General features: G+C 32.9%; 1 protein-coding gene across 1 annotated transcript; it reads left to right on the top strand.

The window, feature by feature from the left end:
- Nucleotides 1-52,468: 52,468 nt before the first annotated feature.
- LOC124372910 (atrial natriuretic peptide receptor 1-like) lies at nt 52,469-61,519 on the top strand. Its single transcript, XM_046831320.1, has 7 exons — nt 52,469-52,512; nt 52,656-52,778; nt 55,020-55,323; nt 56,417-56,630; nt 58,472-58,690; nt 59,940-60,031; nt 60,931-61,519. The coding sequence occupies exons 1-7, from the start codon at nt 52,469-52,471 to the stop codon at nt 61,087-61,089; spliced, it is 1,155 nt and encodes a 384-aa protein (XP_046687276.1). The 3' UTR covers nt 61,090-61,519.
- Nucleotides 61,520-72,089: the final 10,570 nt, after the last annotated feature.

Below are 72,089 nucleotides of genomic sequence, written 5' to 3'. Positions count from 1 at the left end.
AGATATGGCGATACAAAGTTTCCTTTATTAGGTAACATATACCTAAATAATGCGGAAATAATTGTGAACATTATAATTTTTAACTCTAACTAAACTTGATAATAAGCAAATATCTACATATTTCGTGAATTAGGTTAGTTAGCTGGTTAAGAATTTCAAGACGGCTAAGCTCGTATGCGCAACATTTCTATCCCGGGTGTTTCACAACATAAATCTAACTTTACATGTTCTATAACATTGTAAAGCAATATCAAGTAACTATTGTTTTAATTCATTTTTGATAACGTTTAAGGTTTAAATATGGTGGCCGATTAGTTTTTTTTAACTACATGATAACATTGAATATTTTTCATTGAATATGTTTTTAATATTATTTTAGATTGATGTTAACTAAATCCTGTCATTGAATTAATAAAAAATGTATGAAGTGTAAAGATTTGTTACGTTTAAGGTTTCTAAAAATTTGAAGTGTTATAGTTAAGATTATATACAAATTCCTGTATTGAACGTCATCGTACCATCCGTGTTATGCAAACCAAATCCATCTTCACTTTTACACTGCTAAGATGACAGCCATACGTGAAATCTCCCTTTCTTCCTGCAAAGCTGCTAAGCTGGAAGGAATATCATCTTATTATTTCTTGTAATCGACGCTAAAAATAAAATTAATGCATATGAAAGGATTATATAACGTAATGACTTACAAGTTAAATTCCATCGACTTTACTGAGAATCAGAGATATGATTAATCGTGTCATGTAACTATTTCATGTACCTGGTACAGATTCTGATAAAGGGCCCGGCGCGCTTTGTGCGCATTTCAATAATTTTTTGCAAAAGTTGCCCGCGGCTTCGCACGCAATTTCCCGTTGAAAACAGTACACTATATTCACTTATTCTTTTTCTATCACATTCTAAACATTGCTGAGATAATTGATAGTCGTTCCATCGTGAGCCTCTTGGGCGTATTATGAAGGTATTGTACCATATTCCTGCCTCTATCTAGCTGTTACCCACGGCTTCGCACGCAAATCTTAAGAACCGAAGTCCTTATATTACTTAGTAAATTTTTTTTTACTATAATAAATTTTAGATTAAATTAGTTATATCTATCGATGCCACGAGTTGAGCTTTGCTTTGTTGTCTCGACCGAGAGAATATGGTACTCACGGAGTTTTGAAGAACCATACTTCTTGTCAAAAAAAACAACTAAGGTTTGATTTTAATAACATTCTTTATATTTGTAGCCAACGTAAGATAGTAATTATGATAATCTGCATTACTCTTCTGATCAAGCCATGAGCATGGTTTATATTAAATAAATATTGGCAGTTAAAAGGTGAATTTTTTACGGTCCAAATTTGAATTGTATTATCTGGATAGTAAAGACCTATGTTTAACACAGTGATTGCAAAAACAGTTTAATACAAAATTTTGTCGTTTCTCTTAAGCTTACTCTATGCTTTAAAACTATAAGTGTAATATATGTTTACAAAGATACAGCTGATTTAAAAATTTGAAAAGACGTTAACATATGTTTGCTGCAATGCATTTCTTACGGGTATTTCTGTAACCAGTGGGGCGGAATCCTGAATCGGGAAAGGGATGGGCATAGCTTATAAACCCTTCTCCGTGGAAAAATACATATACGTAGTACAAATATTCATCATGATTCGGTCCAATAGTTCACGATTCCATAAAGGAACATAAATACATTTTTATATATATAGATGACTTACAAGTTTGTAAATTCCATCGACTTATTACTGAGAATCAGAGATATGATTAATCGTTTCCATGTAACTAATTTCATGTACCTGGTACAGATTCTGATAAAGTAGCACGAAATTAAGTACTGAAATCGTAGCATAATTGTATTTTTTTATTATGAAATGCCGACATAATTGGGCATGTGGCTAGTCCTGACCACTACCAGTTGTTTTAAATAGCTTTCAACCGTTACGTCTTAAACAGTTACTGATTCTGCTATCATTACTTTATTATAACACTGAAACATCGAAGTTCCTCTACATACTTCCTATCGATACATAAATTATAATTCTAAATAAATTAAAAATTGATATTGTTTTCTTTAAATTGTGTATAATCACCGATTAACTGTAACATATCAAATTGCAAGATTTCCAATATTTATATTTCACATAAATTAGAGCAATCCCGTTCGTAGACCAGAATCCATCCTCTTTTCCAGGTATCAAAAACGCAAGACAAGCTAGCCAGAAATCAATTATAATGATAATAAATTCGCCCAAGTAACAAAATCGCAAGTTTTTATACAAAAGAATTATTAAAGCAACATAACTTATAGTTCTCTGTGGACAGAAGAAGCAAACAACACGATAGTTTCATAAAGCGTGCTCCCACACTATGGAAAGTGTTTAACAACCACGGTAAATAATATATATTAAAAACGTATAACTTGTATTATATAGAAATTCATATTATTTGATAATGATTACAAACCAAATAAATTCCAGGTTTCTAATATATTGATAGGACCTAGGCTTGCAGAAACTTGTGCAGAAGCTCGAGCGTGTAATAGGGTCACATGTAATAGATGAGACTTTACATTGACGGCATCGTACACAGTGTAATAGCGATGTAATCAATTACACACTATCAACTTGCCGCTATCTCGACACTGAACATGAGGAATGTGCCATACGATCACATGAACTGTGTGTCCATTCATTATAACACTTCAATTATTCGGTGGCACAGTAACGAATGGTCTCTAACAAATATATACTGTTTGTTTACTCATGTGATAATATTTTCACAGTTAATCTTAGTGTTTGTGTACCCAACCTCATAAAACACCATGCATGTCCATGCCCAAAAATATCCAGGTATATGAGTACCCAACACCATAATACCAAGTTGTGGGGTCTTTGCCCAACAACCTTTAATTCAAGTGGTCTAATTGGCCCCAACCCGTGATTTCAGGTATCTTTGCCCAAACCCTGGAATCTAATTGTATTGTAATACCCAACTCGTGATTTGATTCGAGGTCGTGTCTGAGGCCAACCCATGAATTCCAGGTGTATACCATGGCCAAAACCGTAGAATCCAAATGTATAGTGATACCCAAGCCGACTTGGTATCACAAGTGAGTCCGATGTCCAAACCCATGATTCCAGTTGTATCTAAGCTCAAGCCTTGAAATTTAAGTGGATTGAATGCCCCAACCGTGAATTATCTAGTGATTATTTATCCAACCCGTGATTAAATAAAATCCAATTCCTTGCATACAACGTGTAAGCAAGGTGTAAAATAAAGAGTCTCTGATACGCCTGGGTGTATTTACTAGAAACTTTTAAATTTTTAAACTGCAATCCCTATCTTGTGTCATGTCATTCTAAAGGTCGTTAATTTAATAGAAAGCGCAATTAGTCTAAGAAAATTCACCTCTACGCCGTTTCTTGTAAAAGTTATGGCTAATCGTGCACCCAAACAGTGCTGGGACTAGATAAAGTGCACGTGTACTACAAACAGTGAATTTGAAGTGTGGCTGTGGGCTAACCACGTGAATCCAAGTGTTTGTTTATCCAACCCTGTGATTTCCAGGTGTTTACATGTCCGGAAAATGTGGACTCGAAAGTATATATGTGTCTAGTGTCATGGTTCCCGAGAGAATCTATTCCTGATTCTGTATTTAATAAACACCCCAATATCCGATTTCAAGGTTTTTTGTATAACAAAAAATACGCTCAAGTAGCTTTTTAAAACACATTGCTTTCATTTTTACAATATAAATATATGCTACAAGTCATAGATTTAATACTTAAATAGATATTCCCCTTTTTGTTAACTGTGATTTTTTGATTCCTTTGGTATACAGAAAGGTTATATTTCGTGACGATGGAAGGATTGGTGAAGGAAACAGGATTTTTCCGTGACATATGCACATCGTTAAGTGAAACAAGGAAAACCAGTTAACACTACGTTTCGAGATCTGCCAATCTGATCTCTATCTTCAGGTAAAGGAAACTAACCTAATACATAAATTAAACCAAAACTAGGTTAAAATAAACAAATCTTACTAAATAGCGTTGTGGCACGCCTGAGTCAGGAATCACAACCTACATGTTGTATGTCAAACTTCACTAACACTAAAAGACATGCACTTAATAACAAAAAACTATACAAGAACACTTATCATTAAACTAAACTACGGAATACAGGTCACAATCACGTCTTCAACTCGTCTACTAAACCATCCTACGACTGACCAGAGGGGGGTTAGCCAATGGTATTCGTGACGGCCGGCTAAAACAAGATGGCGGAAATTACCAAGGGAAAGGGGAACAGGATTGGGCCCCTTTCGTTATTATTGGTTCATTGCGAGATGAACTTCTTAAAAACCATATTGTGACCTCCGCATTGGGTTTATTGCAAATATCCGATCCGTTTGATTACTTTTGGAAAAAGACCACTAAACATAAGGATAAAAGAACACAAAGAAAACACGAGAAAGGGTTTCAACAGAAAAGTCAAAACATTGCACAACCATTGTTGGTCCGAAGAACCATCATATGAATTGGGGATGAAGCCCCACATTTAATACATCGGGGAACCACAGGGTTCTTCAAAAGGAAATTAATTGATGGCAACATACATTAAATTGGCAAGACCAACCAATCAGGTCAACCATCAGTCCGAGATTAGGCCGCTTTGGTTGCCAATTTATTCTAAAAAGATGTGAAAACTAAAGAGAAATACCAAAAGTAATCAAACGGATCGGATATTATGCAATAAACCAATGCAATGCGGAGTCACAATATGGGTTTTAAGAAGTTCATCTCGCATGAACCAATAATAACGAAAGGGCCCAATCCCTGTCCCCCTTCCCTTGTATTTCCGCCATCTGTGTTTTAGCCCCGGCCGTCACGATTACCATTGGCTACCCCCTTCTGGTCAGTCGTAGATGGTTAGTAGACGAAGTGAAGACGTATTGTGACCTGTATTCCGTAGTTTTTAGTTTTAATGATAAGGTGTCTTTGTATAGTTTTTTTTATTAAGTGCATTGTCTTTTAGTGTTAGTGAAAGTTGACATACAACATGTAGGTTGTGAGATTCCTGACTCAGGAGCGTTGCCACCAACGCTTTACGTAAGATTTGTATTATTTTAAACCTAGTTTGTTAATTATGTATTAGGTTAGTTCTTTACCTGAAGAAGGAGATCAGATTGCAGATCTCGAAAACCGTAGTGTTACTGTTTTTCTTGTTTCACTTAACGATGGCAAATGTCCGGAAAAATCCTGTTTCCTTCACAATCCTTCCATCGTCAAAAAATAAACCTTCAAACAAAAGAATTATGATTCTTCGTGTACGGACCCGGAAACCAGTTAAACAAATCCAAAAGACCTTGATGAGCTTGCATCTTAAATTAACTAAAACACATTAATCATTTAACTTTCTTTCTTGCATAAATGTAAGTTTGAAGACCTTATGCCTATATGGGCGTTAACTCATAAAAAACTCCTTTTCATAGTAGGAAAGCCAGTAAAATTTTGTCTTTCTTGGCTTCCTAAATCTTTACTTAAAGAAAGAATTGCATATCATCATCGTGAAAAATACCTCCTCGCAAAATAATTGTTATTGAGTGTTTACAAAAAAAACTGGAAATTAAAAAACACTGATTCGGTACAAGAATTCAACAACAATTCTCGAAAGCATCCAAAATAGATGTATTAAAAGTTTCTGAAACAGATAAGAAAAAGAAAATCTCCAAACTGGAAAAAATTTGGCCTAAAAAAATTGTTGATTTGGCCTAAGGATGGCAACGTGAATAGGATGCAAATAATGTAAAAAACGTAATCAATCTCTCTTCGAAAAATCCTGAATTGAAAGCGGAAATATCAGTATTATCCAAGGGTTTAAACTTTTCTGTGGCACAAAAATCGGTTAAAGAGGCACTGGATTTACGTGGCTGGAATTGGAGTCGCGCTGTTTCAACAGTTACCGTGAGGAACAGTGTGGACCGGCTTCCGCTGGCGAGGCCATGTCTTTTAAACTCAGAAAAATTCCTCCCATAAAACCCAATTTGACAAATAGAGGAGAAAATAGGCCAGGTCGATCCCTTGGAAAAGAATGACCACGGTCAAAATCTCTACCTGCCCGACAAAGGCAACGCTACTACGGTGGTACTTGACTCAGTAGCGTAGATAAAGAAAAGAGTGCGGAAACTTTAAAATTACTGGGCAAATATTACAGTTTTAAATAAAGACCCGACTTGATTCATTTGGAACGCCAAAGTAGCAAACAACCTTAAGAAAACATAAAGAATTTTTTTCAGATAAATTTAGGATTCTAAATTTAAATCCTCACCACTCCAAAATCCCCCAATATGTATGGCCTTCCCAAAATCCACAAACCTACCATCCTCTCCGGGCCCATCAATTAGTTCTCGTGATTCACCTTGCAGGGGAATTGTCTAAAGTCCCTCTTGGACATCGTTTAACACCATTGGTATGGAAAAACTGACTCTTTCATCAAAAAATTCCAGGGATTTCGTTTAGAGAAGTCAAAATCCCTAAAGTTGTACTGAAACGGACAAAACTGGTAAGTTTTTGATGTGCGAAAGTCTATTTACAAATGTACTCAGTTCCAGAAACTCTCGTGGAATTATTAAATCACGGTCTCAAAGAAGGACCAAAACATTAAGGATAGAACTAAACTCTCCCGTGCCAGTAATTATGGAACTGTTAGAACTATGCACTCAATGCAATTATTTTTGAGTTTAGAGAGGGTAAAAATTTACCGTCCAAGATGAGGGAGTATGGCAATGGGTTCATCCACTGTCTCCTATTTTCGCCAAATAGATCTTTATGGAGGAATTCGAGCGAAACAGCTTTGGGCTTCAGCTCAGTTCTCAAACCGAAGATTTGGTGGGAGGTATGTGGATGTTACCTTTGTTATTTTTTTCTCATGGAGACATTGAATTAAATAATTTTTTGAATCACATTAATAGTATTTTCTCCTTCCATCTGCCTCACAATGGAAGTGGAAGTCCAAAACAAGCTTCCCGTTTTTTGGATGTGTGTGTAGTAAGAGATAGGGATGTCCTTAAGACAAACTGTTTTTTCGAAAGAGTAACACACAGCTTAAGGGAAAAATATTTAAATGTATCAATCCAACCATCAAAAAAATCTGTCAAAGAATGGGAGTAGCCTACTCGTTGTTTTTTTTGGGGGAATTTATTTTATTAGAGCAAAGAGCTTGTGCTCAGATAAAGAATGGACTAAAAGAAGAAATTTAAGAAAATTGAATCGGAATCTCAGGAAGCAATGGATACACCTCAATTAGTAATTAATAAGTGCAAACGAACCAGAAGAATCATTCCTGAGTCAGAAAAACAGAGATTGTGATAAATTGCGTTTATGTCAATCCCTTATGTGCCGGGATTATCGGGAGAAAATTAGGAAGGAGTAGGTAGAAGATTAGAAAGTACAACATTAGAAACCCGCGTTTTAAAACACACATGACGGACAACTCTCGTAGTGACAAAGTCTCGTAAAAACCAAAAACCAAAAAATGGACACACAGGAGTCCAAAAACTGTGTTTTACAAGTATAAAAATGTAGCTGCCAATAGGGAATACATAGGCGAGAACAAAAAGACCACTAAACATAAGGATAAAAAAGAACACAAAGAAAACACGCGAAAGGGTTTTCCACAGAAAAAGTCAAAAATTGCACACCATTGTTGGTCCGAAGACCTATCATATGAATTGGGATGAAGCCCACATATACATCGGGAACCACATTTCTTCAAAAGGAAATTAATTGATGGCAACATACATTAAATTGGCAGACCAACCAATCCAGTCAACCATCAGTCCGAGATTAGGCCGCCCCCCCCCCCCCCCCCCCCCCCCCTTCTTTGGTTGCCAAATTCTAAAAAAAAATGAAACTAAAGAGAATACCAAAAAGTATCAAACGTGAGATCGGAATTATTTGCCAATAAACCAATGCGGGAGTCACAATATGGTTTTAAGAAGTTCATCTCGCATGAACCAATAAATAACGAAAGGGCCCAATCCTGTTCCCCTTCCCTTGAATTTCCGCCATCTTGTTTTAAGCCGGCCGTCACGATTACCATTGGCTTACCCCCTCTGGTCAGTCGTTATGAATTGGTTTAGTAGACGATGTGAAGAGATATTGTGGAACCTGTATTCCCGTAGTTTAGTTTTAATGATAAGTGTTTTTGTATAGTTTTTTTTATTAAGTGCATGTCTTTTAGTGTTTAGTGAAGGTTGACATACACACATGTAGGTTGTGATTCCCTGACTCAGGCGTGCCACAACGCTTTAGTAAGATTTGTTATATTTTAACACCTAGTTTGTAATTATGTTATTAGGTTAGTTCTTTACCTGAAGTAAGAGATCAGATTGCAGATCTCGAAACGTAGTGTTACTGTTTTCTTGTTTCACTTAACGTATGGCAAATGTCCCGGAAAAAATCCTGTTTCCTTCACAATCCATTCCATCGTCAAAAATAACCTTCAAACAAAGAATTGATTCTCGGTACGGACTACCGGAACCAGTAAACAAATCAAAAGAAAAAGAAAAAAACCTTTGTAGGAGCTTGGCATCTTAAATTAACTAAACCACCATTAATCATTTAAACTTTCTTGGCATAAATGTAAGGTTTGAAGACCTTATGCCATATAGGGTTAACTCTAAAAACACTCCTTTTTCATAGTAGGAAAGCCAGTAAAATTTTTGTCTTCTGCTTCTAAATCTTTACTTTAAAGAAAAGAATTGCATATCATCATTCGTGAAAAATACCTCCTCCCAAAATAGGTATTGAGTGTAAAAAAAACTGAATTAAAAACAGCTGATCGGTACAGAATTCCAACAACATTCTCGAAAGCATCCAAAATAAAGAGTGTTATAAAAGTTTCTGAACACAGAATAAGAAAAAGAAAATCTCCGAACAAAAAAAATAAAAAAAAAAAAAAACTGGAAAAAATTTGGCCTAAAAAATGTTGATTTTGCCTAAGGAATGGCAACGTGGAATACGGATGCAAATAATAAAAACGTAATCAATCTCTCTTCGAAAATCCTGAATGATAGCGGATATAATCAGATATTATCCAAGGGTTTTCAAACTTTTCTGTGTGCACAAAAATCGGTTTAAAGGCAACTGGATTTCCGTGGCTGGAATTGAGTCTGGGCTGTTTCACACAGTTACCTGAGGAACAGGGTGACGCTTCCGCTGTCGAGGACCAGTATTTTAACTCAGAAAAAATTCCTCCTCATAACACACCCAATTTGACAATAGAGTGAGAAAAAGGCCAGGGTCGATCCTTGGGAAAGATGAACCACGGTCAAAATCTTACCTGCCGACCAAAGGCAACGCGTTTTACTGTGGTACTTGACTCAGTAGCGTAATAAAGAAAAGATTTGCGGAGGACGAAACTTTAAATACTGGCAAATATACAGTTTTAACTAAAGACCCGAGCTGATTCATATGAACGCAAAGTAGCAAACACCTTAAGAAAACATAAAGAATTTTTTTCAGATAAATTTGGAGATCTTAAATTAACTCCTCACCACTGCCAAAATCCCCATATGTAAGTGGCCTTCCCAAAATCTCACAACAACCTACCATCCCTTCTCCGGCCCATCATTAGTTCTACGTGAATTCACCTTGCAGGGGAATTGTTCTAAAGATCCTCTTGGACATCTTAACACCATTGGTAGGAAAAACTGACTCTTTCATCAAAAATTCCAGGGATTACGTAAGAGAAGTTCAAAATCCCTAAAGTTGACAGAAACGGACAAACAGGTAAGTTTTGATGTCGAAAGGTCTATTTACAAATGTACCAGTTCCAGAAAACTCTCGGAATTATTAAATCACGTCTCAAAAGAAGAACCAAACATAAAAGGATAGAACTAAACTTCCCGTGCCAGTAATTATGGAAACTGTTAGAACTTATGCACTCAATGCAATTATTTTGAGTTTAGATGGGTAAAATTTACCGTCAAGATGAGGGGATGGGCAATGGGTTCTCCACCGTCTCCTATTTTCCGCCAATATCTTTAAGGAGGAATTCGAGCGAAAAGCATTGGCTTCAGCTCAGTTCAAACCGAAAGATTTGGTGGAGGTATGTGGAATGATACCTTAGTTATTTTTTTCTCCATTGGAGACATTGAATTAATTAAATTTTTTGAATCACATTAATAGTATTTCTCCTTCCATCTGGCCTCACAATGGAAGTGGGAAGTCCAAAACAAGCTTCCCTTTTTGGATGTGTGTGTAGTAAGAGATAGGGATGTCCTTAAGACAACTGTTTTTCGAAAGATAACACACACAGGAAAATATTTAAATTATCAATCCAACCATCCAAAAATCTTTCAAAGAAGGAGTAGCCTACTCGTTGTTTTATAGAGCAAAGAGCTTGTGCTCAAATAAAGATGGACTAAAAGAAGAATTTAAGAAAATTCTAATCGGAACTCAGAAGCACTGGATTACCCTCAATTAGTAATTAATGAATGCAAACGAACCAGAAGGAATCATTCCTGAGTCAGAAAAACAGAATTGTGATAAATTTGCGTTTATTGTCAATCCCTTAATGTGCCGGGATTATCGGAGAAACTTAGAAGAGTAGGTAGAAAGTACAACATTAGAACCGCGTGTTTAAAACACACAACACCTCTTTAAGACAAAGTCTCGTAAAAACAAAACCAAAAAATGGCACACAGGATTCCAAAAACTGTGTTTACAGTAATAAAATGTAGCTGCAATAGGTGAATACATAGGCGAGACAAAAAGTCCACTAAACATAAGGATAAAAAGAACACAAAGAAAACACGATAAAGGGTTTCACAGAAAAGGTCAAAAATTGCACACCATTGTATGGTTCCCGAATACCATCATATGAATTGGGATGAAAGCCCACATAATACATCGGGAACCCCCCCACATTTCTTCAAAAGGAAATTAATTGAGGCACACATACATAAAATTGGCAGACCAACCAATCAGTCAACCATCAGTCTAGATTAGGCCGCTTTGGTTGCCAATTCTAAAATATGAACAAAAGAGAATACCCAAAAGAATCAAACGGATCGGATATTTTGCAATCAAATCCAATGCCGTAGTCACAATATGGTTTTAAGAAGTTCATCTTCGCATGAACCAATAATAACGAAAGGGCCCAATCCAGTTCCCCTTCCCTTGTATTTCCGCCATCTTGTTTTACGCCGGCCGTCACGATTACCATTGGCTACCCCCTCTGGTCAGTCGTAGATTGTTAGTAGAGAAACGAGTGAAGACGTATTGTGACCTGTCTTCCTCGTAGTTTAGTTTTGTAACATCGTGTAATTATATTGTGTGAGTGCTAATTTTAATGTTACATTGATAGAGATTGAAGATGTTGAAGTACATAAAAAACTATAGTTATTTACTGAAGTTACTGAACCAATTTTGAAAATTTATTAAACGAAGTGAGTATATTGGTTGCATAACCTAAGTAGCAATACCAATCAAAAGGTTGTGTTTCTATGTGTGAATAACTATTGTTAACAGTTTGGTCACGTAAGTTCAAATTAAGTAGGAATTAGTTTTAAATTAAATTCTGTTAGCCAGTTCCGACACTATACTGTAATTTTAAATAAGTATGATATAATTCGGTAGTTTTGATAGACTAATCAGAAATATCATTAATTCAATTGTAATGGTGGCCGCTTGTTATACTTTTCAGCCTTTAAATAACTATAATCTAAAATCTTTCTGATCCCGTTCCGATACTATACTGTAATTTTAAATAACTATAACGAAATTCGGTAGTTTAGATAGACTAATCAGAAATATCAATAATTCGATTGTGATGGTGGCCGCTTATTATACTTCAGCCTTTACATAACTATAATCTAATTCGGATAGTAGTTTAGATAGGCTATTCAGAAATATCAATAATTCGATTGTGATGGAGGCCACTTATTATACTTCAGCCCTATCGGAAAACCATCTAATTTGTTTGTTTATACTCTTGAAGGATTAACAAAAAATATTGTACATTCAATGGCATTAGGTCTATGATGAATTAAGTTGTAAATAGAAAAAATATACGTTATAAAATTAGTTATTTAAAATTACAGTATAGCCTAGTATCGGAACTGGCCAACAGAATTTCATTTAAAACCAATTCCTACACTATTAACAATAGTTATTCACACATGTGATTTGTATGCTACTTAATTTTGAACTTATGTGACCAATTTTGACTGCAAATTAAAAATTTAAATTACAATAAATTATTTAAATCCAATTAGTTTAAAACTTTATTATATACTTTTAACAATCGTTACTCTCACACATAGAAACACAACCTTTTGATTTGTATGCTACTTAGGTTATTTGAGGTTATGCGACCAATACACTCACTTCATTAAATTTGCAAAATGAGTTCAATAACTTCAAGAAATAACTATAGTTTTTTATACACTTCAAAACATCTTCAATCTCTATTAATGTATTATTACAATTAGCACTTAGCACAATAATTACACGATGTTACAAAACGACACACAAATTTGATAGTAGCACAAACTGTCGGGACAACCTGGAATTAAAATAGAAAAACATTATGGCTGTGTTGTAATATTATAATATTTACATAGAACAATTGGTGAAACTTCATCTTTGCAATTTGCATTACATTACTGATCAAGCACTTTACAATAACATTTTTATAAATTTTAAATGTAAATAATTAATGTTTCTGCCTCTTTGCCCTCTTTGGTGAACTTCAGCTGAAAGTATTAACAGCTGTTAAGTAACAGTTCACTTTGCATTACGTGTCCTAGCGCAGTCTGGCGGATCCAATGTAAAACACTCCAACATCAACAATTTATTATTAAAAAATTAATTAAATAAACCTATTTAAATTGGACCGAATTGTGAATCTAAACCATTCTCGGATCCACCTGAAGACACACAAAAAGTTTCATTAAAATCGGTCCACCCGTTTAGGAGGAGTTCAGCTCCATACACACGCACACAAGAAATATATATATATATATATATATATAATTATATGGTTTCTTCATTTTAATTCTCAATGCGATTACTGTTTTGCGTAAGTACCTATGTCAAGAATAAAGAAACTTAAAATAAAGAAGCTACTCTACAGACGGGGGTATTAAAGTTAAGAAAATCTGAATGAGATATATAGAAAAGCCGTGATACAATTCAGTTCAATAACAGTTTATTTCCTTAAATTTTACATTTTTATGAACATAATTGCATTAATAAGTTTTTAGTTGGCAAAAATATCCATATAATGCATAATACATTGAAATATTTTAAAATTTAAATAGCATTAAATTCATTCGAGTCGCTTTACTTTTAGATTTTCTCATCTGTCAGATTGTACCTAATGCGTGCGTTCCATAAACTCGTGCACTGAGTGACATATTTTAGCTCTTAAATAATTATTTATACATTTTTTTTTGTAAGGTTACTTCATTTTACTTTACGTCATATTATAAAAAAGTTAATAAGATGAATATCAGAAGTTTATGGATTTTTAATGTGATTCAATTTAATATTAAATTTCATTTTTTAGTTAATACTATAATATGTTACAATCAGTCTTCGATCAGGACGATACAACATTTAAACAGTAAAAACTTCACTATTAGTTACAAATAAGCAACGTGACTTCATACACACATTGTTACAAAATATAAGTACAGTTGTCTTTTTCAAACTACGTTCTCTACTAATAACAACAAAATAAAGGATATGAGAGATGTTCGTTACGTATTATTTAATGATGCTCTCCATTTCACTATAATAGAGAGTGAGTTAGGCATCTGTTAATAAATTAGGACACGAATTTTAAAAAGGTTAGGTCATAAGACGACGTTATAGGTAACCACAGAAATTTAATGTTATCAAGTTGTCAAATATATCTATAACTGTTTACAAAAAAAAATAACCAAAGTTATAACAAATATTTTCAAAACGATCGTAGTCGAGTTTTCGACTAAAGTATAAACAAGAATGTTATTTTTTAGTATTTCTGATTGTATATGATTATGCTATTTTGGTTTGAGTTATTTTAATTTTTAATTATCTTAAGTCTTTCATTATTAATTGGTAACTGATTTGTATTAACATGCACAACTAAACTGAATAATCAACTGTTTTACTCACACAGTTTCACAGATTTAATTCAATTCAATTGAATCGCATTTCCATCACTTGGTTGATGTGGAAAGCTCAGTATCCTTGGATACGGTTCCCTTCAAATATCTTACGTAATCCCAAGCCTTTGTTAGATGGCATGATTAAATTAAACAATCACTACAAAGGATAATTTTAAAAGCAGTCAGACTTCTATAATTTTTGGTGAAGATTTGTTTGAGACTTCCAAGAACTTTATGAAAACATAAAGAGAGCGAGTCGCGTCAGAATTCCAATATTCAAGGAGGCTATTCATTGTTAGCTGTTGTACACCAATTGTAAACCGTGTGCGGAGTTTATCTTAAGTGTTTATATTGTGATTAGATTGTGATTTTGACAGTATATTTTCAAAACCATAAATCGATTGATCAATCCATCCATAAAAGTATATAATACTCTAAATTTAGTAGTAATATGAATTTGATTTAACCTTACTTTTTGAAGAAAAATCTTTATGATCTCTATACTCAATATTTAATTAAATTAAATATTACTTTTTTCTATTAAACAAAACGTGTATGTTTTGGATTCCCAATCGTCTGCGCAACGTTATCACGCCTTTGGCCAATGTAATATCCACTGATAAACTACTTTTTTTGCCCTAGTCAGAAATATCTGATACGTTACTTCATATTTATAACTAGGGTTTGTATCTAGCAATTAAACATACTATAGCAGTCGCAAAAAGCTGAAGTTAATGTTTTTTCTTCATGTGTATTTCACAGTGTCTATTACTGAAGTAGAATAACAGCTAACTGTATGGTTTAAGTTGTAAAATAAAACAGTTTACCTAGCAAATCTGACATGTTTAAAAAAATATTAAATACTTTGACTTGGTCAATGTTTTCTCTTTAGAGTATAAAACTTTAGTTTAAACAATCTCACCATGGAGTTTACTTTAAATCTTGTGTGTAAAAGTACAATAAAACAGTTTTAAAAGAATTTCTTTTAACGAGGGTTTCTGAGATGTAGCAAGTTTCTGAGATCTGTTGTATACATTAGTAGCGTTTTTATAGCTGTAATTATTTATGATTCTTGTCCAACAACCGTTACAGACGAGTACCATTAAAGTATGTAAATTTTAATAAGTAGTTATTTATACACATAACTTAAAGACTTTTGTAACATTCAAAGGGTAAAAATATTTTTTTCTTTGGAGAGCAAATAAACTATGTGCTAGTTACGAAGTTAAAGGAATAAAAATTATAAAGAGACGCAAGGGCTAAGGATAAAGAGACTTGTAGGAATGTATGGCAACTCACCTTAAATGTTTTCTCCATTCATACAAGCTGCACTACTTGGCTGACTTCGCATTATCTGGAAAACTCTTATGAATCAAATTGGTGTCCATGGGCAGTTGACAATACAGCTATAAGTTAACAAATGCCACTGGTATCAGGCGATCATGGTGTACAAAGGAATTAATTTGCAACACTAAACCTGTGATGGGGACCTAAGGAGGTTTTGAGATGTGGGATCAACCTGGAATCACACAATGCCTCGAGTGGGAGGGAGGGAGGGAGAGAGAGAGAGAGAGAGAGATAGAGAGAGAGAGAGAGAGAGAGAGAGAGAGAGAGAGAGAGAGAGAACGAGAGAGAGAGAGAGAGAGAGAGAGAGAGAGAGAGAGAGAGAGAGAGAGAGAGAGAGAGAGTGAGAGAGAGAGAGAGAGAGAGAGAGAGAGAGAGAGAGAGAGAGAGAGAGAGAGAGAGAGAGAGAGAGAGAGAGAGAGGATTGTCCAACCACTGTACCGTATACGCTAAGATAATCAGGCCACAGTGATTTTAATGTACATTTATTTGGCCATTGAGGGACATCTTCTGGTCTACGGCTAAGTCCATAGCGCAACTCAACCAGCTTTTGTTTGTTTTGATCAACCTGTGCTAGGACTCTTTGGAGTAATGATTTATATCCTTAATTTGTTAGAACCAAAACTCCATAACGTACAGCATTTTTCGTTAATTTGTAAGTTCTTAAATTATAAAACTGCGACTAATTATAACTGAAAAGGGTGTCAAGCACAAATGTGTTCAACCCAGGATATGGAATTTTAAATATTGCCTATATAGTAATACATGCTCATAACACTATGACAAAGTTATCTAAAACAACGCTTTTTAAATGTTTTAATTGTAATTTCATAAAAATTAAAAATCTAATTTTAACTTGTTTCACCTGTTAAATCTGTGAGTGACTGCGTTACGGTGTTTTTACTGTTAATTCAGTCGTATGGAGCAGTTCGAGCCGTTGAATAAGGGACTAGGATTCGTTGTAACAGTCTACCACTTTATAGGTATGCTTTGTCATCTCTTATCAACATCTTATTGATCTGTTACTTTAGGACTTAACACGAAGCTTTACCAAGAAAATTTTATCTCTTAAACCAAGTAACGGCTTTCTGGGTAACATTACTACATAATGAAGCTAATCGCTATAAAGGAAATGAGGAGGTAAAATATAAGAAAGAGAGAGTAAATGGATTGGGAATGGGAGGAAAGCTTTATATTGTTATACCAGAAATTCCGTTTCCATCTACATCCAAATAGGTTCCCAGAAAAGTTAGAATCCATGATAATACAAATCCCCGTTTAAAGGTTCAAGTTTTTAACAGAATAAAAAGTGAAAAATGTGGTTATAATTTGATAGATGATTTCTCAGGATATAAATTTGCTATAACTGAAAGAGTTTTCCACATATTCCTTTATATTATTCCTAATATTTTGCTTAGAAGAAAAGTTTTATAATATTTCATGTGAAACTAACAGATGTTAACATTAAAGAGGATGTTTATGTGCAAAAATATCTCGTTGTTTTTAGCTATACCTTGTATTATAAAATCTGCAATATCATTTCAAATAAAAACTAAGTTTTTAAAGGTAAAACTTGGATCACTGAATTAAACTTCCATCAGCTCTCTCATGTGAATAAATAACCCCTAAATTGATTTCCGGCAGCCTCAATACTTGGAAATTGGAACTGATAAATAATTATGTGACTGTGAAAATCAAAATGAGAAGCAAATTATTGTTTTTACTTCACTGAAAAGATTTAGTCTATATATAAATAAATATATAAATATAAATATCATACACATATATATATATATATATATATATATATATATATATATATATATATATATATATCTACATAAGTTATGTGGAATATTTAAAACTCCGAGATTTGAGTGGTGATAATAGTTATCATGAGCTGTTATTTTGTGTTTAAGTAGCCCACACGCCACCAGGTTCTTGCGGAAGTTGTATATCTACATGTTTAGGTTCTGGATGCAAGTAACTTCTAGACTTTCACTTTTAAAGATTAATCTCAACCATACTAATAAACACGCAGTATTCTTTCTAAATGTAGGTTTTTTATTATCTCCGGTTTTTGGGTGGTTTTAATACTAACCAATATCTCTTTTTATTTTTATTTTTTCTTACGGAAACTATTTTGAGGACTGTTAATATTAATGCCTTTCTGATACTCGTATATGTTTTAGTTCATGGAAACACGTATATAAACTAAAAATATATACAACTTGAAGAAGTCAAATTGTATGACTTAGTAGGCTACTTCCCAGTAACAAGAGCTACGTGTAATCATTTTTCATCCAAAGTTTGCTCAGATGTATTAAATCGTTCAGCATTCAGGAATTAAAGCTAAATACGATATTTAAAGCAATTGTATCGAACGTGAAAATGATTTTAAATACAATTTTAATGCTTTCTAAAATGCTACAGTTGATCTGTAACAAATTATGTATAAATTACGAAAACAACTGGTTTATCTGGTTTATTTTTATTTGCTTTGTTCTCTACTAACAAGAGACAAGAAAGTAATAATTGCTATATAAAAATTGCTGAGGTAAATAGTTATGAACTCGTATTATAAGATATAAATATAATTTTTAATCCAATAGTTATTATAAAACCGAAAGTATACTATTTTTATATCCAGGTAAATGTATGTCTACATAAAAATATTCCATGCCTCTACAAATCAGAATCTCTACGCTCCTGAATATCCAAAGTACCGTCTCGTCTAACTTTTCCAAAAATTCAACCTCCTAAATTTTTACCGTTTAAGATATAGATACTTTAGATAAGATATAGAATTTTGATCGGCTTTCCTATGCATGCATACATTGCTACAAGGCTTTATCTGAGGGAAGTTTCTCTGTTAAATATTGAAGAGTCAATTCTCCCTCAGGTTCCCAGCGCACTAAAGATTAACGCTAACTGAGTCTGCTTTAAGCCAACTCGTGTACCTTCACATGGAAAAGTAAGTTGTGACATTTCTTTATTTACTGTACTTAATAAATTCTTATAATTTATTTTAATACTTTCTTATAGGCAAGGGTATTACTGTTTTGCGTATGTGTAAGTAAAGTAAGTTCAAAAATAATGGAATTAGGACAAATCCAATAGGAATGCTAAAGCAGAATGAAGCTGAATCAGATATTTTGAAAAGCAGTTATTGAATTCAATTCAGTAACTGTTTCATTCCACAAATTTACCACGTTTATCAACAAAAATTGCATAACTATATCTTTTTAGCTTATAAAAAGCTCCACTTACTTTATAAATTATTTGATTATTTTAAATTATCGTAACACTGTATAGCAATTTAGTCGTTTCTCTAATATTTTAACTTCTAATTAAGGTTAGGAGCGTCCCAGGAAGTCGAGCACTGAGAGACATACATTTGCTATTAAATACAGGGTGATTCATGAAGTTCTCCCCCCACTTCTACAGCACATTGTACTGGTCAAAATAATGAAAAAATGTTATATAAACATAGGTCCGAAAACGCTTCGTTAGCGAGTTACAGCTAGCGAAAGATTTCGCCTGAATTCCTGGGTAAAGAGTAAAATAAAGCCATACTGAACTTTTGGAAAGGTTAGTTAAGTAAGAAATATCGTGGATTCTATATGTATTTTTACCTGATAAAGGTAATAAAATAGGTTTTAGAACTGTACCTGTAGTATTTTTTGAGGGATTCAGGGTTAAATGCAAAAATTGGGGCACGAAACAATGTTTTTTTTAAGTTTGATGTACAATAACTTTGTTAAATTGGTAATAAATACATAAAATCAACAAAAGTATAACAAAACAAGTCTAAAATAAGTACCAAAAGATCGATTTTATTCAGTATAATACATTACTAGTTTTTAAGCAAAATTAATCAGGTTGGGCCAACCGTACGCACCTTTTTATAATAGATGTTCGAAAATGAGGCCATCATTATCAATACGTTTGTGTATTGCTTTTGTTGCGTTTCTTAATTTTTCAGGACTTCCCTGTACCTGCACAGCCGAATCCATAATACGGGCAATTAATTCATCACGAGAATTTCACTTTTGTCTTGTATAACAATGTCTTTCATCCATCCCCAGATGCAATAATCCAATGGTGATAGATCTGTGATCTTGGTGGCCAAGGGTGAGGCCCTCCACGACCAATCCAGTGTCCAGGAAATTGATGATTTAAGTAAGCAGAAACGGCACGTGAAAAGTGGGAGGTGCTCCGTCATGCTGGAAGTACAAATTTTGTCTGAGATGTAAAGGAACATTCTCTAACAGCTGCGGCAACTCTTCTTGAAGGAAATGCAAATAGAACTCAGCATTTAGGCGTCCAGGTAATATGAAAAGGTCCAATCAGCCGATTGTGCAAAAGGCCACACCAGACATTGACGCTAAATCGGTGTTGAAAGTTTTGTTCCACTACCTCATGTGGATTTTCTTCTGCCCATGAGTGTTCACACCATCCCGAGTGAATTGTGTCTCATCCGTAAACAAAATACGCTTGTAGAGTTGATTATTAATATTCAAAAAGTTCCAAAACTCCAAGCGAAGAGGACCATCCCCTAGCTGTAGATGTTGAACCTTTTGTTTATGAAACGGATAAAATTTGTTTCGATTAAGTGACCTCCACACCGTTGACTGCGAAACTCCTATCCTCCTAGAAATACGTCGTGTACTTACACCTGGACTGCGATGAACAGCATTAATAACAATATCATCATCAAGTTGGACAGCTCGTTCATAATTGGTTCTAGTACTTGGTAGTGATCCTGTTTCCCGAAGAGTACGAAAAGTTCCTGAAATTGTTTTATTATCTGGAATCCTCCTATTAGGGTAACGTAGTTCATATACTTCTACAGCAGCTCTAGCATTACCATTACAGTAACCCAAAATAAAAACCATATCAGCGTATTCCTCTGATGTAAATAAGTAAGGCATTTTTTTCGCTGAATAAACAATCGAATTATAACTCACAGAAAAATTGCATTTAATAACACGATTCACAGAACCCGATCTCCTGCTGTAGCTTGCAAAACACCACCAATACACAGTTCTAACGTAACAGTACAGAATACCATTGTTTGATCAGCTGTTATTCGTGCGTTACCAACTTAGAAAATTAACAAAACAAAAAACTGCATTTCGATGATTAGTAAACAATAATGGGAAAATGTTTGCTTCATTTATTTTTCGAACATTTGATGTAAATTTTTATTAAAAAAAATACAACGTAATAAAACATGATATTTTTTATTTACAAACAAATTTATTTAACAGTTAATCTTGTTTTCTCAATTTATCCTCATCATTAAGGAACAAACATTTTGTTTTTGTTTTATTTTAACTAAAACACCGTACGGTATTTTCTTTACAGCTAGTAATGTATTATACTGAATAAAATCGATTTTTTGGTACTTATTTTCTGTTTTATTTTAGACTTTGATTATATCAATTTTCTCAGAATTAAATTCTCTACAATTAATGTTTGTTGATTTTATGTATTTATTACCAATTTAACAAAGTTATTGTACATCAAATTTAAAAAAACATTGTTTCGTGCCCCAATTTTTTGCATTTAACCCTGAATCCCTCAAAAACTACTACAGGTACAGTTCTGAAACCTATTTTTATTAGCTTTATCACGTAAAAATACATAAGAATCCACGATATTTCTTACTTAATTAACCTTTCCAAAAGTTCAGTATGGCTTTATTTTACTCTTTACCCAGGAATTCAGGCGAAATCTTTCGCTAGCTGTAACTCGCTAACGAAGCGTTTTCGGACCTATGTTTATATAACATTTTTTCATTATTTTTACTAGTACAATGTGCTGTAGAAGTGGGGGGAGAACTTCATGAATCACCCTGTATATTCTTTTATACATTTTTAAATTTTAGTTGATTTTGTATCATGTTATAAAAAAGGAAAGAAAGACAAAGAATGTCCAAATTGTATTTACATTTTTCATTTAATGTGATATAAATGTAATATTACTCCATGTTTTCAACCTCACACTGTAATATATTATCAATTTTTACGTAAAAATACAGCCAAATGGGCTACAAACAACCATCAAAAGGGCGCTACAACATTTAGATAGTAAAAACTACATTATTACGTTCAAATAAGTTATGTGCCTTCCATATACACTTGTTAAAAGATACATGTATACTTTCCTTTCGCAAATTACGTTCTCCAATAATAAAAAGAAACTAGAGGCTCCGGCAGAGGTTCGTTAGCTTTTATTTAGTAACGCGCTTTATGTCACTAGAATAGAGGGTGAGTTAGGCGTTACTTAGTTTTACAAATTAACATATAAAATTTTTTAAAGACAGTTAAAAATGCGGACTTTCATGTTACATGTGGTACAGAATATATCAATATCAGTATTTAATCAAGATTTCAAGTTGTTCTAAAATGTTTTACATAAAAAACTAGAAAGATGACTAAAAATGGTTTCACGACAATATAATTGTACAATATATTCACATACTTTAGTTTTTAAAATCTCGACTATGTTTTAAAAGATAGAACTTTCGCTTATATATCGGTTTGATGAATAGAATCAACAAACAAGAGGTTACAGGTGAAGTTTCTCGAACAGTTGAAGTATTGACTCAGCCAGGGTAAGGCACAAATCACCGGTAACAAGTCCAAGTTTCGCTGATCAGTCTAAACTTGTTATCTTCCCTTAGTTCCCTTTATCAGTATAGGCCAAAGGGGCCATTTTCTCTCTACGGCACACTTTTTAAACTTAAAATAATTTGGGTAATATTATTTACAATTAAGCTTATCAACTTCTGTCATATAGCCTAATGATAATGTTGATAAAGATTATTCAGATGGTCAAAATTAACAGATTGCATGTAGATATACATATTTTGTTAGTTATTTCATTTATATTAATAGTGCGGTAGCTTTGTAGATAAAGTGTGTTTCTATGAGGTGAAATTGTGGGCAATGTGATTGTTGTGTACTAGAAAGTGTGCGCTAAACGATTGTTCAAATACCTATCGGCATAAATCAATTAACGAGTGATTGTAATAAATGTTGCTGACGGAACGACTATTTGATAATCTGAAGTTAAATAAACTTGTGAGTGGTGTACTACTTACCACATAGTGTGAGATTCTATTATATATTTACAACTATACGATGAGTAAATGAGGGAAATATTCTATTACTCCTATTAATTAGGCTAAAAGTGGCAGTGATTAATATTTTGAGTAACTTTACTTGGTTTTTTAAGCTTTATTATACTATGTTAGATGACTTAATTAAATACAATTACAAAACAATCACAACAAAATATGATTATAGTAGCATTGATATTTATCTACAAATTAGGTGAGGTTTTATGCAAAAAAGCTTTAAGGAAGGTTACGAAGAAACTCCAAAGACGGGTCTTAATCCATAATTAAGAGCTCCAACATTCAAGGCTTTAAGGCTGACACTAGGCCATTCATGGTAAACAGTTTGTACACCAGGAGTACTGTGCGCGGAGTCATCTGAAGAGTTTGAATTTTTAATTCGACTGTACATATTCAAAACATAAATCTATTCATCAATCCATCCAAAAACTTATATAATATTTTTTTAATTAAATAAGGGTATCATATACTTTCAATGTTTAAGTTATATGTAGTAATTTAGTATTTTATTAACTAGGATTTCTAGTGTAAATCAAAGCAGACAATTAGTTATACTGTCACTCATAATACTAATAAATTGTATCAATTTTGAAATCAAAACGTAATGGAACACTAAATAAATTATACTAAAAGCAATAATTCATAACATTGGTACTTACATGTTAAATCCTTATAGGCTAAAGTACATGTACGTAATTAAATTACACATTTTAGAGTAAAAATATATGCACATTAACAATCATCATTTTTTTATTTTTACAACATTTATACTGCTGTATTTTCTAGTTTTGTTTTGGACACTCAACCCTCACATTACAACGCTTTTGGCCATTTTAATTTCAATAACTACTTAATTTGTAAGATCCGGTCACAAAGTACGATCCATTTCTTCGCCTTGGGTTTGTATCTAGTAAATAAACATACCATATAACAGTTTGTAAAAATCATATGTTGGTGTGTTTTTCTTCAAATGATTTTAACAGTGTAGGTCTACTACTGACAAAGAATAAAAGTGCATTGTGTAGTAATAAGTTATAATATAAAACGGTGTACAAAGCAAATCTGATTAAATATTTCGTCTTTGTCCATGTTTTGTACAGAAACAACAATTTGTACAATATGTTACAACGTGATTCCTTTAATCAAGTTTACAGATTATATTAAAAAAATAGCTGTCCGAAGAGGCTCTGTTAATGATGGTTTCTCAAATTTAATAATTGTTTTTTTATCCTTAAATTGTTAATTTTTCTTTCTAGTTGTAGAGCATGTTTCTATGCTAAAAACTACTATAGATGAGTTATAAGCATTGTAGTATTTAAATTCAAAATGTAATAATTATTTAATTTAATAATTTTAAGGCTTTCTTAATAAGGTCTGCAGGAAAGTAATGGTACTTGATAATTGTAACATAGGATCTCTCTCCAGTATCATATCTCTAATTCTATAAAAGTGTCTGTATTCAATGATGTTCAGCTGCATCCAAAATAGCGTCCTGCTTTATTACAGTTATTTTTATAAAGTATGGACTCGTGAAACCAAGTTTAGTGTAACAAGCTCGGCTGTGGTTGTTGTATGCAACTCTTCCAATGTATGGCTCCTGTATTCTTTACATGTCCTTTTGATAGAAAAACAGGCAATCGTAGAGATAAAAATTTTACATCCTATCGGGAAAGAGAAATTCTGTAAGCCTACTTAGTGATATGTTTCACTGACGATCAGCCAAATTCCATGGGTATTTTCACCATTCACCGTCACAGAACGATGTATATAAGAAATTAAGTGCAAAAGTTTTAAAATTAAACATTGTTCGAGGTATCATGCAAATAATTGGGATGGATGTTTACACACTATCTTAGATGTTAAAATGTCATATAGTTCAGTTTGTATATACCATATACTCATTCAACGGTTTTCATTGACATCGTGGTTACCCTTAAAACAAATGTAAAAATGTTTCGCTACACTTCTAGAAAATCAGAGGAATAACATCATCGAAATATATGTTACCTATATATAAATGAAACTCAACGCAATATGTCAATAAAACGGAGCGTTTGTACGGCCATAGTGTCAGTACTTCGCCATGTATAATATTTTTGCCTTGGCTTAACTTTGACTTATTGTAGTCTCTCAATATATCGTTTAGTTCAACTCTTTTTGTTTTAAATTCAAACTTTTAATTCTCATACCAATTCTTTTCTTTCATAGGGCTGTCTCTTGCTGAGATATTTGGGGTAGTGATCACTATCTCGCCATACTAACGGAATGGGAGGCTTCTCATGTTTCAACCTCACCTAGTCAAAGCGGTTAGTGGAAAGTATCTAATTCAATCTGGTCTTGTGGAAATCTGTAATACTAAGGGTTGCCTCCACCTAATCAACAATCACTCCCCACAATAAACTAGACTTATCGATTAAGTAATCCCTTTCCCTGAATAGGTACCTCTACATTTACAGTTACTGATGTGCTATATCTAGACGTCCATTTTATTCACCAGTTGAAAGTGACCACATTAGCTATATTTTAGTACCCAGCCTAGTTTATGCTTGCGTATGTAAACTCTAGAGAATCAGTGTTGTTCAGAGACCCACATAAAACATAGTATCCTGAGTACATTGCTTCCAGTTCCAGAGACGGGTCAGAACCCCATCCTCCCAGGACTAGCGCACCGCACTCTTGGAGGCTCTTCGGAACTCCACGGTTTAACAGCCTGCTACAAATTGTGACGTAAGTTAATAACTTAAAGCGTTTAGATGTAGCATAATGAACAATTTTTTAATAAGATTTTTAACATTTTAAATTTAACAAACGTAATTGAAAAATTAAAAAAAACCATACAAGGTATATGAAGCCTTGTAAGGACTTCCGAAAACATAGTCTACCAGATTTGGCGCAACTGTTTAAAATTTCCTAAAATATTTTGTAGTGCAGGAGCTTGTAGTATCATTATTGGATTTTTAATTTAAGATTATTAAATCATTTTAGGCATACAAGCGGTATTTATGTATTACCATAGATACCAAATAAGATAGACTCTTTAAAAATAGAAACAGTCTATACCGTAAAATGCTATACTGCATATTTTATCACGTATAAAATATATCTTAGTTTCAAAAGTACTGTGAGCGATTTCATTTCTATTTAATAATAAAGTTTTACAATAAAATGAATTATAAATATCAAATTTATACAACTTAAATTGGATTACCACAATAATAATTTTTAACAATTATAATATAAATAAGAAGAGTTTCATGGCAACGTGATACGTAATAAGCGTGGGGTTTATAAATTTTTGTAATGGAATATTGGAGAGCTCACTGTAAAGCTCTTTATGTTCCTCATTATTTCTAAAATGATAAGAATTCTCATGGGGTTGGTTTTTCCATCATAACGTTTAAAAAGAATTTTAATTACAGAAAACTCCACTTTCCTCAGGAGTCAATTCTAGCTCTTTGCAGTATATACGGATTCCAGCAACAGATATTTGCCACTTAATGTTATATAGAGATTCTATTTATTGTATTATATACGAGGAACCGAATCGTACGTAGCTTGAGCTATAAAAAAATAACACAAAATTTAAGTGAACCACAAAACTGTATCAAATTTAAAGTACGTGTTACTTCTGATTTTCTTATTTCATAGAAAATACTAAACAAAATATCTGTTATGAAATGTTATATTGTAAAAAAATAAATGAAGACTTGAAATAAATAACGGACTAAGTGCCAAAAACAAAGTTTTGAGATAATCAAGTTTTTCTGTTGGGTGAAATAACTACGTACAGCATTGAGATTATAATTTTATTATAGTTACATGGGTACAAGATACACAATATACTAAAAAATCAGACATGTATCTAGAATCATTTTAAGAGTTAAAAAATACAAAAGTGTAACATGGCTAAGTGCCAAGTCATAAACCTATTTAATGGGCTATGTGCCATGTAATAAACCTATTTAATGGGCTATGTGCCATTGATTACATTTGCAAAATTTCTTCATAGAATATCTTGCTTTCATTTTTAAGAAATGGTAATAATTGACGCAAATCTTTTTTCTTATCTTCTGTTAATCTGTTCTTACAACTCAAGTTGAAAAGCTTGTCCTTAATTTTGTCCCATTTCCACATTTTTCTTCAGCACATTACATTCTTTCCATGCTTCCATTTCATTCAATGTCCTCCTTGTTTTTACTTTTACGTTGCCTTTAGATACTTGAATCCAGTGTACCTTGGATATTTCTAACTTTTTAGTATCCAAAGTGTTTTCAGCAGCGGATTTAAAGTCAAAGAAATCTTCAGGAGCTAATAGTGTGACTGTATATGGGTTTTGCCTGTTTGCATTCGCTATCAAACTAACCAAATCCATTGGTGTTTCGCATTTTTCAAACACGCTTCCTTTTTTCAATTAGCGCAAAGTCCCTGTTACAGCTCATAAAAGAGTGCCCCGGTACCAAGAACTTTTGATTAATTTCATGAAACTGTTCTGTAGAGATAAGATAGTACCACAAGAACAATAACATTTTGTTCTTGTTTTGTCCAAAACAATTATCACTCCACACATTGAGAACCTTTTTGTTGGTTATTCCATTATTTAAGGACTTCAAAAAACAAGAAGCAATTTCGTTACTTCCTCTGCCTGTTATTGACTCATTCCATAAAAACATATTTCCTGTATTGGAGTCACCCACATGAATACATAAATTATAGCAGGATAACTGTCGTGAATAATACATTTTGTTGTGTGTTAAACATGGCAGTGACAGCACCTGCTGAAGATCCATAGATGCAGTGCAAGATCTATGATTAGAATCTTTTGAGTTGGTTAAATCGTCTTTCATTACAGATAAAGCTTTTGCAGCTTTCCTATGATGATTTTTCAATTTTAAATTGTAACTCTCTGTTTCCAGGGCTGCCCTGTCTCTGGGCTTTTCAAAAGATCACATGTGTCGCATGTATCTGTTCTTGGAAGACGGAAGGATAAGTCTGGGAAATGTTTCTTGAAAGTACTAAAATAGTAACGATAAGTTATCGGAGAGTCAGTGTGGGAGTTCTTTGAATGCAAGATACATTCTATTTATGCTTAGATCTGGCTAAGATATTTCCTCGAACTTTTATTCTTGTGTAATGGCTCTCATCACGTGGGAAAGTGTTTATGTGTCCAACAACAAGCATTTCATGTTCTTGAGAGAATTTCCTTGTTTTCAATTTATTAACTCTTTTTTCAGTGTATGAGGTCATCATGCCCAATTTTTTTCGCACTCACTAATGTTTCAACTCGCCTCTTGTTTATGGAGGAATGTATCCAAAAAAAGTTTGTTTACAAACACTGAACACATCACCTCCTTCATTTGGTAGAGTAAAGCAAATAGTGCATTGCCTTCTACTGTCCTTCTCATTTGTGTAGTTACCATGTCGCCTTCTTTTTACTGGTATGAGAATTAGAAGTCCCATGAGAAGGTTGTTTTGTTTGACATTATCCTCCAAGTTGTAAAAATCAGTAAAGAGCTTCAACTTCCAATCAGAACTGATCGTCTTACACTCGTTTTTACATTTGCAAATTGCCTGTAAAATAAAACCTATGTTAGTAGCTGACATTACTGAGTTGTCAGCCACTTAGCCCTATATTTCAAGCCTTCAAAATTTCTTAAAACTATGTCTAACCTGTGTTCATTTCGTATTTCCTATGGTATTGAAACCCATGCCTTTTGATTTAAAAAGTTTTGATCCACGACAGCGATGATATTATTATCCTTAATAACTATTAATCAATTAAAAAACACTTAACCTAGTACTAGGTTCTTCCTTAGCACTAAGAATTTGTTTCTTCTTAGTTATGTATGCCAATCCTTTACTTCTTCGTAATTTCATCTCCTGCTGGATTGTACCTTCTCCTTTCTTCCTGTTTTTCTTTTGAACACGATGTTCTTCAAATACGTTTCTCCATAGTAACAGTTATAATGATCAACTATTATTACAATAGAAAAAACACTAACATAACCTCAAACAGTTCACTTTAGCCCTTGTAAATAAACAACAGCAAGCTGACTAAAACTGGAAGTGGCACTTAGCCCGTCATATAGGTTAGGCGGGTGGCACATAGCCCATGGCGCAGTCTATCGGATTTTTTTTAAAACTACTTCCAATGCATTTGGCACTTACCCCGTTTATATAGGTATGTAGGGCTTTACATTCAGAAACATATTTAAAAAATAAAGCATTTCGTAATTTTTGGCACTTAGCCCGTTATTTATTTCAAGTCTTCAAATAACCTATTTTTGCTTATAACATAGTTTCAATATATATAGTTTCATTGTAAATATGAAGTCTACAGATAAACTCTTTTCTAGCTCACTTTCCATATAATACATTCACATTTTTATTTATTAAGCATCATATATGTTATCAAATAATAAGATTTAGAGCACTAGCGAGAGCACTAAAAGTTAAAAGTGCACTGAAATCCTAAATGTGCATTGTTTAAAAAAATTATTTTCCACTTTGTTTTTTTTATTTTTATTTTATGACTAAAATGTCAAATTTCGAAATCTCATATTATTGTATTCAATTCGTGTACATATATACTTATTCAAATATATTTTCTCTCTGACATCATGGTTACCCATGAGATAAATTTAAAAATATTCGCTAACGCTCAGCAAAATTCGATAAAGTAACATGCACCATAATGAAACACAATGATCCCTAGATATAAATAAAGCTTTGTGCAAACTTTCAAGTCAATTTCATTTTCATATTCTGCAGATCGTATCAGACAGACAGGCAGAATTTAAGTGGTTCAAGACCCTCTAGTAATAGGCTTCGCTACATCTAATAATTTAACATCAGTTACGCTAGGAAAAGGTCATTCATTACTTTGTAAATAAATCATACCAGTAAATCTCACCAGAATCAACTATGTCATGTCTATTCTTTGCTGTATTGGTGGACGAAATCTTTGCACAATATAAACCTGTATATTTTAATTTCAAATCGTATATCTGCATAGAGTCTTAGAAAATACATACTAGCCCATTAAAAAAAAGGTAGGAACGGTACGGTATGGAAGCTACGAGGTGGTTCGTCTCAATACTTGTCACATGACAGGCTCCGCTCAGGATTATTAGCTTTAATTAGAGATACTAAAAGGTATGGAATGTAATCTTTTAATGTAGGACTTTGGTAATGATATTAGAACTTCCCCTTTTTTGTAAATATTATTTGCTGGATTCCCAATGAGAAATTCAAACACCCGTAAACAGACCTTTGCCAAGATGTCCTGTGTTTCTGTAGAATATGATATGGTTGTTTGAATAAACGTTATCTAAAGTTATATTTGTAATACATTTTTTTTAATTTATTACACAATATTACAAATTAATTGAATCTATAAATAATATAGTTTTGAAAATTAAATTGTCTTCTCGCCATTTCGTAAAGTTTTAATGCTCTTTGTTTGTACAATTGCACAAGCTTCATGGTAAGAGACAATACAAGCCTTGCTAATACGATTCTTCTACTAGAGATAAATACTTAAGCCCAGTAAACTAAATTTGGTGTTAGGTAGAATAAGAGTATCTTGATCTCAGTTCGTACTTTTGGATGGGGGCGGCCTGGGATGAAGAGAGTGAGGGAAAGAAAGACTGTGACCTCAATTTCTCCTCTGCTCCTGTCCGCTTAGCTCATATTTGTAGGATATCCGTTTACCTGTTTTAATGGGTCATATTTAAAATACATTTTCTATTAGTTTTACAAAATGTTCTAGTTAAATATATGTATTTAATCTAACACTTAGCTGTGAACTGTTAGTCAATAACTAATTTTGGTTTATCAAATTATATCAAAGTAAAGCAGATGCAAAATGCAATTTGTATCAGAATCCAGTTGATAGTGTGTAAGTTCTGAGAGTTATATGGTTGTGAGTCACAAGTCAATAACTAATTTTGGTTTATCAAATTATATCAAAGTAAAGCAGATGCAAAATGCAATTTGTATCAGAATCCAGTTGATAGTGTGTAAGTTCTGAGAGTTATATCGTTGTGAGTCACAAATGACAATAGTACGGACACAAAGTTAATCAAAGTAAGAAACCAACGTGTTGGACACTCTGCATTACTATGACATTCAATATTCTCAGCCCGCTGTTTTAAAAAATGTTTCTTATTTTCAGGTTTTGGACTCACTGTAACAAAAAAAGAGCCTTGCAGATGTAATACTGTTTTTTCTCTTACCGTAAATGCATGAATCGACATAGTACAAAGCATAATTCTAAAGTCTAGTTGATGAAAAGCAGCGGTCAACAGTATACATTTTAGTTATATCTGAATAAGGAGAGTGTAAAGTAAATTTCATATAAATTAAATGCCTGATAAAGTAGATACATGGCCGGGATGTAAGCTTAATAGCTTCTCGTTACGGATCTCGCGCTTCATCAAGTCTTATCCACTAATCCCGTATTCGATGTAGTTTGTCAAAAAATTCATAAAGAATAGTATAATAGTTTTCTTTAGATATGACATTGCGCAATGTTTATCACTATAAATTTAACACTTTAATTCTCTCGTAGGACGTTTATATGGGCGTTGGGTGGGTTCTAACTCAACAGTATTCTTGTTTAATTCTCATTTCTAAAATATTGTTTACTATTAATCCATCCGTTTATTCTGGCCTGAACACTCCTTTTCTATTAATTTAATGAATAGGATAATGCGCCATTATGAGGCATCGGTGTATTAAAATAAATTCAAACTTTAATTTTACGTCAAACTTTCTTGCCACTACAAAAATATTATTTTCTAAGCAAATATACTCAAAAACACTTTATGCACAATGGTTTCATGTTTTAAGCGTTTCAGGTAATACAGTAATAAAGCGTGTGATTCTTATATATATCTTTATTATTATGGATTATTATTATTACATTCCTAATAAAATAATCTCATCATGACGTTTCTCTACTAATTTTCAGATTATGATAATATTTTCAAATAATTGAGATTTAACTTCCTTGCCCCTTGTAAATAGCTCACAATAAAATTATTTTTGAGATACAGTATTTGTATTGGAGCAGAGTAATATTTGAGCCGAATATATGTCGTGAATCAGCTTTTATAGGTCTTGGTGTTTTTAATTATCATTCGATCCAGGTGGCAGGCAACATATTTAGTAAGTTTATCAACACTTACGTACAGCAATTTCCTGTTCAAACTAACACTACAAAACATAAAATGCGTTTGTTACAAATAAATGTATTTGTATTAAGTGCGAACTATTATAATAATGAAGCATAATTAAGAAATATATGATTTACATTAGGCTACACAAAATAATTGTGATATTACAATGTTGGTACTTGGACATTCCAATTCACCTTAAAAGGTTCACCTAGTGACCTTTAGAGTGTAATTTTCTTGAAGCATCAGAAACCGCTATATCTTTGGTATCACTTATCACTAGTCGATTATTGTGTGAGTATAAATATTACTGCACATTTTCAAGCTTTTAGCTCAGTTCTTTATAAAAATATATCTCTTTGCGGCACGGATTTTAAAGACATCTCAACCCCCATGTGGCACGGAAAATGTCATAGTAATAAAAATGAGTAAAACTTAACTTTTTGGTTTGGTTGGCCTTAAGAATAAGCAGTGAACATCATTTTTACCATATACTATGCATATTATAGCAAAAACCAGGTGATGCGTTAAATGCATCACCATGCCAGCTGAATACTTAGGTGGTGTAAAATATGCACCACTATGTATCACCATGGGCTTAATTATTTTTACGGAAACAACGCAAATTCTTACATCTAACCAAATTAAAATGGTCTTACTTAAGTGCAGAGGATTAATAAAACATTTTTGTTTTTACAAATAACAAAATATCTATTTACAAGATATCAAAATTTTAACAACTTAAATACAATTTATTTAGACTCTGAAAAACAATAAAATTTTTTAACCTCAAGTTTTAACTAATATACTTTCTGTCCATGGTACTTCTGGAAACAAGTTTTATTCTTTCCCAGACACAAAGGAACCTGGCAAACGGTGCACATCCACATTGTTTGAGCAGGTTGTTTTCTGGTACGTAGGCTCGTATGCACAACGTCTTCTTGTTGTTCTGGAAGGTTGGTGACTTGAACCTGAGTGCCTCACCTCCAAAGGGACATTTGGCTTATTCCGGTTGAAATTTATTTTTTTCGGTCAGCCTGGCATTAACCTGCTCAATCTTTTTACTTACAAGGCCATGAACTACCTTCATTTTAAATGTTTTGAGGTCAACCAGTGTTACAGGCAGACACTTGTGCAAAACATATGCATTTACAATGGACGCATCTACAAAACAGAAGAAAATTCTTTGCCACCATTTTTTACTTTTTACTTTTTAAAAATTCGTCCATTGTAAAATTTGAATCAACTGTTTCTGGTATGTCATCACATAAGTTGTAACCAACTGCGTTATCGCATATAGCCTCAGGGATTTCCTCATCATCATCCTCCAAACCATCTACAGATTCACAGTCAGAAGGTATGTGTAGTTGTCAGAAGAACTAACAAATAGTTAGTTCTTCCTCAATGTCCCTTTGTGTGAGATGGTTTTGCACCATCTTCCTGCAAATAAATGTTTTGTGTATTCAACGCATTTCTTTTTATTTCTTGCGTGTTTCCATCAAAATAATAAAAGTTAGACAGTTTTTTGGGACCTTAATATGTTGAGAGAAACTTATTACTATTACTTAGAGCTATTGAAACTTATTACTTTTATAAAACAACTTGAATAATGGCAAAACATATTCCAAACATAGGAATTTAATTTAGCTATGTAGGTACTCGTGATGCAAAATTTGCACCACCAGAAAACATAAAATTACCAAGTTATAAACAGTTGTTATATGCTACAACTAGTTATTTGTAGGCCTAAAGCACCAGTAAGTTACATATAATCCATTTAAGTCTAATTATTATTCTACTTACCGAAAAGAATAAACAAATTGTGTTGATGTCTTCAACCACGTGTTTTAGCACATGGACCACTGAAATTCAGACAGTCAGCTGATTTATTTCACCAATGGACAGTTCCTGCCATCTTGCGGATGGTTATGAAACTATTAAATGCCAACTGGAACATGGCTAGCTTACAGCTCTCCAAGCAGAAAATTAAAGTACTAAGTGGTGCATGTTTTGTATCACTGTGCCGGAAGGGGGGTGCTGTCAGGTGGTGTTAAAAATGCATCACTGTGCCGCAAAGAGATTGGCATAAACACACGATTATTTTCCGATGCACATGTGAGATAGGCTTAACTTAAGCTCAGCCCATATATTTTACATTGCATTAAATTGAATTTAAAGTTACTTTCTGCTCTTCTACATTCTCAACTACTAATCAGTTACTCTTGTATATAATTATTACTTTCCAACAAAAGTTCGAAACAGCAAGATTAGCATCTTTTTTAAAACTCTAATCGTCTTAGTTCACAGTTGGAGATTAGTGTTATATTGTATTTTTAAACAGTTTCCTCATTTTACTTTAAGTGGTATCATAAAAAATCTTAAATATATCAAAGAACTAGCTATCCATGGTTCATAGATTTTAATACCATTATCTTGAATAGTTAAACTTATCAATTATTTTGAACAACATCCTTGTATGAAGAGGCTAAACGTAAAAAGATTTATCGTTTACAAATTGTAGCAATTTGGATACACTTCAATCTTTAATTTAGATAATATTTAAATGCTTTAATCAACTAATCTTTTGATATTTTTTGTAAACAAAGTAAATTATTATTATCTCAACCTGCTAAATATGATACGTGATTTTTATTTCGCTAGTTGATTTTTTGCCCACACCACAGAAATGGATTTACACTCAAGGATATTAAATACGGAAAATACATTTTTATGAAAATTCGATTCTATGCATCAAAGAAAACTAATTTCTCTATCAGTACAAACACCACGAGTATGCATATTCAAAACAACGACTGCTATTTCAATTTGGACCTGATGTTTATTGTTATACCTTACACACACTTTTGCATATTGCACTAAGTTTACGATTGTTTAAATAATAAATAAGGTGATTATTTGTATTTTTAAATTATACGAGAATCTATAAATAAGGATGCTACATTATTGGGCACCAATTTATATTTAAATATCTGTGTAGCTAACAAAAGTAACAAAGAGGGCGGAAATCCACAAGTCCAACTACATTATAGTTTAAAGTGACAGGGGCAGCGAAATTGTCCTCCTGCACTTAGTCCTACCGACTAAATCGCTTCTGCTTAACCGCTGGTACTAGTAAGACCTCACATTATATCAGTTTCTCTTAAAATCAGTTTTAATGACACATTACTAAATCATACACAATCTTCCAGGCACAAATCCATATAAGATACCTTCTGTAAAATAGAAGACAATTAATGAATATGAATGAAAGTATAAAACTAGGAGAGCGGTCCAACCTGAATCATATCCTAGAGAAAACCGTTAATCTTTTCAACTTTACAAAGTGCGTAACTCACTTATTTATGTATTTTAAGAAAAAACTTGTTCTGGAATGCTAATAATATTTGCTAAACTATTTTTACACATTTTTTACCTTGCAGTCCTTTGTGATAAGCCGTTACCCAATTACATGTTAAACCCTTTTGATTTTATTATCACCGTGAACTGTGAACCAATTATCACTAATAAAAAATTGGCACACAAATTTAGCTTATCAATATCTAGGCTAAGTTCGTCGTCAAACTGCAGTGCGCCATTTTGTTCAAATATGGCGGTTCTTTAAATTTAATACGTTAGCAACTCTATTACTTATGTACCTAGAGAATTTTAAAGAGTGTCCTTGGAATCCTTATATCATTTACTAAACTTTTCTTGTATCTTGAATGGGTTTTCTGATATAAACTACATTTACAACCTAACACAAAGACATTTCGCTGTAAAAAAATCTATATTAATGCTAGAAGAACAATTTAAATTTGAATGTTCAATAGTAAAACTATTTAAATAGAATACTCATATTTAAATACTTTTGTTATACATCCATTTTCAACATTAACGAGTGAATATAAAATATGTTCACAACCTGTTACAGATATTGGGAGGAAAGAGGTAAACAACGCAAATTATTAATTTTATAAACTATTAATTATTAACTATTTATTTTAATTAACTCACTTTTGGTAATAAAAGTCAATGGTTTAAACGTCCAGGTACATATTTGGAGGTCTACGTCTGGGAAAGGAATATAATATAGGGGTCGGAGGTGGACTTGTTCTAGAAACGCCAGGCTGTGACGGAATGAAATGTAGGTTTTCACAGTACATATATAATATATGCATATATATATATATATATATATATATATATATATATATATATATGTATTCTCTTCATGTAGAAATAAAAATAAAAAAACAAGAACGCTAATATTGGTGAACTCTTTATAAATTTTCGTATGTCTTAAGCATACTTCTTCAGATAACAATAAATATTGTATAAATACTTACAACATTAAATAATTGAACTAACTAAATATAAACAAGAAAAAGAAGAACTGAAATAGAATGATAAATAGTGGAAAATACATCCCAGCTGATGTTTTATCAGAAATTCCAAAGAGTAAAAAAATAATTTTAGAAATTAACGAATGTTCTAAAGGATATTTATTATAATAATACAAGTTGATGAGCAGTTTCACTCCTTCTCAAATTGAACCTATTTATATTTTCGTTGGCATGCAGGGGAACATTATTGATGCCTTTTAATTTGTAATAGTTTTTAATTTTGTCCTGATTATGTTCCCTGGAATGTAAAGCGAGGGGCTAGACATCTCCATTAACAATACTGTAACGGTGATCTGTCATTCTTATACGAAGAGTATTAGAGGTTTGGCCAGTATATTGTTTATTAGAAAAATTACAATTTAGCTGATATATTATATTAAGTGAATTACAATCAATAGTTCCTTTAATTGGATACGTTTTATTGGTTATGTTACTGCTAAAATTTTGACTAGAGGACATAATTTTCGTTGTACCACAACATGGTTTTTGACAGGGTTTGAAACCGTTAAAAGTTTTCTATCGATTTTTGTTTTTAAGATTGGTTTGGACGAGCATATTTTTAAGATTGGGCGGTCTTCTAAAAATTACCCCCAGGTGGTTTTGAAAATATATATTCAGTTTTAATATAGGCTTTATTTTGTTAAGTCCGGGGTAGAATTTGGTAGTAAATTTAGGTTCATGTAGAGGAAAAGATTTGATGTAATTAAAAATTTTTGTCCTATAATTTAGTTTGTCCCTAAAAGTTTGTCGGGATAATTTAAAGTTTTGAATGTGTTTGTTAATTTGTTAATATAATTTGTGAAATCAGACTCTTTGCAACATAAATTCTTTGCTCGAATTGGTAAACTTTTTGGAATACTTATATATATATATATATATATATATATATATATATATATATATATATATATATATATATATTATTTGAACTAACAATATGATACATTTTACTAAACACACACACGTGTGTGTGTGTGTGTGTGTGTGTGTGTATGTGTGTGTGTGTGTGTGTGTGTGTGTGTGTGTGTGTGTGTATGTGTGTGTGTGTGTTTAGTAAAATGTATCATATTGTTAGTTCAAATATACGTTCTTGTATAATTGTTATACCAACGCTACTAGAGGACAGCACGAGAAAGTTTAAACCAAACAACTCCGCTAACTCATCTGTCCACAATAGATTAGGATGTTTGATCGTCGACCTCATGTAAATATGTATAGCCTTATTATATGGAAATATGTTATGTAAATGTCAAAAATATGCTGTGAGAGGAGTTAGTTCATCCTTACGTGCGGAACATACAGTGACAAATTCAAGATTTATTTTGATGATCCAAAGGTTGGTGTAGTACATGTTGTACTGTTAGTTCTTCTAATTCTAAAGGAGAAAATAGGAGAAATTTTGCAAAGTTGTGTATGGTTTAATGTATTGTAGAGGTTAATAGAACGTTGAATTGAATTAAGCTTTGTGTGAGACATGTTTTATATGTATAATTTTAAATTAATTAATAATAATAAAATATTAAACAGAAACGATTTTTTTGCCTCTAAGAAATATTTGTCATTACCATTCCTTACGTGCAATAATAAGACACCTTCCTGTAGAATTTCAGTTATTCAACCCTATGGAAGAATTATTGTAACCTATAAGTACGTAAATGGTTTCTAGAATTTTGAACACTCGCATCAGCCATATTATTTCTGTGTCTAATAAGTATTAGCTGAGCATAAGCGAAGCCTATTACTCAAGAAGCTAGAAAAATTATATTACTACTCGCACGATATTTCGAGTGACCTAGACTTGATCTTCAATTCTATGAAGGCAAAATAGAGTTTGATGAGAATACACGTCATTGAATAAACAATGCATAAAGAAGCTCATTAAAATCATATGACATTGTAACATGTGATGTAGTAAAATAATTAGGTATAGGCTAGTAATTATGCCTTGTAGGATTGAATTTACAAATTCAAAAAAGATTAAATAAATAAAAACATATAAATAAACATAATTAATTCAATATTAAAATAAAAAAATTTAAATTAAAAAATATGTAAGACCTTAAAAAACAAAAAACAAAACCTTTTAAAAACAGGCATTACATAATATCAGTCAAAACTGTGCACTAAGCAAACGTAAATTTTTTATTTTATTTGCTAACGTTATGTATAAAATATTAGATACTCACAATAAATAACGGAAAAATACTAGAAATTCGTTTCAATCATCTGGTATTTTAGAAATATTACTTGTTCACGGCCTTCACTATTTACTCTTGTGTACATAATTAAAGAATTTCATCTATACCAGATCTGTCATAAATATACCATATTATATATTATATATTAGTCACCCTCAAGCTGTCGATACCCAGGTCAAGTTTAAAACAGGGCTTCTTAGTTTTTGCTTCACCTTAACAAATAAAAAATTGTTAATTTAAATTACACCTTTATTTACAACAACATAATACAAATATTCATGTATCTTGTATTTAGTTTCACAAGTAAATAGAAATAAATATATTGCCACGGTTTAGATTGGTGTAACTCACCAGGAAATAAATGGCGTACCATAGACCTGACTCGGTGGAGACGCCTGATGCGGTTGATATACTCGTAACAAAGGGGTTTTGTGTTTAAACTCCGCTTTAAATGTTTGCCTTCATAAAAATTTAATGCTAAAAAGGTTCATTAAAAGGTGTAGAGACGTATTTCAACATATCCATTATATTTTAACACTAATTAAAGTTGGCATCACAATTCATTTTGTTAAATTGTTTAATTAAATGATGAATTTTGTTTAGTGAACAATAACCTCATTATAGATTGTTTCACAAATTGGAAGTACTGCATAGTTAAAGATCAAAGAATTTTTTTAATTTCATGTTCCATGACATTCCAAAGTAAGTAAATAAAGATATAAAGATTTAAGCGCATGAGGAATCAAACCATTTTTTAAAATTTATTATGAAGAAATATTATCTTAACATTGACATATAACATATAATAAGAAACTCATCACTTTACCATTATAAATATATTATTTCTTGCTATTTTTAATCGTGTTTTAAGTAATTTTGCAAATAAAATCGATGTTACTGTGAACTGTATAAAGCAGAAGAAACGGAATGCCCTTCATTAGTTCAAGAGGCGTCCCGGTTGCTGACAATTATCTCTAGCTGGCTGTGACAGCGAGTTATTCCATTACCCTTCTTAGTCTTGTGAATTGCATTAGTTCTCCACTGTGAGGGCCAAACTGTTGTTGATGATTTTGGATATATTCTATGGATATTTAACACTACGTTTGGAAGCCTGTGATCATGCTGTTATCCAAACTCGTAAGAAATATGATTAAACACACAGAAACACTGCAGTTTGAGTTTTAAAAAATTAGTTTAACAAAATAATTTACCTAAAATCCATGCAAATTCAGAACAAATCTAGACTGGTAAGAATGAGTGCAAAAGATGACACAGCATAGAACGAAGAAGTCTACACAAAACGTTTCACACACACTAGTCAAGTAGCAAGACTGAGTATAGTTAGCACTTTCTGTGCGATCGAGGCGCGTAATTCCAAACAAAGAGAACCAGAAGTCTATGTTCAGAGGAAGAGGTGAAGACTTCTAAGTGATGGTGTGTACAAATTCTTCCGCACTTTTTAGACATTGTATAAAATCGTAGTATCATTTCATATCATGCATCGCCATAAACTATAAGCAAACAAATTAAAATTAAAAAGTTAAAATATATATTAACATTATATTTTCCGACATAAAATTGTATACGTTTCAAAATATGAATTTGTTCTGTTACTCCCTTAGTATTAAAAACAGTAGTTAAATTCTGTACGCACTGTGATCCAAGATCACCCTTGCAAGTCTGTAAAAGAATGAGTAATTATTATACCCCAGAGCGGTCAACCAACCTATAAAGAGTAAGTTATTCGCTCATTGACTACATCATACCCCGAGGTATCATCATACATATCATAATCTGCAATCAAACATGGTATTTCCTAGATACCTTTAGTGATAGCCAAAGAAAACGTTCATAAAACTTGTACTAAATATCTTAGAAAACCTTTTAAAATGCGCATTCTAATTATGTTTACAATAAACATTTATTGAGAAAACTAATCAAAAGTTAAAAGCCACATCTAAGTAAAGTGATAATGGTTAAAGCAAAGAAACTAGTTCCGAACCTTGACTTTAAATGTTTATAGCACAGGCGGGAAACAGTGTGTGTGATCTTTTTATAAGAAACAAATACTATTTTTCACCTCAATAATATTTTCCCAAGAATTTAGCGTTTAGTAAGTATTATACCTAATAAGATAATCAAAGTGGCAAATAATCCAAGAAGGCTGGTCAAATACTTAATATTAAAAGCACTCCCTGTATACAATAACCATCGTCGTACACCTGCCAGTATTAATTCAATTAAATAAAATCTGTCAGCGGTTTCAATCATCGAAATATAAACAATATTATTTTTATCGATGATTTTAATCATTATATTGGTTTGGTAAGTTTTGCGAAATTATTTCATTTTAAAATCTGCTCTAAAAGGAACTAATTAAAAGGCTTCATATTTATTATATTTTATCACTCCAGATGTTATACATAATGACACAATATCGTGCATGCCTAAATACTAATCATTAGTACCAGTGACGTTTTGAGAGATATGGGTCTTATCGTAATAGTTCCTTATGACTTTTACTATGTCTAAGACTATAAAATTAATATACATTTTATTTTTAGGTGCCATTAAATTATAAGATTCTCAATACGGATATATTAACTTAATAATTAATTCTGATGGGCATGTCCCTGTGTGGAATTTAACTCGAAGTTTACCTAGCCTAACAATCTCAGTGTATTCCATCTCATCAGACTTGCATAAAACTCTACATAGACAATAATTGGTTCCATGATGGCGAATGTTTATTCATGGAATTGGGCTGTGTGTTAACGGATCCCACCAATCAGTATGCTAACAAAATCTTCCCTAAGGGTAAAAATTCATTTTATTCTAATTGCTTGTCCATCTATCTGTCGGCAGGATATCTCAATGGGATATACCATAGACTGTCCTGCATTATGTTCCGTGCAATATCAGTGAAGCCTTTTCCATTACAAGTGGTCTGGCATATCACCATTTTGTATTACAGGGTAAGACATGCCATTCCGTAGGTACTTTATTGAGATAGTTAAACATTTTGTACAATTTTGTGTCAATTATGGATATTTAAAGGCCTAATAATATTTAATCTTTTAATAGTTCTTTTGTAATTATTTTATTGTACTCGTTAGAGTGTTGCATAAATTGTACATTATCGTAAAATGGGGGTGTCACTGAACCGGTTGTATGGCCTAATTCCACTGGTGCTCTGCTATAAACTGCGATACATAGACAAGAGACCAGGTGTAAATTTAATTTAAAAGTACATAAATAAAAATACTTCGAGTAAAAAACGTCAATCTTTAAACTACATCAATTTATACCTTAATGCAATAGTTTTATAAACACCTTCATCCAATAAAAAGACACAATCATATAAAACAAATGTATGTTTTATTTAGTTATTAATTGATTTAATATAAATCTTAAATTTTTTTAGATTAATTATTTCCACCACGTATCGTTACCGTTATCGTGACTACAGTACTAGAAGTGTAAGTACTACACATTCTTTCTGGCAAATCTAAAATTAAAAAGCTCTACATTTATTTTTTACATTTAAACTATTAGTATATGATAATGAATATCTATCATTTCAATAAATTCAACTGCCTTCAACTGGAAAGATCGTTAGATCCTTAATGATTTTGGAGATAATCAACGAATAACTGCCTCTCAATGGATTTAGCCTAGCAAATTTCTCTTTCTGAGAAGACAAATCTGAGCTGCTAATGACAGCAACCCAGTACATTTTGTGTTAGAACATTTTATTGCTTTTGTGTTGACCATTTAGGTAACATTCTCTTCAGAAGTAAATATGAATACATTTATATAGTTGCATATTTTATTTTGTTCTGTTGCAATTGACGTTCGTTAGCAAAAACTATTTCTATGCAATGCATTGGATCGTGTACAAGTAATACGTATGTTACATAAAACGTTTCTCTGAAACAACTGCGCTCCATTTATTAGTGTTTTGTGTTAGTTTAGTCTTGTAATCTATTTTTACGGTTGATATAAAATTATTGATCAGTGAATCATAGGCGGCCTATCATAGAATTTATTGAGTGGCAAGGGAATCAAACAAACATATTAGTAGCCATGGAAATAATTGTGAGATGCAAACATATATGTGGCTTTATTCATCTTTCGTGCCTTCATGTCAGACAAACCAGCTTATGTTTGCTCAGAATTTTACTTTATTGATTATTATAATAGTCAACTTCAAACTAACAATTTTTTAGTTTTTTTCGGCTAATGACATATATATTGAAAGAAATCTTTTAAATGTGATCCGTTCTAAACAAACCTAATTGTTTAAAAGAGTTAGAACGCAAAATAGGCACAAAATCTCTAATTTCATTTCTTTGGTGTTATTAATTTTTGCAGATATTTATAATGAATTTAAAACAAATGTGAAGTAAATCGGGTGGTTAGAACAAATCCTACATCAACTTTTGTGACACAATACCGTTTAATACTTACATAACTACAATGACAAGATTGACCAGGATATTTTTTGTTATATATCATGTAGCTGATCAAGGGTATTTCCCACTCATTAGGTTGGTAAATGTCACTGTTATACTGAGAAGATCTCACATCTGTTAGTTTTTTTGATTGTTTGTTGTTAGGTGCAATATGGTTATTGTTTCTAAGAATTGTGATTTTAGTTATAATTCATAAAAATAGTAATGTGTTTGTTTTCTTGGACACTCCTAAAGTTTGATGCATTTGCCGCTGTTACTACATTTATAAAGGGCAATCTTTTTCGAGCATTAAGGATTATTTTAAATCACAAAAAGTAAACTTTAAATAATTTTACTATAAATGTTAAAACATTGTACAGCAAAACTGTCTCAGAAAGTGGTAAAGGTTTCAATAACTAACTTTTGTAAAATGTTAAATAAAATATATAAATTTAATTATATACGAAAATATGCAGCATAAATAAAATTCCAAGTCAGTGTATTTAAAAATATTATATACCCTTTCAACAACTGTAATATGTAAAGAACAAAAACATATAAATACACAGCGTACCTTAATTAGTTTTTACTCTACATATTTCCTTAATATATTTTTGAGGTACACAAACATCACTTGGGTTATGACAGCTGTAACACAAGTGCTTTGAAATGCAGGATAACCATCCCTTATAACAAATATCAGTTTCCTATGCATACATCTACGTGTAGAGATCTAAGCCACTTTTATAATACAGAGATATTATTTGGTTCATACATATTTGAGTGATCGGCGCCAGCAAAGCATGTCACTTAGTTTGTGGAAAACTTTAATTTTGCCTGTTTTCAGCACCAAATCTCGAGAATAAGCTATATATATAGACTTCATATCTAAAAATAAACTATTGTACCCATATCCATTAAATATTGTTTTGAAATTCAACTTAATGAACAAAAATACGAAAGTATTATTTATGTAGCACAATATTTCGAGAATCATTTGATTTGCAGATTTTACTTTTGAGTGAAACTACATTTCTGCATAACCAACCATGAGTAAATATGAACAGAGAATTTACTTGAGCATTATTAAGAAATATTGCTCATTAGGTTGCCTCAGTTTGTTTAGTAAGTTAAATTGTATTGTCTTTCCTGTATGATTATCCGACTTCCTGTCTGTACTGGGCATATCAAGGAAAAAAAGATGCTTGAAGCTCAGTGATACCACAGCGTAGTTGACACCTAACTTGTCAGTAGCAGCAGCTCATTACACCTGAACTTCTATCCTTGTCATACCGAGTTACACTCATCCCCTTCCTCAGCAGTGGGAGACCTGCCAAGCCGCTACGTAACGAGCTGTCAGTAGCAGCATCTGTGTACACCTGAGTCTTCTAACCTTGTCATACCGAGTTACACTCATCCCGTTCCTCAGCATTGGGAGAGCTGACAAGCCGCTACGTAACGAGCTGTCAGTAGCAGCAGCTGTGTACACCTGAGGCTTCTATCCTTGTCATACCGAGTTACACTCATCCCTTTCCTCAGCAGTGGGAGAGTTGACAAGCCGCTACGTAACGAGCTGTTAGTAGCAGCAGCTGTGTACACCTGAGGCTTCTATGCTTGTCATACCGAGTTACACTCATCCCCTTCCTCAGCAGTGGGAGAGCTGACAAGCCGCTACGTAACGAGCTGTCAGTAGCAGCAGCTGTGTACACCTGAGGCTTCTAACCTTGTCATACCGAGTTACACTCATCCCCTTCCTCAGCAGTGGGAGAGCTGACAAGCCGCTACGTAACGAGCTGTCAGTAGCAGCAGCTGTGTACACCTGAGGCTTCTATCCTTGTCATACCGAGTTACACTCATCCCTTTCCTCAGCAGTGGGAGAGTTGACAAGCCGCTACGTAACGAGCTGTTAGTAGCAGCAGCTGTGTACACCTGAGGCTTCTATGCTTGTCATACCGAGTTACACTCATCCCTTTCCTCAGCAGTGGGAGAGTTGACAAGCCGCTACGTAACGAGCTGTCAGTAGCAGCAGCTGTGTACACCTGAGGCTTCTAACCTTGTCATACCGAGTTACACTCATCCCCTTCCTCAGCAGTGGGAGAGCTGACAAGCCGCTACGTAACGAGCTGTCAGTAGCAGCAGCTGTGTACACCTGAGGCTTCTATCCTTGTCATACCGAGTTACACTCATCCCTTTCCTCAGCAGTGGGAGAGTTGACAAGCCGCTACGTAACGAGCTGTCAGTAGCAGCAACTGTGTACACCTGAGGCTTCTATCCTTGTCATACCGAGTTACATTCATCCCGTTCCTCAGCAGTGGGAGAGATGACAAGCCGCTACGTAACGAGCTGTCAGTAGCAGCAGCTGTGTACACCTGAGGTTTCTAACCTTGTCATACCGAGTTACACTCATCCCCTTCCTCAGCAGTGGGAGAGCTGACAAGCCGCTACGTAACGAGCTGTCAGTAGCAGCAGCTGTGTACACCTGAGGCTTCTATCCTTGTCATACCGAGTTACACTCATCCCTTTCCTCAGCAGTGGGAGAGTTGACAAGCCGCTACGTAACGAGCTGTCAATAGCAGCACCTGTGTACACCTGAGGCTTCTAACCTTGTCATACCGAGTTACACTCATCCCTTTCCTCAGCAGTGGGAGAGTTGACAAGCCGCTACGTAACGAGCTGTCAGTAGCAGCAGCTGTGTACACCTGAGGCTTCTATCCTTGTCATACCGAGTTACACTCATCCCGTTCCTCAGCAGTGGGAGAGTTGACAAGCCGCTACGTAACGAGCTGTCAGTAGCAGCAGCTGTGTACACCTGAGGCTTCTATCCTTGTCATACCGAGTTACACTCATCCCTTTCCTCAGCAGTGGGAGAGTTGACAAGCCGCTACGTAACGAGCTGTCAATAGCAGCAGCTGTGTACACCTGAGGCTTCTAACCTTGTCATACCGAGTTACACTCATCCCTTTCCTCAGCAGTGGGAGAGTTGACAAGGCGCTACGTAACGAGCTGTCAGTAGCAGCAGCTGTGTACACCTGAAGCGTCTATCCTTGCCATCCTGACCCATATATTAATTTATTGTGTTAATTAGTAGACAAATTAATATCTTATTTTATACTAAATATTGGTGTTTTTTGGACTTGATAATGGTCATGTATGTGTGCTAATAAACTGTGAATCGTTTAAAACTATCTGTGTACCACATAGTCTAGTTGATTGTTAGTGTTTTAAAAGTATCCATAATTATATATAAAGGGTTTTTTTTAAGATTTGTATTTTGTAAAGTTAAAAATTCCTCGTAAAATGAAACTACCTATCAGTATACTTTTTAACTACCATGAGCATAAAATTTTAAAACAGAAAACATAATGGCTGGTTTATTATTTTTAGTTTTTCTCAATTTCTAGTGTTTTCTGAGTTTAACATAAAGAAAAGTGAATTCTGAAATAAAATTTGCAAATTAATGCCTTATCATTGCATGATATTGTATGTAATTCTCACACAAAACATCGTTTTATGACCTGGTATCAAGTTACGATATTATAATTATAAATTAAAATAGTGACCTACTCGAATAATGTTTTAGGTGTTTTATATAATAATATATATAAAACAGTGTACTGTCTCAAAATGCTTTCTTTGACCTTCCTAGCACCAATATAGCAGACCATCTTACTAGACATACTGGATTGTGATTTCTCATTTCTAATTTGAATCTGTTTTCCATTATCTAACATATAATTATACAAATATTTCTCATGTGTAAAAACAAATTTCTATAGTGAAAATTTGTAGTTTCTTAAACCTTTGACCTTTGAAAACTCTAAATGAATATGTTTAACCGTAAATTACCAAAATATTTAATATTTTAGAAGGAATAAATTGATGAACAAAAAGTCCTTTGTTTAAAGGTTATTTCTGACGATGGAAGGATTGTGAAGGAAACAGGATTTTTCCGGACATTTGCCATCGTTCAGTGAAACAAGAAAACAGTAACACTACGTTTCGAGATCTGCAATCTGATCCGTTTACCTGAAGAAGAGATCAGATTGCAGATCTCGAAACGTAGTGTTACTGTTTTCTTGTTTCACTGAACGATGGCAAATGTCCGGAAAAATCCTGTTTCCTGAACAAAAAGTGTTAGAACCTGTTTTTTAGTCTATTTATACAGACGAGTTAACATATATTTGTGACTTTTGAGTTTGATTCTGAATGTACCGATAATAACGGCGAAATTATCCAAATTCCAATTACTGCATAAGATCTCAAACAAGTATCTAATCTAATAATCAAATTTTAATCATTACAGTTCATTAATTAAAGATCTGAGTCGATGTTTTCGACTTGGATAAATAATCGATTAGTTACACTACTAGTAGTGTCATATATGATATTAATTTACAGTTACCTATTAAAGGTTTATAGTTACCTTCTCAAACACACTTTTATTGACAGTTTTATACTTGACAATATATCTTGTGAGTGTTTGAAAATTTATCTTATCGGTGTAACTTAATAACAGGATTGCAATTTATTCTAGATAAACTACCATATTTGTCTTGGTTTGTTCATGAAACAAATTTGAACATATCTGAATTCATTTACGTCAGATTGTTTATGGTTATCTGGTGATTTCAATGCTTTTCTGCGAATTATGTATAGTATCATTATGACATTAGGTACCAAAGGGCAATGCTCAGTCTCAATGCTACCACAATATGGAGCATAAATGGGTTGTTTCCTACGTTAAAACACAATAATATCTGGGATCTACATGCAAAGACTTGTGCAGACGACTTGTGCAGTAAGAGACTCGAGGGAACATTTTTGATTGTAGGACGAGATAGGACTGTAAGCCATCTGGAGACTGACAGGTCATTACAGCAGTATCTGTGTCGCACTGATAGACTTGGCGGTCTTTGTGATCATTTGCTGAAAATATCATAAAGCCCTTGTTGATTACTGACTTGAATCGCCGTCCTGCACAGTTGTAATTTTAAGGCAGTTTTTCATCAAAATATGAATTAAAATAACTTTTTAGGTAATAGATTTTTTATGTGAATTAAGGTAATGCCCGAAATAATTGAGTAAGGATTATAACAATAATCTTTTCTCAATTATTAAATTACACTAGGGCATTGTTAGCTAGACAAGATCTAATCAATTTATTTTTAAACCTCGGCAGGACGAGTCTAATAGTGAAGAGGAAGAGGAGCTGGAAGAGGAATTAATATTAATCTTGCTAAAATTCAATTTAGAAGGCAATGAGCTTAAATACTGTTATTAAATGATGAATTTCATCTACTTTACGATGAATTAATTAATAAATAAATGAGTAATTAGTATATTTATTAAACCAGAATTGTGCATCAAATTACACAGTCTTTTTGCAATAATTAATTAGCGTGGGAGTTTTTTATTGTGTTACATCCAACATAACTACTAATAGAGGATTATGAATTTTGTAAATTTTTACAGCTTTTAAATTGCAGCTTAATCTTAAGCTTACTTAAGCTAATCTTCTTCTTATTATTAGCTTAAATAATGTAACTTGAAAAACTCTATAACATTGCGATAAATCAAGACATTGATATTTCGGACATTTGGGTTTGTAATAGAATGAGTTAACAGATCCAATAGTTAGAAATAAATCATTGTAAACACTACTAGATTAGAGAAGCGTTTCGTTATTTTCCTTATTTTATTAAATGTTGTATTCTATTGTGGTTTATGTTTCCCTTTTAATCTCCCCTAACACATTTTTCATCAACGTCAACTTTTGTCAGTTCAGGTCGGATGTTCATGTAAAGATTTGTTCACATTTTGGTATAGCTCTCATTCTACGTTGAAAATACTTGGGAAACCTAACCATGTGTGACGCGAAGGGAAAATTTAATCTCCGTCCAAAATGTAAAACCATAGACAAAAAGTTAGTTACTTCAACAAGGAGTGACAGTGGTCGGTCACTCGCTCGCCAGGATAGCCACTGTTCGGAGAAACGCCCTCCCTGGCATAAAAGTGGCCGTGATAGTCCCCTCCCTAGCGGCTACAGAGCGAAAATGCGTGACGTTACGTTCCGAAACGCGAAACGAAAGTTTTTTCCCTTGTATAACGTACATCCATTGCTTGGCATTAGAATTAATCACTTCAAAAAAGTGCACAACAACTTTAATCGGTACGTATAATATCTGTTTCACTCTGTGCGTCGAGGGCATCTTAAAATACCTTTAAACTCAAAGAGCAATTTTTCTAAAGTAATCAGCAGACTTTATTATCTGTAAAATAAGCATCACTTACCACAGGAGTGTTTGGTAAACCTTTGAAATAAGTTTAACCTTTTAAGTACCTGTTATTTTGTTGAAATCTCCGTTTGTAGACGCAAGTATTTATTTATTTATTTCCAACGGCAGCAGCCATTACAACAATTGATTACAATAATTACATGCATAACACAAGTTAGGGAAACGACAATACTTATATAAATATTAATTAATAAATACGCTGACTTATAAATGATTCAAATTTGCAAGTTTCAAGACGATACGCAGTTGCTATTAAATTACTACATTGTTCAACACAGTATATAGATATAAAAATGTTAATGATAAAGGTATTTTATATCCTTTATAGTGGAATTTTCATTAATTATGCCACGCTTAAGTATCATATGTTGAGTCTCTGAAGTAAAAACAATTGCTATATTAAGGAATTTAAAACAATATATCGAAGTGTTACAAACAAAGTCCTTGATGGGATAGTAGTTAGCTGTCAGCCAAATTGGCAGTATTACAAGAGTATCATTTATGGTAATGGGTATGATCGATTGATTCAACTAATTATAGGAAGGAATATTAAAGGAACTAATATTTATAGCCATTGGATAACACATGTTGTAAAAAGAACAGATACGTATGAATATTGAGGAAAGTGCGGAATATGTACGATTAAAATGAAAGTAAGAAACTGAGTAAAACATAAACAAATATACAGAATGTACTATTAAAAATAACAAATAAAAATTAAAATGAGAGGTAACGAGAATCTATTCAAACATTGAAAGACACTCCATCAATGAATAACACGAATTTATAAAAATTTTAGTTTAAAGTTGAGATTTTCAATTTCCATTTCAGTACAATTTCTTCATTAGTGTTCAAATACTATGAACAATTATCGATCCATATCTTTTCAGGGGGAGCGAGAACCACACAGATGTGAGTAACTCAAGTATATTAACCGGCATCAACTCTGTAATATTGGAGCGGATGTCAGAATTGATCAGAAGCAACTCGGGAACTACCCAGGTCTGGAGGTAAGTCGAGCACTGCATTATCATCCATCAGTCATTGTTGGTGAACCCAGAAATTATTTTACTGTAAACACTTTACATCAAACTCATCAAAACAGAAGTGCTCTACTTACATCTTAAAGTGGAGCAATTGGTTTTCGGTTTAAAGGGTGTTTTATTTTTATTTTTAAAGGAAAATATTTGCCACATTCATATATACCATTTCTTAAAACAAGAAACAAATTTAGAACTTTTATTACTCCTTGAGGAGTAAAAATTTAAAGCAGAAATTAGTGGCATTTCATAATCGGCCATTTCATGAAAAAGCTGATGGAGATAGATATGTATGACATGGAGGTATATTCTTTTTTTAAATCTAATGTCCTAAAGAAAACATTATTTTAAACAGATATATTTTTTAATTAAATAATAAAAAAAATCACGTTACTCCCTAAGGCAATAACTATAAAAATACACATTATAATTTTCAACTGTCCTTATTTAGACATCGTTAAAACTTTTATACAAATTTCCAACGTGAAATACTTATTATTCCTGGTAGTGTAATTAAGATTTTCAACTTTATTGCTTTCAAAATAATTATGTTAAAAGGATAAAATAAGTCATCGATTTCATCACACTAATGACGCTCAGTTATAATTTTAACATTTTCCAACTGATCCCTCCAAATGAAAAATGGATTTTAATATACAGTAATAAAAGAAAAGATTACATGGAATGGTTTACAACATTTATCTGGTTCTATTTCGGAGTCAACTCCAAGTTATACGATCTTTGTAACTATTTTATTTATTTCTTTAGTGTACTGTAAACTGATGTGATTTATTCTACAAAAGATGAGATGAATTAAAGCAGAAAGTACAAGTGTACTGTGAATATACACGTCCTCTTCAAACTTCGAGCGCTATAACCTCCTCTGATTTAACATCGAAGAAATGTTTGGTTGCAGGATTTGCAAGATGTTACTAATCCTTAAAGTTCCTAAAACATTTCTTGGAACCTGGCAAATTAAAAACATTCCTCAATTGAGTACTCATAAATTTGCAGTTTATAAGTCGCTAGTATAAAAATCTTTTGACTAATCAGTTTTAAATTTAATTTTAATTGGCTTCCATCAGGCTAACTCACGTGCTGGCCAATCTCACGATCAAAAACAAAGAATTAATATATACAAGAAGCCGAGGGGGTAATTTGGGAACTAAATTTCATAATCCCCAACATATTGCTACCAGTTTTCATTAAACTGGCTTTAACTTTTGGCAAGGCTCGTGAGTGAAACAATCTTAATACTCTTGTAAACTTCCATCGTTAACTCAAAGACTGCAGACTGGGCTCACCCCTCGCTATTAAACTTTTTCGCCTGACGTCAATTTTAGCAGTGTAAGTTATAATAGTTAGCTGAGCGTTAGCGAAGCATATCTCTCGAATTCTGAATAATTTCCTTTCTGTTTATTTGTCTATCTACATGTCAATATGTCTGCATGATATCGCAATAATATATACACCATAACATTTACATGAACCTAAATTTATATAAAAGTAATATCGAGTTTCATGACGATGCATGTCACTCAAAGGGAATAGGTATCTTATATTGATATGGAAAACTTCATGGAAAGTTTCAAGTCTAACGCAAAGACATTAATTCATGTAAATACTGTAAGGATTTACCATTTTTATCTTCAACGCTTGTTGCTTTAGCATAGTTACAGTTTGCCTGATTAAAAAGCGGTCTTCCTCGTGAGATACCTTTGATCATAATATACACAAAAAATATATAAAATCTTTACAACACCCAAATTTGGCTGATCCAACATTTATAGGAATGCCTGACTATATTTAACATGGTGGTTTTGATTATCAACTGGTTCGTCGCTTTTTAACATTTTAGTTATATATATTTTCTGCCAACCTAACATTGTCAAGGAACTTTACAAAACATCGGTGTATATGTTGGCCTAACCTTTTTAAATTTTTAGTTCCTCTATCCTTGTGAATGCATAATATCTTAATAATAAAATAAGAGTTTCAGCCACTATTTATTGCATTGAAAATAGATGTTTTGTACTAAGTTTGATCTATTGAAGTAGTGAATGTGTCTGCAGGACTCTGATGACCCGTACTCGGAACATATCCTGCTGTTGGCCCTCCATCAGGTCTCTAGCCTCGCACCAGGCCACTCTAAACACGACACAGCAGCCAGACAATATCTGTTCTCTGCCTGGCTCTTCTGCCATTTTGACCCAGACTTCTACTAGATGTACGTCAGATTCTACTCCTCCCAGCAGATCGCGAGCAACAAGTAAGTGTTTTAATTGTTCGTAGGAGAGTATTTATAAATCTATATTAACATCGTGATTCAATCATATCTAATTCACTTGCTATGATAAGTTGTTTAGTGATTATTTACAAGACTGTTCTTAAGAGAACCTTGTGCTTTTCCAGATCATCGCTAAACTCACAAATGGACAGATCAGATTTTGAAGAAGCAATTCGTATTTTAGAGAATACGACCGAGTTTGTGAACCTAATAAAAAACTACCAGAACCATCTCATAGCTAACATTAGGTAAGTTGGAAAATCAAAATCTGTGAAGATAATGAGGCTCATGGTGATGACAATAATGGATTGAGATTGATAATGATAAATGTTTTCTCAAATTATGTTGTTCCTAGGTTTGGACAATTAAAACCATAAGACGCCCTTCATCTCGACCTCCCTCAAACATTACATGGCTGACGATCAATTTACTTCTTATACAACAACCCTCTATCGACTTTAATATAAGCCAGGTTGTGTAGTTGTACATCTTAGTTCCTTTAATAAATATCTTTAAATAGTTTATTTCACCCTGAATCAGTATTAACTAAAAATTATACATCTGCACTATATAATTAAAGTGAAACTAACCTAATGAATAAAATTTCCAATATTTACGTGAATGGGATCAATTATAAATATCGTAGAAATGTGTTACTGATTTTATTCATATCATCATAACTAACGCAAAATCTCTGTAATAATTTATCAATAAAAGTAATTCCATGTTCTTTTTATCTGAAACAAATCTTATTGTATAGTTTTATAAATTTCCGTTTTTAATGTGTTTACTTACCCTTTTATGCAAAGAATGAGTGTATTCTAGTTCTAGCAGGAATTTTATTTGTATAACATTCCTTTCAGAATTTCTTTTAAGCGATCACGTTAAATAGTTTCATTGAACACAATGTGGTTCTTGAAAAATTCTATGTGTACAGGAATATTAATAGTAGTTAGAAACACATTATACATAGGCTTATATTCGGATATTTTGTATTTATTTCGAAAAACTAAACCGTAGTTAAAATATAAATGGAAGGTAGTGTACGAATTTTACCATCCATAAATAGAGGTCTGCAAGAAGAACTAGTAGGTTATAGCAGTTTTTTGAGCTTTAAAATAAAATGAATTGTGTTTTATATCCCTAATAGGATCTTTGTAAGCACGAAAGGGTATAGTTAACCACAATAAGCAGTTAATATAAAGTCAGGATTTAAATATTTTGGCAACTGTCGTAAAATAGAGATTATATAACTTTATGTTGTTTAACTTCATGTTGTTTTCGATACCTACACGTTTAATAACGTTTTATGTGAATAAGAGAAAATTACAGAATTGCAGATCTCCAATGGCAAGTTCCTTTTGAACATTGATGTTACTTATTTTATTATCAACAACAACAATTGAGTTTGCTAAAACCATTGAAAAAGTGAATTAGGTTCTATAATGGATTTCATTTCAAGTTCTAGCTGATATTTTACATAAAGTGGGAGGAATAAATCTTCAAATAAGGAGACTTTTGAGTCATATACATAGAGCGATAAAGATAGGTAATTTATAAAGAGGGAAAATAGGCCCGAGAACTTAACCCTGTCGAATACCTTGACAGATCTCAAGAACATTTTCCAACAGCTTCAAAGTATACTCGAAATTGATTCCCTTGACATAGTGGCATATTATGCTTGCAGTGGCTCGAGGAAAACTTCCACATGGAATTTTCAGCTAGCAAGGGTATATTTTGAATTCTTACTATTTACTTGGATTTTATAATTCCCCCAACAAAAACGATAACACAGCGAGCATCCTTATGGGTGCCATTACACATTTATTTCTTCCATAAGAAGAACCAATAACATGGTATGAAGAACATCTTAGTAACCTTGAGTATCAGCTTAAGCCTATTTATTGAGCGAAATTAAATTCGTACATTGTTAAAGAAGTTTTGTTCAAAGTCAGTAAATGAAAGTGGCACGTACCCAGATGCTTAGAGTATAAGTAAACATAGGTGGTTCAGTTGAAGCTTTTTCCATCATACTCCTCATGTTGATACCCATACAATACAAAGTACTACATACTCTGATTGCCTGCTAAAATTTAACCTAGTGGTGCCTAATTGGAGACGGGGACTGGGCAATAGCCTGTAATGCTCTTGCTAATCCTGTTGAAGCTTGCATGCTCTTCAAAACCCCGGTCTCATACTTGGTACTTTGGTATTGAATACCACATAAGCCATAAAATTCTTATCTAATATTTTGATCTTCAACTAGAATATATCCAAGTGGTACGCCATCAGATACCGGGATTTGACACTGACAAATATTTAATCTCATTAAAATGATCACCATAGTGCTCCTGTTGGTGCATACCACCCAAACGTACTCTAACATTACAAACTGCCGCTAGCTTAGGTCTAAGAGGTATTGCATCAAAGAGAATTTGGCAATTATCATAAATTTATTCGTAGTGAACTTTGTGACGCTTTATTTATAGTATCCTGGTATTGCAGACCACCCAACACAACACTGATACTCTGTTCTCTAGCCTGCAGTTGTCCAAGTGGCGTTCCGCCAGTTTTCGGGACCGGACGCTGACAGTTTCCCTCCTCTCTGTGATCCTCCTGGTGTCTGTGATTATCGTCTCGTTGGTGGTTCATGCTACCCACACTATACAGACGTATGCCAACACCCTGGTCCGCCGCACCGTTCAACTGCGAACGGAGAAGCGGAAGAGCGACTGTCTTCTCAGCCAAATGCTGCCCCTGCCTGTCATACGGCAACTGAAGCAACACAAGCAAGTGAGTGAGTTGCCATTTTTTGTAATTCACTATAGAAGAATAAGTACACAAGACTTTACTGCGTCCATTATGCGGGTTATGACAACAGATTTGATATAACCCATAAATTTCAAACTGTCAAAATAATCATAATAGCGTCTGGTCTTTGTTATCCTTGAGTTGAAGCGCAACGTTTAGGAGCTATAATAATAGCGGCGACTATTTTCACATCCGCCACTTCCAAATTGGATCGAATTTTCAAAGCGTAAGGGAGGCATTTGGCCACAATTTTAACTATTTTGTTCTCAGGTGTATATATTATACTTTATTCCAGCAAATGAACTGGAATAATAATTCCCAGAGTAATCGACAGTCTTAGAAGGTAATCATTCCATTACAAACAAAGTTATCTTAAAATATATTTCACAGTTTTATTCTTAAGAATAGAGCAGTTCAAAATAGTGTACCACATAACCTTCAAAAATTCAGAAAAAATCAGAGTTACAAAATTTAAGATGGCTGCATCTATCATCATAGCTTGTAAAAGTAGCGTCCTTTGTTTAAAGAAACCTGTTAAAAGTCGCCATTATGATTCAAACTAAATTAAATAGTTTATTCTTAGAAAAATTTAAAATATACACATTAATATATTTATTATATTAAAAATATATTATTACGTTAAAAATTTTGTGTTTAAAATAAATTTCTAATTTAATTATTTGAGAAAGATTTCTTCCATCTTTGAGTTTTTAGGGGTCTAACTGTTTTCATTGCACAGTTGGAAAACTTGGTATTCAAGTTTTCCTTGCACTGTTGAATAATGCGACGTTCAAATATTTCAATAATTGTAGAAAACTATGAAAACTATTCTGAAATCTATATTTTAAACTTGTGATGTTTAATTGGGGAAAATGTTAAATATTAGAGAGTAAATTTATATTCTCGTATGCTTTTCTGTAGTATACAAAATTTTGTCGATGTATATTCTACAGTATTATCATTATTCATTTTTAAAGTAGATATCTGATATGAATGATAACACTATAATAAGAATGTTTCCTTATGGAGATCAACCTTAAAACTTTGTTCCACTAGTCATGCCTGGCTGGTGCAGGTTGTAGCTGAGAACTTCGAGAGTGTTACGGTGTACTTCAGTGACATCGTAGGCTTCACGAGGATCTCTGCCAAGAGCTCCCCTATGGAGGTTGACAACATGCTCAACAATCTGTACCGCCTTTTTGACTCCCGCATCCAAAAGTACGACGTCTACAAGGTGGAGACCATCGGAGACTCATACATGGTTGTCAGCGGGCTGCCGCAGAAGAATGGTACGTGTGTGTATTGTAATGATTCCTGCATGGTCAACAATGGAAAAACAAAAGCCGTGCTTTATTATTTAGTGAATGATTTAATTAGGGCATTGACAGTGTCCTCTCTATCTCTGTTGATATGTCACCTAATATTATTTTGTTGATACAACAACACATTTAACCGATCTATACCATATTGTGTGATACTGAAATCAGAAGTAGGACAGAGGCTTCGACCTATCCTGATTCAAACAACATTACCACTTTTAAATGGTGTAATGCTAAAAACTATATTGAGGAATTTTATGGAACGGTATGAAAAAAGGAAGAAATCTTTTTCCACATACTAAGCCGTTTGCGAAGAACGGTTTGTAGCGTTTACGATGGATATTGTAAGACAGCTGAGTCAAAAGTGGCTGCTGCTTGGATGGTTGACGGCTAAGGGATCCTTTTCTTACGCACAGCCCGTCTAACTGGCCAATAGCGGTGGTTCGGAAGTCATCTTTAAACCGTTGGTCCCCAGGTTAAGAGTCAGAGAAGATTCTACTTAAACTTACACCTCGTCTCGTGAAATAAGATATCCTTTAAGTTTTACATTTTTACTAACGCGAAAAATGCAAAGCAACGAAAAAATTTGTTTCTGGCTTGAAAGGATACTAAACTATTTGGATTTTGCTGATAAAATCCTGGTAATTTCTTCGTTTTGCTTTCTGGACTAAATGACTAGAAATCTTGAGGTCCTCTATATCTGTACTGATCTCATCCAGAAAAATCTAAGTCTAAAATATTATTCAAGACGATGGACGTGCGGCCAACGGCTTTTTTATTTTTAGTAGTATAATTTGTGTTACAAATTTAATTAGGTTATTTAATTATTTTTTGTGATTCTTTTTATATTTTTATAAGATTATAAAATGTGAAACAATTAAAAATTAAACTGATATTGAGCTAATCAGTATCTTGTAAACTAGCCTTGTCAGATAACTTATCTTTCACTAAACATCTGATACCAACAGTATGCGCAGCGAAATGCCAGTTAGTTGTAACAACCTCCGAACAGTAGAATAAAAATTTCCTCCAAACAATGATAAACAAAACGAATATTTATAAATCGTTTGACGAAAACCGCGTAGTACAAAATGAGTGTTATTTACGAAATTAGTACAAATTGAATTTTGTTTCATTAAGTAAACAAATAATTCGTTGGTTTTTTTTAATTGATCCGAACCCTACACCTCTTACTTGTTTGTCTTAAAAATTGTATTATTGTAATATTTAAGAACTAGAAGAAATATTATGAAGGTTTCATGGAAAAATTATATTTTTAGAGTTTTATTATAAGACTAATAAGATACCTGTAACAGCTTATTGAGCGCAGCAAGCTAACGACGTAACCAATAACTAACTTATCCACATTGGTTTACAGGTCTTGTGTTGGTATGATATTTAATCTTTGCTGTACTTCTTATAGTTTCCAGGATCCTTTCAGTGTGCATAAGATTTGAAAACAGAGTATTAAACATTTTCGATTATGGTGGTTTTTTATTTAGGCTAATAATCTGAGAAAATAAAAAATGCCACATAAGTGTGATTGCAATAGGCCAAATTCTATTAAACCTACTTAAAATAAACTACTGATTGATAACGTTTACTGGGCATTGTTTTCCACTGTAATAGACTCGTATAGGAGGAATATAGCTTAAAAATTGTCACCCAAATAAGATTCTTTGGATCGGAATATAGTTTCAGAATGAAAGTAGATTGAGTCGGATATACAAATACATGAAATCTAAAAAGTTACTATAGTAAATAAACACTTATAAATATAAATGAGGTGTTTCCCTTAAGTTCTGTTCCAGGCAACAAGCACGCTGCAGAGGTTGCCACGATGTCACTGGACCTGTTGTTTAGTCTGGAACACTTCCGGATTCCTCACCGACCTCATGAGTCCCTGGAAGTCCGGGTGGGACTCAACACTGGACCTTGTGTCGCCGGCATCGTAGGTACCACCATGCCGCGCTACTGTCTCTTCGGCGACACTGTCAACACTGCTTCTCGTATGGAATCCACAGGGGAAGGTAAACTTTGACAATAGTTAACTTCTTAAATCAGAAGCCTTTTAATTTTTGTGGACTTTAGATTTATAGATTTCATATTGTATATTTTATGTTCATAATATCTAGTTTTTAATAATTTAAACTACCTAATATATATTGGTACAATCAGTAGTTTTATCCTTAAACATTTTGTATGTAATGTTTTCTCCATAGAGATTATTGATTTTAAAACAATGAGTATACCCAAATACTAATAAAAACAAAACACAACAAATTGAGACAAATCCTCACACCATTAATGAGCCAATTAATCATAAAAAAATTTACCATTTCCAATTCTAGTTTTATACTGTCAAAAATTGTCGGGCGTATTTCTCAAAGAACATTTTTATATAAACTAGGCTTAAAACTATCATGTATATTACCTTTTAGGTTACTATCACTTATATATTTTCCATATAATTTATGTTTTACACCTACTGAAGTTAAAAAATTACTCTATTAAAAAAAGATAATTAAGAAATCGCTAGAGCAGTATTTTAAAGTAAAATGAGTAAGGTTTTAGGTTTAGATATATATGTTTATATATGTATATAATATATAACGAAATAGGAATGAACGGGTGCCTTCGACCTGGGCATACTGCTCTCTTTGAGATAGATAAGAACCACTGTAATGACATGCTATCCAACCCAAGGTCCCTCAGACAATCCAAAAGGTGTGGATGACTCACCCAGTCGAATGCTTCGTTTGATCCATCAGTCTTGATCCCAGCGTTCCCTACACTACTACATTTAAACGTGTGACGAGGAGAGCAACAAGCACGTGTCGATTATGAAGCAAAATCAGTGAATTATTTTGAGAGGGTGGGCAATTGACGAGCAAACTGGAGAGACTTCTATCAAGGATCACTATGGCTCACGCTCCTCCGTACCCAATTATACCGGTAGGGGTAGGTTGTATTGTTTCGACCAATTAGGGACAATATGGGCGGTCACCTGATCATACAGCAATAATCTAACTATTTGTAGCCATCTCGTTTCTCTCATTCAGAATAATATATAAATCAACACAAGTAAAACTATTAATCTTGGATTGAATTGAATATTTTTGCCGTAGTGCAGGAGTATTATAAATATTATATAAGTAAAGATTTAATCTGCACCATGTCATTAGGCATGTCTACTTTGTTTTGTTTTGTTTTTTTATGTTTCCACAAATCAAGCAATGTTCCATTAAGCAAATGACCTATTACTGACCTATGTTGCAGCAATGAAGATCCACATGACCAGCGAGACCAAAGATTACCTGGAATTGGAGGGCGGCTTCTACATGGAGTTGAGAGGTCAGATGGAGATCAAGGTGGGGGATCTACTTTAGTATCTGAGAATATGGTATCAAATATTAAAAGTAATTGTGAGTTTTTTCTGTTTCGTACTCAGATAGCCATTATCTAATACAATATACATATCTTGGTAAAAGTTATGATAAAAATATTATTAAATATTTAATTAACAATAATATTAAATATAAACCATGTTAAAACACTTTTAAATCGGTTGCATCGTAGAACATTGCAAAGACCTAACGTATTTTAAAAGCGGATTGCCTTTAATAAATCCGTCTACATCGCAATACTTCTTAAACTAGTTGATTAGGTTTATACAGGGGTTTTTAGAGGCTGGCACACCTTCAGAAATTTGTAGAAACATACGTAGAAGACAAATAGTCCATTCAATCATAATATATCTTATCTAGCTTCATGTGTAGACTGTGTGTTTTATTGTCAATCTGTCCATTATATTCATATTTAAATTATAAAATTTAATATTGTTCTTTAATTTTTTTTTATTTTAGTAATTTAGTTTGGAAAACTTTTAACAGCCGTTAGTTCAAAAATAAAAATTACGTTATGTTTTGCTTTTACATGTTTCAGTAGATTAAAATAAGTTTTATATTGTTCGTATCAAAAATCTTATAAGATGTAATTTTGTATTAAAACGCATGTCGACTTTATGTTTATGTGAAAGTTTTTGCTTTTGATGTCTCTCGTATTATTTCCTGATGTCCTTTCGAACTCTTACTAAACACTATGCATACGCAAAAACGTTTAACAACAGAATAATATGAAACAATTACAGAACCCGATTGCTGCTATAAGAGTCAATGAGTTTTAGAGGCTACTGAAGAATATTTCTATACATTTCTGGCTAACCGCTGGTTTGAAAACCTTCAAATTCCTCAGTGACGTCTTGTTGCAGGGCAAGGGTATCATGAACACATACTGGCTGACGGGAAAAGAGGGAGGCGTTGGCTCGAGCACCGAGATCGAGTTCACCGAAGACTGCACCTACATCCCAGAGTTCCTGCAGATCATCGGTACTCCGACTCCACAAGACGACGAGCTGCTGCCGCCATAGTATCAGGATGTTCGGTGTCTGGACGGCAGCCTCCTCGCCCCCAACACCGACATAGAGATGTGTGAGCGCAGATTCTCATTGTTCTCTCAGAAAATTAATATTTTCGGTAACCATTGAATACGACGGTCTACTGTCCTCTGTCATCGCTTCAGAATGAATCAAGTTGCTGCTGAATAGGAAAGTTTTACTTTGCCAACAACTTTAAATGGCAAATTTCTAGCCAATAATGGTATAAGTCCATTCAACAATTAGGAAAGCGTCTATAGTGTTGGTGATAGTGATAAATGGTGTTTTAATAACGGTATTAAATAACATTCTTTTATAAACCATAGATTTGTAACATGCATTGGTTTTCTGAGATTCCGAGATAATAAATGAGGGCTTCTAGTGAGGAAAGAATAAATATGAATACAATTTTTACATGAGCAAATGGATGAAGTATGATATAATTAATTGATAGAAACACTCTTACGTATACGTTCACTACAATTAAAAAAGCTCATTTCGTTACTAAACGTATATGTTATTAGCGATAACTTTCCGCTTTGCCAAACTGTCTTCCCTCTATGCATTTTCTCTTTTAAGCAGGCTGCAACGTTCCTATTGTAATGAATGAAAGTTGTGTTGCAAGGCCTTTAACACAAAATGAACACTGAAATATGGATTGTCATGTCTTCTAGGCGAAATAAATAATTATCCATATGATAGGAGTCCAAAGTAAAACTGAAGTATACAAAGCACGAAATCAAATCACGTGCTCTGGGACCTATTATTTTATAGCATATCAGTAAGTACTACGATTACGGGGAGACGATACTACCCACAACACGAGTGTAGTACACATGAACTCGTCCAACGAGTAGAAAACTTTCGAAACTAAAAAGCGTCTTAATTTTGATTTAAATGTTCTTTCAGAATTTTCAAATCGAATGCCGTTCGAAATTTTATTCAGTATGGAGACACCCTGAGAGAGTAGGGCTATAGTTGCCAACCTGTGAGGTACTGTTCTGTACACATGTTTTATCCGGTGTTGTAATCCGTGTACACCCACCTTGTATCGGGTGGCTTTTAATGTTAAATAAAAGTGCATATTTCTTAACGTACAGATCCTCCAGTGTTAGCAATCCTAGTTTCCGAAAGCCATTACGGCACTGCTTCATAAATTTATCGTTGTCAATAATCAGTATGTGTTTTTCTGAAGAAATTATATACGATTGAAATTAGCCTGTGAGCAGCTACCCCACAAAACAATGCAATATTGCAGATGGCATTGAATCAGACCGTATAAAGCTATAAGCAATACCTCCTTTGGACAATGTTCAGAAAGTAATCTAAGCAAGTATTCCTAATGACACCTTTTTACTAACTATACCAACATGAACGTTACTAGTCCCCATCAGCTCGTTATTAACGGCATTCCGAGAAATTTTGTGAAGCCGGCTTCTTCAATAGTATGGTCTATTATTGTAGTCTGACGGCTAAAATTCAGAGCGGCACTTCCTCCAAATACCATGAAGTTTGGTTTTTAGGGAGTTACTTTAAGATTTTTATCTTCAAAGTATTCAATGTAAGTGTTATTTCCTTCAAATTAATAAATAATAATTTGCTAAATTTCATTGGAATTGAAACAGAGTCGTGGACAATTTTTTTCAATTCTAATGAGAGAATTCAAATCATTTACATGCTTCAGCAATAAGATAGGGCTGAGAATCGATCCCTGAGGACTTCGTATCTCAAAAGTTGACTATACGAGAAATCGCTCCAATGACTTGAACTTATTGTTCTAGGAGGATATTATGACAAAACAATCGAAATCCTTGAACAAGGCTATAAAAACACGTAATGTCATATTGTGCTTATCTAATTTGCTCATAATCATTTCCAATAAGTGGAGGATTGCGTCAACAATTGATTTTTATTTTTGGACAATTGAGCTATGAACAACATTTCGTGCGAACGACCATTCTGCGCATGAAAATTTACTTAAAAACTTTACTTGACTCTGGCAGGATTGGTATTGGTCTATAATTGTTTGGTTGTTGTAAATCTCCTTTTTTAGAAATAGGAATCACTTTTGCAACCTTGAGAGAATATGGAAAGATGCCGGTTTAAATGAAAGATTGATTGATTGAGTGAAGGGGACACGATATCATTGTGGAGTCTTTTCAGAAGCCATGTTGACACACCGTTATTATCCAATGATTTCTTTGAACTCAGATCGCAACTAACCTTAAAGACCTCCTGCTTAGTTACTTGACTCAGGAACATCAAGTTGGCGGATTTTACTGCGCAGGAGCCGCTATTAGCAAGTGTATTAAGGATTAAACCATTAGGATTCAAAGGCTTAGTTGTACTATTTGCTTGATATCTTAAACGCCATGCTGATTACCATACGTGCGCCTTTATATTTTGTAAAATCGGCCACCGGTATTATAACGTGGAGTGGGACACAAGGCCATTTGCAAGTAGCAAGAAGGAAATGTGTTACCTGTAGAAGGTTATATGAAGGTTTACTCCACTAAAACAAGGCTATAATTAAAAAGAACTATTTACTTTTATTATGGTCCATAACTTAAAAATGGCCTCCCTAGTATTGTACCTGATACATGTCACAGTATTAAAACTATATAATTTTGTTGCAATTATTTTATTTTTGTATTTTTGTCCGCAGTAGATACCTTCTTACCTTAGCCACCATTGGTTGTGTATATTGGTAGACGTTAGTTCATTGTTGGTAATTTAATACCACTATTTTCATACTATTTTCATTCTATTGTTGTGTCAAATGTACTGTCAAGTACTAATGTAGTATTTCACATGCAAAAAATAACTGATCTTACTTCCGATGTGTTCCTAGTTTCTGAGTAAAATTACTTACCTGAGGTCATAATTTAGTTGCAATACGTATTAAAAATCGTCAATCCAAAATGAATGCTTTTGATATTAATTTCATGTTTCCAGAGACGAAAATAAGACTACTATAACTTTAAATTTTCATCAAAATGCTGCAAAGTTTATTTGTTTTAATATCGGTTATCAACTAGAATTAATCTTTCGTCCTTGTAAATACTTATACATAGTAGTAAAATCATTTATCTTTTTATAATATTACTATTTAAAATAGTGTTTAAGAACCTGATTTCGATTAAATGCTGTATCTGTGATATTTGTATTGATTTTTACCATTATTTTTATAATCAATTATGTCATATAAGTACAGTATACTATAATTTTATAAGTTAAGAGATAAGCCATTTCTTGATAGCTATAATAGTTTACGTGATTGTTGATCTCCTATTCAGCTCTAATGTAGCTGTTGCTGAGTAGTGATTTAGAATTTTTACAATGTAAAGTTATCAAGTGTTAGAGATTTAATTATAATTTCAGTATGAGACTCTGAAAAATAAAATTATGATCTAGGATCTTTGTATTATTGGAAGTATTACACCAGTGCTTATTACAGCTAATAGATTAATCCTTGATATTGTTCCTGTTAGAAATAAAAATACAATCAAACGGAATTATTTTACAAAATAACACGTAACTTCAATTACCTAATGGTCTAATAGACAATATACAGTGTCAAACTTCATAAACAACGCAGATTTATAATAGAAAATAATTTCAGTGAAAGTATGAATTACATCGAAAACAACGTCATTGCATTTCAGGCGCTTCTACTTTATTGTACAAAAAACCCAGTATCGTTCTATTTACCAGTGTTAATTGAAGTCCAATTATGAGTCTTGCGCCTAATATGAGACCCCTTTACTACCTCCACCATGTGCTGCTATCTTTTTGAAACCAATGTAAACTGTGGTATGTCATGTCACTTGTCATATGTGAGTTTTTGATACTCGGCAGTAGTGAAAAGACCTCACATTTTACTGCATTAGAACATTGGTCTACTTTAAAAACTAATATTCCCTTCTTTTTGTGCAAACATTATGGGAGGTATCCCATTTTAAAGTCAACAGTTATTACACATCCAAACACTCTTTAGTTTTTGAAGCAATATACATATTTTTTAAACTTTTAACCAATGGTATAAACAAATTTGATATTTTTTCGAAAAACTTGTAAAATATAAAACAATTTATAGCAGTTTGGATCGTATTAGTCGTGTTTTAAAAATTAGCCTCTCATATGTTTATCCCTGGAAGTAAATTCCTAAAAGTATTTTAAGTTTAACAGCTGTGATTTGGGTTAGAAAAAGTTTAGTCAGTGTAAAGCCGACTTCTAATAAACGGAACATTTCAGCGTTTAACATTTTATTACTTTTATACAGTTTTCAGTCCTTACAATTTTTTCGGTTTTTAATTTCTTTCACGATCGCATTTGGCTGTAAAATGCGTTCTACTAATAGCATTTGGTATCTTAATCAGCCACATGAAGTTTTGAAATTTAGTTGAAAATGACATAATATATTTGTTACGAAAGCCTGCACAATATCACAGTATGTCACAATAGAAAGTCTATTACGAGAAAGGGTTTCATTTAAGGATCGTGGGTTACTCGTTCCTTAATTCAACTGCAAGGGGGCATCCTTCTTTTAATCTTTTTTTGGATAAAAACAATAAATAAACGCACCAAAGAAGCACATGCACTTGTTGTTACCTGTTATTTCAGTGGTAACTGCTACTCATACTAGATATGTTTAAGTCCTTTGAACGTGTGAATCTTATCTTTCAGAACTTGTGATCTAGAGCTGACTATTTCTAGTATACCAGTTCAGTGGCGTTACTAAGGGAGAAAAAGAAGGGATAAAACCCCTATCCAAACACAGCCCTTAAAATTAAAGAAATATATAATTATAACAAGATTACAAATTATTTGAATTACAACTGTAAAATGTTTTAATTTAATTTATGTAAATGTTATTTTCTAGGTTTTATCACAAATTCTTCGGTGTGGTGTGCACTTTAATCAGGCTCATCCCCCTAAAAATATTTCCTAGTTACGCCTCTGAGCTGGTCTGTATTAATGGCTGGTTCACTGGGGGGATGGACAGTCATACAATATTATTGTGTGAGATAAGTTTCCTTTCCTCAACCAGATCCTCTAACCTTTATCATTCATCCTCTTGAACACCGTATGGCTCATCAATATGTAAACCAGTAGAATGATTAAAAATTCCGGGATTTTTTAATTCTTTACCAGACATCAGAAAGTGAGCAAAAAAGTTTACAATGAACATTATAGCGTATCAATTTTAATATTGTAAATGATGATCAAACCTGTTAGATGAAGTAGCTGTAGTTTAGTAAATATGTATATTTTAAGGTCTCAGCTTTTGTACGGAGTAAAAGTTATAACACTGTTAAAATAGTATGTAAAGCTCTTGTTTCATGCTTCATCTGTCTTTCATATCTCACTGTACCCTCGGATAAAAAGACACTCATTCCTGAGATTCTAGTTGTCGTAGTAAAACAATATAGGCCTACTAGTACTTTAAGATTGTTTACAGGGTACTTGATGGTTTATGAATCTGTGATTTGTACATTTTTAACTTTTTTGATGTGATATAAACATGTGTTCTTTTTAAATTTATGTGTGATTGATTTAACCTTGTATGTCCTTGAATATCCATGTACATTATGAGTGCCTTTTTTGGACATCAATAGTATTGTTATACCATACTGCCTTATAAATACAGGGATTCTGCCTAACCTGTTAAAAATTACATTTAGATAAATATTGAAGACTGTAATAGTGCAGATTCTGATATTGTATCTCTAAATGCATTACGTCAATCTCACCATCTTTCCCAATATTTTCTGTTTTGTGTGGTCGGCAATGAAAAAATCTTTTTAAGTAGGGAAAACACAAGGCTGAGTCCAACGTGGGTTCTATAATGTGAAAACCGTATTCATTGTAGTAAGAAAGGGTTTAGCACCTTCCTCCTGCATTTGTGCCCCTCCCAGAGGATATTTTTTATAATTGCTGGTCTTTGTTGTGGTGTAGTCTGTAGATGATAAATTATCGTATGTTATGGTGGAAGTGTTTGGAAGGTTATACACTATTCTCTGTGTAATTATTCCATACCAAGGAGATATTAATAATCATTGCTAGCCATCGTTATGGTGCGTGTTGTGGTGTGGAAAGCTACAACAATATTCTCTTTATAATTACTCAAGACCAAGGGATATTTTTACCAATTTCAACCATCGTGATGGTATGCTTTGTGGTGTGGAAGGTTTTAATACTCTGCGTAATTATTCCATACCCAGGAGATAACAATAAACATTTCCAGTCATCTTTATGGTGCACGTTGTGGTTTGGAATGTTATAACACTATTTTCTGTTTTGTGTTTGTTGGTTTTACTGTTCCAAGAACAAGGGATGTTTTTGACCCTATTATATTTTTGTTGTGAAAACTTATTACAGAAATGTATGTGTTGGAATTTCATCCTCAATGGATATTTTTAATACCTGCTGACCATTTTTAAGGTGCGCGTTGTTGGATGAAAGGTTATTGCTGCATTCATTGTATAATGGACCTTTCCTTACGTTATATTGTAATAATTTCTGTTCATTATTGCTCCTTTGTGCGCGTTTTAACCAAACTAATCAATATCTTTGTGATCGTGAAACTGTAAAAGCACTAACGGAGTTTTATTGCACTAAGCTACTAGTTTTAGTATTAAATACAGATCTATATTCACGACTAATAAATATCATGTTTATAATTTATTAAAAATTACGTAATCCATTGAATTCATAAACATTTATTTTAAGGTTGCATTCAGGAAGACCATATTGCTGGATCCTTGTATCTATTTTCTGAACATTATCATGAACCTTCATTAAAATTATGCGGTCTGGTTGGAATGGTTATTGAAACCATTTTCTAAATAGAATATGTTAAGTTTTCTCAAGGTATGCTCAGAGGCTGTTCATTATCTAAAGTTGTGTGTTACCCCACACTATTGGCAACTACTTTTCTATCCAAAGACATGTATGATATTTCAGGTAAAACAAGAAATAAGCGAATAAAATACATTTTCTAACCTCCTGATTTATGCTCAAATAATACTTGATCTTGTTTAAAACTCAAGTTTACGTAAGAGAAAATTATAGATATGCACTTAAGTAACAATGATTATATTAGAATAAAGATTTGTTTTGAAATTTTTCTCCGTGTAAAAAGTTTTCAAGGAGACTTTATCAGTAAACACAGCTCTTAGCTCTGTCAATAACCAACAAAGAAGTTTTAATGTGGTCTTATAACCATTTACAAAACAATTCAAAGTTATGTTACCTGTAGCGTTGAGTTTTAGAAGATTTCTGTGGTCTACCACTTTTGGGACACCTTAACATTCATCGTTTCATGTGTATATTACTAAAATATTAATACTTGGAGTAGGTGAAATATTTTTTTAAATAAATAGACCTACTGTAAGTTTATATAACTCCCTGAGAGGATAAAACTTTTGTTTTGTGACACATTATACCAGTTTGAAGTTATGGCCAATCTTGTGAGAAAGTACTGAGGGCTCGCGAATCACTCTTTCACTCTCTCTGTTTCATTGTTTCCTCTACCTCTAGTAGATATACATTCAGTACTAAATAATACTTTATATTGGACTATTATTAATGACTGTTGAAAATCTTGATAGATTGCTATATTAGTTCACCAATTTATAGAGTTCATATTCTTCAAAAGTACTTATTGTATTTGATTGACTATGAATTATTTCCATCAAACTTTCGTGTCACGTATTTTCTACTTCACTTCAAATGTTTTCCCTTATAAGAAAAGATTTATTACTTGATTGGAGATGAAAATTATTTATTAAATTTTCAAAATAACGTTTTGTTTACGGCTCCTTTGATTTAGTATAATTTGTGCCATATTAACTGTTTTAACTAACTACTTTAGCTTTAATAGTACGAAAGTACAATAGTACTTTTAAGTCATGATAACCTTAAATCATAATGGTTATATATTTATTTATCTCCTACTGTGTTTATTAATTCATCATAGTCATTATCAATGGTATAAAACTCTCAGTTATCACAAGTATAGTCGTGCTAATGGAATATATGGAACGAGTTCAGCATTTTACGTACTTAACTCACTGTTAATAAGGTAACATTTAAATCAAAAATTTTCACGATATATTTGTTTATTTATTAAGTATATTCTCATAATTTAAATTAATTTTTTAGAATGAATATTATTCAAACATTCATTTCATTATGGACCAGGAACACTAATGATTAAAAAATAGTTAAATATATTTTAAGGGGAACGAGAACTAATTCATAGAAATGTTAAAACCTTAGAACTAGAGCGCGTAGGAATCGTTGAAAGAATGCAAATAATGCAATATTTTGCTCCAACACACCTTAATAAATAGCTTAATCGCCTCAAACAATAATACACTATTTAATCTTCCTTAAACACTGTCAGCTATCCAAGAAACCATTATACACACAAGCTCTAAACTGAAGGTAAACTCCAACCGCAATGATCTGATGAAAGATGTATCGTTCTTCTTCTTTTCTTTATTGAGTTACATCACAGCCAACTGTTTTATATTTACTTTTCATTATCTTTCTAATTATGACTGGAAGTAGCGAGTCTTAGTCCTTAATTTATAATACTGTTTTAAATATTACAACTTATCGCTGTAAATGTTATTTTGAATATCTTATTAGACTGTGCTATACATAACCAATGAGCATCCATTCCCGGTTCAGAGTCAGATTTTAAATACTGCTACCATTTATTTTGTTACAAAGTGGTAAAGCTTTGCAAGTTGTGTAACATGCAGAACCAATCAAGTAATGCTTAGATTGTAGTTTAAAATCTAGTGTTAGGCCTCGGAACCGAGACATACAGGTAAAATAAATATTTCAATTCTGTGAAGCACTCTTTAAAAACAAAGCTCTCTTTCAAATAAAACTCAAATCAGTTTTTCTTTGCATTGTTTCTTTTTTTTGTTATCTTAGAACAAAAGACATTTTTCAAATTTTACCTAGTACTATAAAGATCCTTGCGCTACTTTCGGAGTGACAGGATATTCTGAATGGTAAGTTTGGGGGTAGTGGTTGCCTCTTGTTGAGATTTATAGCACTAATCTCAAGTCATGTCCCTAGGAAGAAGAGAAATCCAGCTCTGATTCAGCCTCTCCAGTCAAAGCAGGTAGGCAGTGGCACACCCTTATATCTAGGCTTGCAAGAACCCTTGAATATTACGGAACGAACCCTACTAAACCCAACAGTTATCTCCCGCAGTAGACAAGACCTGTAGAATTAACCTTGCGCTCCAGAATCTCGACATTTGCGGTTAGTGATGCGCCACTACTGAACATCTATAAGGTGATCCAGATTAAGGTAACACATCGGTTTTTTATTTACCCAATGTGGTTCCAAATGGAAATACAAACCAGCAAGAAGTTAGCCCTCTGGGAATATTCACTGCTTTTATCCCCTCTGATCTCTGATTAAAAATCCTGTCTTGACATTACATTGGTGTCATAAAATCATTGAGTGAAATTTCTGTTAAATGCATTAAATAAGAAAACTTTCAATACAATAGTTGCCGAATATTTGCTTAACCTTGGGTAAAACCTCAGAGATAGGACGAATAATTAACTCATTACTTTTATTTATTAGCGAAAGGATTAAGCCAAATGGAACAGAATTTGTTAGGAAAATATGACTATCTGTAGTGTTTACATAATCATGGAGAGGACAATGAGCACTAAAGATTTAACGATGCATGTTGAGTGTTTTACTTTTCAATCCAATAAAAGCCAGTACGATACTGTTTTGTAAATATTTTCATTTTCCTTCATAGTTACTATGAGTTAACCACAATTATCAATAAGCTATAAGTATCTCATACAACTATGATCTACAAATTGTATTAAAAACTTTCATCAAAATTTAACATTTAGAAGATATTTTATATTATTTAAATTATAATAATAAAAATTCAAGTAGACCTTTGTTTATTAAGATTCATCTGTAAACATTTTTAAAGCAAATGTTAATTTAGTAAATTAGTATTGCTATATTATGTTCATATGGATATTCCAATAAACCTCGTAGTAACCTCATTAGTCTTTTCCACCAAGTTCACACCTGCTCAAATATTATTTTAATTGTGAATGGTTTCTGTTTGCTCATATTCCAACGTTTGGCGTGTCGTTTACTATATTCTAGAAATAGTTCCACTGTGTCGATATATTTATTTAGTGTACAATACTGAAATTGCAATTAATATAATAAACATTTCCTTGTTAACTGTGAATGTATACGTGTATCCACACCATAAAATAATATACACATTTACGATATTTGCTTACATACACTTACGCCCATGATCTTTTTCAATGAAAACATAAACGAACTGGTATAATCCTATATACTGTACAACTCAACATTGATCACAACAGATACGATTAGTTAAGTTTTTATTTTTACATAAAAAATCAAGAATGCACACTTGCTTACTTATGGGGAGCTTCCTGTACTTTTTTTATTTTTAGGCTCTGGAACATTCGTTAATTGAAGAACATTAAATCAAATCAAAATATTTACTACAACCTTGAATATTATACAGTTTTAGAATTAGATAAGTATTAAATGTACAATGAAGGCTCGCATATGATATAAGTTTATAATATATGGACAAAACAATCGTTTAAAGCAAATTTCAATAACTTTAATGGCCAAAGATGGCTAGTTGAAATTATAGCGATTGATTCCAACTGTTGAAATGTCTTTCAGATAAGTAATTCTCAATTTCTTCTCAAACATTAAAATATTCTCGTATTTATTTAAAGATAAAAACATATAGTGTCATTGTTTAAAAAGCGTTTCTAAGTTGGGGAAGTCCGAATGATTGATTTTTTACTAGTAAATATTGCAAAAACTCATTATTTCAAATATATTTATTTGATTACGCAAAAGATATAAGTATATGTAAAAGGCTTTTATTAGGTAAGCGTTAGCAAGGAAGATAGGGCTAGAAAATGTCATTTATT

This window comes from Homalodisca vitripennis, unplaced genomic scaffold (genome assembly GCF_021130785.1).
Source record: "Homalodisca vitripennis isolate AUS2020 unplaced genomic scaffold, UT_GWSS_2.1 ScUCBcl_4295;HRSCAF=10391, whole genome shotgun sequence".
Classification (NCBI taxonomy): Eukaryota; Metazoa; Arthropoda; class Insecta; order Hemiptera; family Cicadellidae; genus Homalodisca; species Homalodisca vitripennis.
The sequence above is the reverse complement of the archived record's forward strand: the minus strand, read 5'-3'. Positions and strand labels throughout refer to the sequence as shown.

Excerpts from the sequence above, each read along its gene's own strand:
- LOC124372910 (XM_046831320.1), top strand. The coding sequence starts at position 52,469 with ATGTACGTCAGATTCTACTCCTCCCAGCAGATCGCGAGCAACAA. Across the intron at positions 52,513-52,655 it reads CAGCAGATCGCGAGCAACAA|ATCATCGCTAAACTCACAAA; the intron begins GTAAGTGTTTTA and ends GTGCTTTTCCAG. Across the intron at positions 58,691-59,939 it reads TATGGAATCCACAGGGGAAG|CAATGAAGATCCACATGACC; the intron begins GTAAACTTTGAC and ends CCTATGTTGCAG.